The 69,971-nt window shown below is 42.0% G+C and overlaps 4 protein-coding genes and 2 long non-coding RNA genes across 11 annotated transcripts; 3 read left to right on the plus strand and 3 right to left on the minus strand.

The window, feature by feature from the left end:
• The first annotated feature begins 872 nt into the window (after positions 1-872).
• Positions 873-2,892, plus strand: ciao2b (cytosolic iron-sulfur assembly component 2B). The gene is made up of 5 exons (XM_026353856.1): positions 873-1,114; positions 2,031-2,110; positions 2,340-2,465; positions 2,544-2,589; positions 2,699-2,892. The coding sequence occupies exons 1-5, from the start codon at positions 988-990 to the stop codon at positions 2,797-2,799; spliced, it is 480 nt and encodes a 159-aa protein (XP_026209641.1). The 5' UTR covers positions 873-987; the 3' UTR covers positions 2,800-2,892.
• A 2,365-nt stretch (positions 2,893-5,257) lies between these two features.
• On the plus strand, positions 5,258-21,293 carry wipf1b (WAS/WASL interacting protein family, member 1b). 4 transcript variants are annotated; one of them, XM_026354771.1, is made up of 9 exons: positions 5,258-5,359; positions 16,083-16,182; positions 16,448-16,577; positions 16,665-16,820; positions 16,917-17,718; positions 18,353-18,447; positions 18,559-18,780; positions 19,374-19,487; positions 19,754-21,293. In XM_026354771.1, the coding sequence occupies exons 2-9, from the start codon at positions 16,126-16,128 to the stop codon at positions 19,804-19,806; spliced, it is 1,629 nt and encodes a 542-aa protein (XP_026210556.1). In that variant the 5' UTR covers positions 5,258-5,359; positions 16,083-16,125; the 3' UTR covers positions 19,807-21,293. The 4 variants fall into 4 exon arrangements, with proteins under 4 accessions (XP_026210556.1, XP_026210554.1, XP_026210555.1 ...); XM_026354769.1 differs by lacking the exon at positions 5,258-5,359 and adding an exon at positions 10,224-10,480; XM_026354770.1 differs by lacking the exon at positions 5,258-5,359 and adding an exon at positions 11,779-12,319.
• Positions 21,294-22,235: 942 nt separating this feature from the next.
• gpr155b (G protein-coupled receptor 155b) lies at positions 22,236-31,229 on the plus strand. Of its 3 annotated transcripts, none has more exons than XM_026353895.1 (20): positions 22,236-22,353; positions 22,827-23,040; positions 23,394-23,541; positions 23,640-23,769; positions 23,861-24,039; positions 24,128-24,280; positions 24,442-24,509; positions 24,965-25,136; positions 25,323-25,478; positions 25,571-25,654; positions 25,836-25,959; positions 26,086-26,170; positions 26,320-26,407; positions 26,622-26,838; positions 27,005-27,082; positions 27,197-27,354; positions 27,580-27,675; positions 27,821-27,885; positions 27,975-28,112; positions 28,869-29,053. In XM_026353895.1, exons 2-20 carry the CDS (start codon positions 22,883-22,885, stop codon positions 28,915-28,917), a joined length of 2,346 nt encoding a protein of 781 aa, XP_026209680.1. In that variant the 5' UTR covers positions 22,236-22,353; positions 22,827-22,882; the 3' UTR covers positions 28,918-29,053. The 3 variants fall into 3 exon arrangements, with proteins under 3 accessions (XP_026209680.1, XP_026209679.1, XP_026209678.1); XM_026353893.1 differs by having other exon boundaries at positions 22,247-22,354; positions 22,828-23,040; positions 28,927-31,229; XM_026353894.1 differs by having other exon boundaries at positions 27,975-29,053.
• A 152-nt stretch (positions 31,230-31,381) lies between these two features.
• LOC113158168 (transmembrane protein 41A-B-like) lies at positions 31,382-37,346 on the minus strand. The gene is made up of 5 exons (XM_026353896.1): positions 37,015-37,346; positions 33,970-34,120; positions 33,654-33,815; positions 33,381-33,519; positions 31,382-33,292 (listed from the first exon to the last, which is right to left on the minus strand). Exons 1-5 carry the CDS (start codon positions 37,146-37,148, stop codon positions 33,057-33,059), a joined length of 822 nt encoding a protein of 273 aa, XP_026209681.1. The 5' UTR covers positions 37,149-37,346; the 3' UTR covers positions 31,382-33,056.
• Positions 37,347-43,113: 5,767 nt separating this feature from the next.
• Positions 43,114-44,701, minus strand: LOC113158170. Its single transcript, XR_003298556.1, has 5 exons — positions 44,560-44,701; positions 44,368-44,458; positions 44,154-44,237; positions 43,792-43,856; positions 43,114-43,271 (listed from the first exon to the last, which is right to left on the minus strand). It is a non-coding gene; the product is annotated as an uncharacterized LOC113158170 (long non-coding RNA).
• Positions 44,702-64,424: 19,723 nt separating this feature from the next.
• LOC113158172 lies at positions 64,425-66,614 on the minus strand. Its single transcript, XR_003298558.1, has 5 exons — positions 66,470-66,614; positions 65,529-65,619; positions 65,304-65,391; positions 64,936-65,000; positions 64,425-64,526 (listed from the first exon to the last, which is right to left on the minus strand). It is a non-coding gene; the product is annotated as an uncharacterized LOC113158172 (long non-coding RNA).
• Positions 66,615-69,971: the final 3,357 nt, after the last annotated feature.

Consider the following 69,971-nt stretch of genomic DNA (forward strand, 5'->3'; position numbering starts at 1 on the left):
ATGACACTGACATTTTTTAATGGAATACACGGTACATATTAAACGTACACTGTTTTGCTTTCATTTTAACCAAGATAATTAATCGTTTTGCAGAAGTTAGATGTGTTGAATTCCTAAAAATAAAGTTTAGCTTTGCACGGTGATGGGAAATCCCAACATTATGATTCAGCATTAGTGTGAGAACCAAAAGCTGGTGGGGTTAACTGAGGACTGCAGCACAGGACTACTTTTCTATACACAATAGATTGAAATTCCTACAGTGGAACTTGTTAAAAATAACAATTTGTAAGTTAGAATGAGAAGTCCGACCCACCATTCTTTAAAAACAACAGAAAACGTGTCCTCAAACTGGTAACAGGCTCATTTATATTTATTAGCTGTGTCCATGAGAGGCTGGACAAACTTAAAGTGCTTCTGCTGAGAAATAAAATGAGCAGTTTGTGCCATCTGCTGGACAAAAGAAAGAGGCACAATGAGGGGGTCTGTTATGTTTGCACAGTATGATGAAGATGGACCTTCCACCATATTATTATTTATTTCATTAGTCTGATTAGCCCATGGACTTTCTTTGCACTATTACATTTATCCAGCAAATTGGAGCTCTTTTGTATGCACCAGGGGTATGAGAGGAACTGCAGTTTCCATTATATGTATGTACTTTACATGTAGTAGAATAAATATGTAGACTTTAGGGAGCAGTTGTTGTTCAACTTCAAGACAATTTGCTGTTTGAAGATTTCTCACACTATAATTGACCTTGTTGTGAGCATTTTTATTGAATATTCCTCCCACAACTGGCATTGTTGAAACATTTTAGACGGACTGTCCCTTTAAGACTTCCTCTCGCTAGACCTTTTTGACTATTTCGCTTTCCGTAATTTCCGGAAGTGTTCGTCAGGTTGTTGTTTGAACGGTGTGTTTACTTCAGAATTAGTGGTTCAAATTAGGATATTTACTCTTTAACGTTGACGTAAATATCGTGTAAAAATGTCTGGAGGAACCCGTTTGGAGAACGCTAATCCTGTGATCTTCCAGCGGTCTTTGGAGCGGCTGCTCACGGCGTCCGAGGCGGACGAAGACGTCCACGACCCGATCGACGACAGAGAAATATTCGATATCCAGTTTTTAACTTCAAGTAGTTTGTTTTTGTTTCTACACCTGAAAGAAACATATAGACCTGTTAAATCTCACTGTCTCCAACACTGTATTTACTTAATTTATGTTGTTATTCATAAGTATAAAGTAACTGCAGTTAATAAAATAAAAATTAAATACCTTAAATTGTACAAATATGTGCACTTGAGATAATGCACATTCACTATTAACATCATATTATAGGCTAATTGATTAATTAAAGGAACAATAATATTAGGTAAATAAATCAATAAAGAAAATGATTTGGTAGTTCCACCAATAATGTCTTCTGATTTCTAACATTTAATCAACATTTAATCAACTTAATGATCACTTAAATGAGAAAATGATCCGAAATACCCACAATAAAGCTCCTCATAATAGACAACATTACTTTTGGTCACAGTTTAAAGCTTGGAGACAGGTTGGAAACAGGAAACCTCCACAACCGAATAAGTCAAAATAATAATATTATTATTAATAATATGAGTGTTTATGTTTATATGTTTAGGTTGGAGAAAGGTTACCTCCACAACCGAATAAGTCAAAATCTTTCATGCTTCGCATAGTTATTTTGGCAATTTTTACGCCGGATGCCCTTCCTGACGCAACCCTCTCTATTTATCCGGGCTTGGGACCGGCACAGAAGTCACTGGCTTGCAACCCCTATGGCTAGATTAACCGAATAAGTCAAAATAATATTATTATTAATAATAAGAATGTTTATGTTTATGTTTCTACCTTTTGTTGGTTTGTTTCTTACTTTGTACAATTACATAACTTGGGTTTTGCCAAAGCACTCGAAGCCCCTATATTGTATAATAATAACGTACAGGCTGTGTTATACTTTAGGACATGAGTCACATCAGGTCTTATATTTCTTTAACCCACGCTACATCTGATCAGATCCATCAATGACCCAGAACATCCTCTGTCTCTAGAGGAACTCAATGTCGTGGAGCAAGTCAGAGTCAAGGTATGCAGCTTTAATGTGTGTGTGTGTCCGTTTGGTTTTTCATTCTAGGTTCACAATGTGGTGAATGGATGGAAAGCAAGAAAAATAACATTGATGTTATAATGAAGTGAAGGAAAAAGAGAAAATGTTGACATTGTTTTATCCTCGAGATTTTAACTTTCAACATTCTGAGGTCATTTGAATTCAGCAGTTGTTTATGAAGTCCCTTTCTGTGTTTTTATGTCCTCAGGTTAATGATGCAGAGAGCACAGTGAGTGTTGAGTTCACACCCACCATCCCCCACTGCAGCATGGCAACACTCATCGGCCTCTCGATCAAAGTGAAGCTGCTGCGTTCCCTGCCAGATAGGTTCAAGGTACGTGTGTGTGTGTTGGTACTAAGGATGCAAATAAACATTAACAATATGTTTTAAAACAATATGTTTTCCACTCAGATTGACGTCCACATCACTCCAGGGACTCACGCCTCAGAGGAAGCAGGTAAAGAGATCACACGAAGGCAGCAGACATGATAAACTCACTGTCAGACATCGGTAATTTTTCTCAAAATGTCTCTTACGCGATTTACTGTATTTTGCCACATGTGTAGTGAACAAACAACTGGCAGACAAAGAGAGGGTGGCAGCAGCTCTCGAGAACTCCTCGCTCCTGGAGGTGGTCAACCAGTGCCTGTCCATCAGGAGCATCTGAGCAGCCAGTCAGCTTCGTTGTCTACTACTTTCAGCCACCGTTTATTACAGAGTTTCTTTAGACAACTGAGAATGTGTCAGCCAAGCATTCTGTCCACCTATAACCAACCCATAGTTACAAGCTACAGCTGGTGAATATAAATGCAGCAAAACAGCAACAGGATCATGTGTTATCTAAAGAGATTAATGTAAACTGTTGCTCAGTAAATTACAATTAGAAAATATTTGGATTTACCAAAATATTGCTGCTTGTATATAGAATGTTTTTGAAGTTTTATTAAAAGTGTAAATATTAGTAATAAAAATAAAATGACAAATGTGTTTTTATTTTTTTTCTATTGTATCGTGGATGGAACAAAAATATATATGAAAATCTGTACTGTTGTTCAGCTGGAGGCACATAAACTGAAAATCTCTAATACAGACTGTCTTAATCTTAAAATCTAATGATATAATGCATTCCCATACTTAGCACTGTGTGACTGAAGGTAAGAATGTTCATAATTTGCTGACAACAGCTGGTACAGAGTTTTACACGTTTTCCATGTTTATATTTCCATGTTTTACATGGAAATATAAACAGATTTCATTTTGATCAGATTTTTTCACACCTTTAACAAACTGTCCCACCAGTCTCCACTTTAAAATGACCTAATCCAACAGAGGTTCAGCCATTCAGAGCTAGTAGTCTCATAATTAGTGAATTAGGGATCACCAGAGTGCAGTATAAAGGCACCTGTGTCTGAAAGGTTCAGTCATTCCTTGCTACCATTACACCGCGACGACAAAAGAACACTCCCAGCAACAAGTCAATGAAAAGCAGAAATCAGTGGATGGATACAAGAAAATCTGAGGTGGCCTTTTCCTCCCTGCATGGAAATTGCACGGTGGAGGCTGATAATGTGAAGTTTGTGTCCATCAGATCTGAGGCTGAAATCTGGCAGACAAACCACAGCACAGTCGCCCAGCATGCTTGTCCACCCACTCCTGCCTCACTGAGCTCACTGAACAACTATGCTCTCCTTAACAACCTCTTCAGCCAGACAAGTTCACCAAGACGGCATAAAAATTAGGAAACTGCGACAGCTGAGTATCCTGGCAGGTTGTGTTAAAGGGCTGTGAGTTATATTTCTACAAACACAGGGACAGAGTAGGTCGCTCTATCTAAAATGTCACTTTTACATGGTGAGTTCACAGAAAATCACTTGTGAACTTGGAGCATGAGCTTCCTGCAAATGAATGAAATGTAATGATTTCATTATAAAAAAGTCCAAATATTAGAAGTAATCTCACAATAATCGTGTCTGTTGCTTAACCCACACATGCATGAAGGAATGCAAAAACAAAGAGGTGATTATGCAATCTCACTGTTTACAATGTGAACCTGTGTGCAGCACTCAGGTTGAGTAAGATGGTGCCACATTAAAGTTACCACAGTTTAAATGCTATAATGGCTCTACGCGAATTAAATGTAAAATGGTACAACAAATACATCAGTAAGTGTCTGCGTAACCGTTTCAGACTTCAGGCTGGGACTAATGCAGATTTGGTTCCTGTTGTTCCACATCTGGAAACATTGCATCACTGCTAAAGCCCCGGATAAGAGACGCAGCCGGCACAGCTGCAGCGGCCGAGGCCAGAGCCGTGTGTACAGGGGGTGCAGTCAACCGGAACGGTCCTCACAGGAGGAACAAGTCAGCCCAGGACGACGGCGTGTGTCTTTACTCATGCAACGTTAGCTTTAGCATTAGCTGTGCAAAGACCCCCTTTAAATGCTTGTTTAATTGTGAATAAACCCAACTTAATTTAATACATATTGCGATTTGTTAGTATATTTTATTAATTAGTACCCAAAACTGGCAAACTAGCTAAGTAAATATACTGTTTGCAAACAGTTTCCTCGTGTTCTCAGATATAAACCCGCTTCTGTCCGTTAGCGTCGATGCGTCAACTCGGCCGCCATGTTGGATCAGGGAAGCCGCGCCTTTTAACGCATGTATGTGTTGGAGACTGAGGGTTTATTTATAATTAAATCTTTAGTTCTTCAGCAGATGGCTTTGTTACACAAGTCAGCAATGTTTATATGGTGCAGGATAGTTGGTTCAATTTAAAATGTGAAGTATTTGTATTAAAACACATAGATGGTGACAATAATATACTAATATCAGAGATTAATTCCCCTACGTAATTCTGATTTTAATACATTTAAATAATTATATTATGTCTAGTGCTGTTTAAATGTTCCATCTTGAAATAACAGCTGCGGAGGTTATTTGTCTGTAAGTCAGTGTTTTTCGTTTTCTTTTGTAGGATGTGAAAAATCTAATGTTAAAGCTGTTTTCTAAGTGTTCCCTGTATTTTATTCTAAGTGAATAATTATTAAGTGATTATGAGTGTCAGGGTGAAATCCCCCTGTCGGGATGAATGAGCACAACCCAGACTATCTACGGCTCTGGGTGGCTCTTTAGCTGGCCTGTGTGGCTGCCAGTCAGTCCTCTGCAGACTTCAGGACCAGTCGATGGAGGATTAGTAGCCGTGCACAGCATTTGATCCTCACAAAGGTACGTTAAGAAACCCGGATCCAAAGTTGGGTTGAACTAATGTGTCTGTGTGCGTGTGTGGAAAACAAGTGAAGTGAAGCGGAAACCGTGAGACCCGAGTTCGGTTTACAGCAGAAAGAAGTTGTGATGTGCAGAAAGCAGCTGGGTTTGATTCTAGCGGTGATGGAGTCGAGACGAACTGTGGACTGCAGCGTCTAAAGAAGCGTGGGGCTGTTTTCAGACCTCTTCAGGACTGGAACAGGGTTCTGGTGGAGACTTTGACAACAGGCCAAGGGTTGTCCTGTCTTTGACGCACGGATGATACTTTAAAAAGTCATAAATCAAACACAAGGCGTGAGGTTTGAGTTGTGTTCATGCAGAGAGAGCTGCAGACTGAGGAGAGGAAGAGGAAGAGCTGCAGGACTGGACCTCCAGTGCTGTCACAATATCTGGGTTTTGTTTTTCAGACACATTTGTAGGAAGTGAGGGCCACAGGAGGAGGAGGAGGAGGAGGCATGCAAGATGAAAATATCATCACAGCTTCACCTGGCATGAGTCAGAAAGCTGAAAGAAATAGAGTGTGTGTGTGTGTGTGTGTGTGTGTGTGTGTGTGTGTGTGTGTGTGACAGAATACCATTTGACTGTACGCAGTCACTTCCTCGGAGGCAGAGCTGCTTTCTGTAAACATTTAGTTTATAGAGGAGTGTTTGCCTTGAATGGAGAGACAGATCAGCTGTGTTAGTGTTGAAGCTGTGGAAGTGTGCATTGCTCACTTGGTATTTCTCCTTTAACTCATGTTATCCTGCACAAAGTTGTCTCACGCTGGACTACATGGTAGAAACGGCAGGCACAGAAATCCAGTAGAACTGGGTGTCATCAGATTAAACATATCGCGTAAGTCCTGCACTGGTGTCTGACGTTCTTTACGAAAGTAAAGTGAATGCTTTACATCCACGGCAGTTAACACTTAAGGTTTAATGAATGCACATAACCTTTGGCTTCTTCTATGTTTCTGGTTTTATGCCCCACAAGTGAACATGTTTTTTTGTCAAAAGCAAACTGAGCTTTGTGCAAACAGCTGCCAGACAAGATGATGTTATTGCTGCTGGGTGCTGGCTCCTTAAAAGTCGAACTGTGTTGAAGTCATTTATTGATAAATAGGAAATGGACTGCACTTACAGCACATAGTGCCTTTAACCTGAGAGCAGCTTGAAGCACTTTATAGTGGCTTACGTGCTATTTGCTGTTCTGACCTGATCATCTGGTAGCAGTTTGAGGTTTAGTGTTTTGATCGACTTCAACATGAGGAGATGATGTTACCTGAGCTGTAGACAGTTCAATTAAAAAGTCCGTCCAGTATGTATGTATTGTACAGGTGTACCTAATAAAGTCAGCCAGTGAGCGTATGTCAGAGTGAGGGCTTTGAAACCCATTTTAAGACGATGTTGGAGCAAATGAATGAGATGTTTTAGTGTGTGTGTGTGTTGATGGAAAGGTGTGTTATACTCATACCCAGATGTGATGATCTCAGTTCTTCGAATCAGGATTTTCAGGATCCAAACTAACGACTGTGTTCACGCTCCTCTGCAGCCTGTGAGTTGGCACTGTGTTAACACACTGTGAAAGTCTTTATCAAGCTTGTTGTGTTAGATGCAGTAATGTCTGAGGCCTTGTTAGTTGGTCTTCTTACTTTGGGCTGAACCTGTTCCCGTGCTGGCTGTCGACCAGGAGCAGCAGCCCTGTGCACGGCCTGTTCAGTAATTCTTGGATCCGTTTGTGTTAAGATTTCTTTGGAACTGTAAACGTATTGAGGTTTTGGTCACAGCTCAGCAGAGACGAGCCTTGTTTATGGTCTCGCGTTGCCTCTGGTTCTGTTCTCATTCATGTGCTTTGTCATAGAAGCTCTGTAGCGCCGAGTTCTTGGCATTCCTAAGGAGCACAGTGGGTTGAACCCAGAACTGGTTAGGAAGTGTGGGGCTGCCTAAATCTCTGCTGTCTTCCCTTTATACACTGTGAGCATCTCCTGAAATAAACTGAGAGCTTCTAAAGAGCCTCTTATCATTTACCACAGTGCAGTTCAGAGATGACCAGATACAGTGTGACGTCGCCACATTGTTGATTGTTATAACTCCTATTTATTAGTCTGAGCACAGCATGTGCATTTGTTTAGTGTGTGTGTGTGTGTGTTTGGGGGGGCAGTAGTAGAAACATAATGCAATACTGGGTGCTGTCAATGTGCTCGTGCTGTTTCCTGTGTGAAGCATGTGACCCCGGCATCGCTCCGTCCATACAACACTCAAACTCATGACCATGTGTCTCATGTGTTCTTAATGCAACACATTAAAGCCACAGTCATAACACACATTTATACAAAGTTGGGAAATCCCACAGTTATAAAAATGAAAAAGATGCAAGTGTCTGTGGCTTTGTTAGCACTGTGACCGAATGCATGCTGGAAATTACAAACCTATAGCAGACAAAATAATGATAAATCAAAATCTATTATTAAATAAAAAACCTGAAAACGCAGTAAATCAAAGCATTTAAGCTAATTTCTCTGCTTAAAAGTACCATGTAGCGTTAGCATCTGAATTAAACTTTAGCTGTTTATTCCTCACACAGTTGAAGAATTTGAATGACATTTTGTGTCATCTCTACTTGGCCTACACTATGAGTCATATGTGGTGTGATGTGATGTGTGATCACAAAGCATCTAAAGTGACTGAGGAGCCTGCAGGCGAGCGGCACTAATGTTCATGTGACTGTGACATAAAGGATGTTTGTGTGTCAGTTCTATATTCTCTTTATTCGTCTTTCTTTGAATTAATCTAATGGCTGCATTTCGATGTGGATATCCACATTACAGCTTCAGTGTTGAGGAACCTGATGACGAATGATGATGAAAACATTGAGACACAACTGTAGCCGCACGACGCTGTGGTTTTGATAAACTGGGAAATTAATATAATAAAATCCACGTAGGTTGTGATGAGTCAGTGTTAAATGAAAGCAGGGCTCTATGCTTACATTTATTTGCAGGGGCATTGGTGTTAAAAATGAAAATTATTAGGGGCATAAACCTGGATCCAGCATTGAATTTACTAGTTTATTCTCCATCTGTGAAATGTTTGTGCCAGAGATGTTCAGTGTAAACAGTAGATGTAATATTATATAAGTGTATAAATAAGAATAGATGATCTTGATCTTCTTTATTATACAGCCTTTAGCACACTACATAACTTTTAAAAGAGAATAAGCAGTGTCTAAATCTCAGTTTGTTACTTAGCCATTAGTCCAACATTAGTCATTGGTCATTTTACAGCAACAAGATATGATGAGTGATTACGGAAAGAGTCCAGATTTCAGAGAAATAAACATTTTTAACTTTATATGGGGATGTGTTGGTGTGTTTGGTTTTTAGAATGGTTTCACTCTTAGTTGCTGGTATCGGTCAGTTTCAGTATCTGCAGCCAGGAAAACGCTCCTTTAGCTTTACATGAACGCTGAACTCACCGTGCTCCTGCTGCACGTTGGTTTTCGGTTATGTGTTGGTTCAACATTAGCCAATTGCAGTGGCGTCTGTGGGGCACACTGGTCTATTTTATGGTTAAATGAACCACCATGCGAGACACGTTTTTTCCCCTCTGTGCAGAGTGAAGCCTGGTAAAGAAAAACAGCTGAGCACAGAAAGCCAGTGCCTGTCTGGTGCTGTAGTCGGGTGGAAGAGAAGACAAGGGGCAGAGTATTGAAATACAGCCAGTGGTGGGGTTGGGACGCCGCTGCTGACTGTGTTATGAGGCAGGAAGTGTGACACTGAGAGCGCAGGAAGTGGCTGCTGTGGAGCTATGCTAACGCTTTTGTCCAGCAACGCAGAGCACTGGGATTAATTCACTCTCAGTTAAATAAAGCTGCACTTCATTTTCAGATCAAGACTGAAAACTTGAGCCCAAAACAAATCCCTGTGCTCCACATCAGGATTGGCTGAAAGGACAATATAAGAAATGCATGGAGAAGCAGGGTACACCAATTTGCTTCATGTATTTTTGCCTGCTGTTGCATTATTTCAGTATTTGTCTCAGTCTTGTCCCCTCACTTCTATTTCAGAAATTAGTGCTACTTCTTCCTAGTCGACTTTCAACTTCTGCATTGTGTCTGTCAGTGTGAATATATTTGCATGCACAGTTAAAACTACAATCACACTGGTGTGAACCTCTATTCTCATGCTTTGTTCCTTTCACACTATGGGATTTTGTTTTTCTTGTCTTCCAATTGCAGAAGCAGAGGATGTGCAGTGTGTCATCAGTCACCAATGATGTCATTGTGCATCAAACATGACGTCATGATCAGACATCATCACTGACTGTTGAGTAAATGGTGTTTTTCACACTGTGGTCCTCTGATGCAGGAACTACTGTTAATTAGTCTGATGTGGTACCATGGTTAAAAATCACATTTTCCAAAAAAAAAGTGATTTAGATAAAATTAAAATGAAGCTCACGTCTGTGGAACCAGTGTCCAGTGTTTGACATAAGAAAAAACATGCAATGACTGTTCATGTGTGCCATATGTGTCTGTACTGGCCCACTATTGAGTTTTTAAAATGACATCTTACATCTACTAATTCACTAATTAAGTTTTTGGTGCTTTTGCAGCCTTAAAGGATGAATGCATTCTGCTTTTACATTTTGCTGACTACCTGGATGATGATTCTCCACAGACCGCAGAAAAAGTGTGCATGTAACAGTATGTTTCTCCAGTTTCTAAAGCCTTGTTGCAGACTTTATTTTAAATGCCAAGTCTGAGTGGGAAGCTCGGTACAGCCTCCCCCCTCCCCCATGTGAAGAACTGAAAAAGAGGAAGTGGTGCGTTCTGTATATAATGTTTGTGTGTGTGTGTGTGTTGAAGTGGGACTTCTCTGAATGTGTAAAGTGAGATGTGAGTTTGAGGAAGAGGAATCAAGAAGTTCTGCTGTGTGCAAAAATGATTTTAAACAGTTTTAGATGCTGCTAATCTTCCGCTTCTTCTTGTTTTCAGCTGTATGTGGCTGTTGTTCAAATTTTGTATTTTTATGAGGAATGAACTAAGGTGCTTTTTCTACTGTCTTCTCAACATACTGCTGATTCTTTTATGGACTCAGATTGAGTAAGTAAGATATTTTTCTGCTCTTAAGTTGTAGAAGTGAAAAATTGCTTTTTGGTGGCATCTAAATAGACGTGAGAACAGTCCCTCCGTTAAGTCTGTTGACATATGTCGTGTAAAAGAGTGAAAGACAGAGTGAAGGAAATGCCATAGTTGTGCTATTTGTAGGAAGTGGGTTATACCATTGAGGAAAACCAACATAAATGGTAAAGGTGGTTAGTATGTCGCTCATTGATTTGATCTGCCACACTGGAGATTTGATAACTTTTAAAAGCATTTGTACAGGTGCAGGTATTCAGGAACTTCTTCCAGTTTGTTAAAATTACACAGCACATACATGTAGAGAAGCTGAAATCACTCAATTAATAAGGCAAATACAGAAGGGCCTCCCAAGCACAGTCATTCATTGCTCACAGGGTATATGCATTTCATTGTTTATTTGAAGAGTGTTCAAGAGGTAAAATTACCGTGAGTCGAAGTCTAAAACAAGAGCAATAGAACCACATCTGATGCCATATACAGCTGCTCTTCACGTGTGTCAGCAAGTGCAAGTGAACACACCACAGGATGTTAGCTTAACAACTCAGCATTGTTTCTGCACAACTCACACATTTATCACGACCTTGGGCTGCTCTCAAAAAGTCTGAAATGACCCTTTCCCTGAGCTCAAGTTGAAAATCAGCTCAGGTTTTTATAATTATCAGGAACTCCCTACGTTTCCCTGAATGAGCTCTTATATTTGAATCCTGATCAGGTGCATCTGATTGTCTTAATGTGCCTGAACAAAAAAAGATGATGCACAAACTGATGAAGGTGGCTCCACAGCAGCCTTAACATTGACTATTTGGGTGGAGTTGAGTGAGAGGTAATGGGAGGTTTCCTCATAATGACATACCCACTCCCACCCACCTTCACCCTTGTTAAAACCACACTTTGAACCACAGTGTGTTAGTAAAACTTAAAAAGACACTACTAGCTACTAACGTACTGAAGATCATTTCAATCAAGCGTCACATTTTGTTTGTCCCACTCAGTCTGTCTTATATAGTGTTACTCTAATCATAAATCATAATTATAAAATGGTATTTAACCAGACTTTACTAAAGGCCGGCTTTTCTGGTCTCCAGTCAGTGCAAACCACACAAATTGAGGCCAGAAGGATGAAGCAGTCTTTTTATGACCATTTATAAACTGAAACATATGTGAGTTATATTCAGTGTGTGTGTCTTGACCTGTCTCTTCAAAGCATCCACACCCTGGAACCCTCCATATCTCTCTCTCTCTCTCTCTCCCTCTCTCCCTCGACACTTCTTTCTCTGTCTGTCAAAGGAGCCATTGTGAATTTTTGGCTAATATTAGCCTGTGTGTGTGTGAGTACAAATAGAGAGAGAAGTTGTGTTGTGCATTTTAAATTTCAACACACAGGCCGATTTCCTATGGCGGAAGTTGATGTCATCGTGCACTGGCTCAGGGCTGCTTCAGTGTCACTTGCAAATCTTTCATTAACTGACTGACAGCTCATAAATGGATTCAGTTTCTTCTGTCTATTTATTAAGTTTCGGTGTATTTTGAAATACACCGTGCAAATTTCCATCTCTTCCTCAGTGCTGTCTTCCTGGCTAATTTCATCTGCTGGTGTCACATCTGCACTTTGGTCATGAATTTTCGTCAGCCTTCCAGGAAATGAGAATTAGTCGTTACATCCTGATTAAAGCTGTGAAATCGACTCAGCCATTTTCACAGACTTGCAGATTGATCTGTAGTTGCCAGGCTAGAGGAAACATGCACGTGTGCATTCGACTTTAAATCCGCCAGCACTGCTTCAGCAGGCACCTTTTGCTGGTAAGTCGTCTGTGAACCTGTGATCGTGTTTTTTCCTTTTCAAGTTTGTCCAAATTAGTTCTGAAACAGCCGGTGTTCGAATCCATTATTTGATTAAATGATCTACATGTTTGCTTGTTTGGTGCTTGCGTTGTGCTTTGCTATATATAGTTAAAATGCTTGGTCTCGTTCACACTAGTTGACCTGTGTTGAGCATCTTGGTTTTTAACAGGACGTCATTAAATCATTTCACAGTATTAAAGCTACTGACTATAAGCACTGCTTGCAACAGTACGTCACAGAACAATTCTTATCACATTTTTAAAACACTAAACATTTTAAAGTGTGACTCAGTGTGTTTATGTGATGTTTGCAAGCTACAACTGTTCTCTGACTGTTCTCTTGTTTAACGCTACCTGACTGCATGATATTGAGTTTGGGGTCTGTGGTGACCGTACCACATGTTGCAGGAGGTCTTGTTCTTTTTCTTTGGAACTCCCTGAAGATCGTCTATGATGTATAAGAGAAACATTATGCATTAAAATAATCAACAGTAGCATAATGAGCCTGTGTTTAATTAAGGTACAGTATGGAATCATATCAGGGATTTTAAATCACAGTTCCTTTAGTTTATTTGTTGTTTCTTGGTGAAGTCAGAATAAGGATAGATTTCAAATCTCCAGCTCTGCTCGATTTAACAAAATGTGTAATGTGTGAATCACAGACTTAAGTTTCCGTTAACTCCAGCTTCCCCTTGATAATTTTATTAGGCACCTTTTAAGTATTAGTGTTGGCACTTGAGACATCGCACACATTCACTGTTTCCATGAAATATTAGGTTCAGGCTGTTGATACTGGGGCATGATATTGGGGAAATTGCTGATGGGTATAAAAAATAAATGTAGACAGATTATCTTCAATAAGGCTTCAGGTCACCTATGATTTATCATGCTGGATATTCTGTGTTAGAGTTGGTTCAGTAAGTTGATATTTATTTCAGTAAAGCATATTAAGCTTTGCAGTCACTGTAATGCAGTTGCAGTCATAACAAAGTATTAATCACCATCATCATCAACAATTTTAAGTTAAATCAGCTGATATCATCTTGTTAACTCTACTCGGATTACCATCAGGGTTCGTCGGCTGCAATAGTTTAAATTCAGTTGGGTGACAAATTTAAGGAAACGCCTTATAACGCCTGTATAAATGAGTGGAGAAACATAACAAATGCAGATGCTGCAACACAGGTACTCTGCACGGTACAACTGAGCAAATAACATCCTTCATTATTGGATCAAGACGAATGATCGAAGTGACTTTGAAGGTTTATTACACAGAGCAGGAACTTCAGTCACGAAGACGGCTCAACTGGTTGATGTTTCAATAGGAACAGCGACTTGAGTGACATCTGCGATTAGCTCTATGGGAAAGACAGTAAAATAAAGTCGGAAAATGTGGTTGAAAGGTGGCTGCGAACAGTCCCTCAACTATTAGTCTCAATCCACATTTGAGACTTCAGTAGTGCTAAAACCATAGACACTGACAGACATGTGGTCAAATGCGTTATCCTTCACCATATTCTCGACAAGTGGGTGACTGCATGTGTGACGTACACCCAGAGAGCGGTACAGGCCTGAATGCTTGACCTCTAACAGTGACGGGATCCGGTGCCTCTGTTTTACTGCAGGGGAATTTTGCATGGTTTGGGTCGACGTGTTCTGATGTATCTGTAGTATTGTAACTAACTTGAGAAAGAAAAATTCTTTAAAAGTTGCTGTTGGCATGTTCACAAAAACATTTTTCCAACTCTTTGCTAATATTACTGTTTTTTAGGAAGCCACCACCACACGTCAGTTATTTTGATGGAGACAAAATGTCAACGGCAGTTTTGAGTGTAAAATATGAAAAGTTACAAACAACGCTAGTGAAGATAAATGAAGGTTGGTAAGAGACGTCAGGATGAACGTCAGGGTGGTGCAAATAGATGACAGGTGATAAACAAATGCAGGGTGGAAGGCTGAAAGAAAGGAAGAGAGAAGGAGGGAGGAGAAAGTCAAAATGATGCGTAGCTCAGATGTAGAGGTATCATCATCCTGGCAACCGGATGACTGCGGTACTGGAGCCGTGTGGTGACTTCCTGTTTGTCAGCAGCATACAGGAAGTAAGAGGCCCCTAGAGTATGGTGTATGACTTACAATGTGAAGAGCTGTGTGAGTATTTATGGGAGTAAAAAAGGCTGATTTTGGTGTGAAATTGAATTTGAAAGCATGAATGTGTGTGAAAGTCTGTAGCGTGCAGTTGTAGAAAACATATTGTGCCTTGTGTGTAACAGCTTTTTTGTTTTGTGGCATTTTACCTGAGCTAACCTTTATGATCTTAGTGCTGTTGGTTATTGTAAATAAAATATCCTGGTTTACAGGTTAGAATTAATCACTTTTACAAATGACAATGGGGAAACATGACAAGATGCAAATATCTGCAAAGCTTTAGACCTTAGTCTGTTTATAAAAGGAACAACAGGCCATATGGTTTAGATGGGGAAGTGACTCTTCTCTTACCACTTAGTGTCTGTGAAAGCACGTTATATTATAGATGTTCTTGCTGTGTTACCATAAAAAGCCAGTTATTTATTTGTTTTGCATCAAACAGCGCTGTTGTAAAACTCGTACACTATAATTCACCAAACTGTCATGTCATTCTTAAAATGTAAACTTATATAATAAAAAAGCTTTAAACTGTGTCTCCACACAGATTCACACTGCCGCTCTCTGTAAGATGAAACTTTGATGCATGTTCCACCTCAGGCCACACAAGAGTCAGTGATGTGTCTGCAGCTGTTTTCAGCTCAGTCTTTAAGGTTCTCTGAAACGTGTTCCCAGCTTTTGACTGTTTTCTTTATTGTCACTAGATTTTTGATGGCACCAAAAATACAGACGGTGGTAATGTTTGTTAGAAATAGTATCTGCAGCACAACAGGCTGCTACTTTATACTTGGTTTTGTGGTTCTTCACTGTAAGTTCAGTGTATTTTTACATCAACATATTTTCTAGAGCAGTTTTAAGAATATTCCCAGAGGTGTTCCCAGAGTATGAGTACTAAGCAGAACGTAAAGCTCAAGCTCCCACTAGATTAAATGATCATTGTGCGTTACTGCCTGTAAGATCATCACCCCCACCCGACTGAAATCACCTGCTCTTTTTCTGAATTGACCACTTTTTCCTGTTGATATTATTGAACCGTTTTATCTTTTTTGCTCAGGTTATATCAACTTTATCACGACTATCAGCTTCTGCAAACAAAAATGTAACTGTAGCTGTAGTTCAGCAGAGGGAAAGAGAAGCACATAACATCTGTGACAGTCCTCTAAATACTTTCTGAGAGATGTTTTGAGCGCTAATTCAACACTTGCCGCCTTGTTCAATGCAGAAGAGCAGCTGCTTCTACACTGTCTTCAGCCTGCAGCTTTGCTGATTACTGGTTGCATTACTGAGTACTACTCTAAACTAAAAGATCTGTACAGTATGTGAACTGCTGCTTATCTCTGGAGTTTAAAGGTTTTGCTAGTGGAAAAACCCAGTGGTGAGAAATCAAAGTGTTGTCGCTACACATTCACAAATAAGTATTGCTTAAATTTAACTGTCTTCTTGGAACCCCCCCCCCCCCCCGTTTTTGCATCGAGGACCCCAGTCCACAGTTGGGGGCTTCGACTACTTCCTCTATTCTACTAAATATCTTGCAAAACAAGTTGACTTCTTTTGTTTTCTGTGTGTGATCTGACCTCCAGGGTGCGGCGTCCAGTAGAGATAGAGTGAATTGGAGAGAGGAAGATGCCAGTCCCGCCGCCACCACCCCCTGCGCCTCCCCCACCCCCCACCCTTGCTCTCGTAAGTCCTTCGGTATCTGTCTGTCCACCCAGTCAGATCTGCTGCTCAGTCCACTGAACTCAGCAGAGACATCTTGTGGACATATTCTATCACCTCATCTCTTCTCCTGTTTGTTCCGAGTGATTCTAATTTCTTTTATTCACACATTTAAATTGATGTAACACAGAAAAACACATAAATTCATTTGCTCTTTTTTTTCTGTGATTTCTGCAGCTTTACTCTGTCTTAGTGACTTTATACCCTCGTGTGTGTTTTTGTCTATCAGGCGAACACAGAGAAGCCAAATCTAAGCCGCTCACAGCAGCAGGGAAGGAACGCTCTGCTGACCGACATCAATAAAGGCACCAGATTAAAGAAAACGGTTACTAATGACCGCAGTGGACCCGTATTAGACAGTAAGTCTAGAGCTCTTCAGAAGCATTCATTAAATTTATATGTACCATGTTAGTGAACAGTTAATTTATTGTTTTTATTTTCCTCAGAGCCTAAAGGAGGAGGAGGTGGTGGGGGAGGAGGTGGAGGAGGAGGAGGAGGGGGAGGAGGAGGAGGCTTTGGTGGTGGGGCTTCTGCTGGTTTAGGAGGCCTGTTTGCCGGAGGAATGCCAAAACTGAGGTCTGCAGGAAGCAGAGACACCACTGGTAAAAAAATAAATATTAATAATGAACCGACACAAAAAAACATTACAGCTGTTAACATCGTTTAACAGGGTTCATTTTGACTTTTCACTTCTCCAGACTCGGGGCCGAGCCGAGGACCTATTCTCCCCCCTGGAGGCCGCTCTAGTGGCCCCAGCCCCTTCAGCTCTGCTGGCCCACCCAGACTTCCTGGAGTCCCGGCCGGTGGCCGTAACAATGGCCCTGATCTTCCCAAGGGCCGCCCAAGTTTTTCATCAAGACAAGACACTCCAGGAGGCCCCCCTCCCCCTATACCCAACACACCTCGACCAACCCAGAGCTTACCGTCACGTGGGGGCCCACCTCCACCGTCACTTCCTTCAGGACCCAGACCCAGTCCAACATCCGGACCACCACCTCCCAGTTTTCCACCAGGGAGGCATGGACCTCTCCCTCCCCCACCAGGAGGCTCCTCTCCTGGGCCAAGACCAAGCTTTTCCACACCTGCTCCTCCACCTCCAAACAGCAGCCGACCTCCCTTGCCACCAGCTCCTGGAGGGAGACCCCCGCTTCCAGATGACCGACCGCTACCACCACCAGCTCTTGGAGGTAGACCTTCATTTCTTGATGACCGGACCCCACCACCACCAGCTCCTGGAGGTAGACCCCCGCTTCCAGATGACCGACCTCCACCGCCAGCTCTAATGGGAGGTCATCGACCATCTATGCCCCGTGACATGCCCCCTCCTCCCCCCTCTGTCAACTCTAAACCTTCTTCCTCTGCCCCTATATCTTCTCGTTCTTCACCTGGTGTGGGTGCTCCCCCTCTCCCACCGGGGAGACCTCCTCTTCCACCCACCCCAGGTGGAGGGGATGACCACAACACACCTCGTCTACCCCAAAGGAACAGTTCACTCAACAGGTACTGGGAGGTTTTTATCTCCAAGAGTCTGATATCTGTATTTGTGAAATGTGAATGGATGTGTGTTACGTACAGTGGTATGTACAGTACGCAGCATTTCCTATTAGGTGTCAGACAATGAGATAATGTTCTGGATAGTTAAATCTGCTTTGGTGACTGTGTCAACATTTGCATTGATTCAAATCTTGTGGCAGTTCATATCATGCAAACGTCTTCATGTTGCTTCCCTGTAAAAAGAGCAGCGCCTTAAAAAACTTAAGCTGTTACGTAATTTTTATTTCGTATGTATACATGTGTTTGCTCTTTGGTTATTCCTGATGTCATTACACGCAGTCACTGCAGTATTTAGGTATTTTATTACTTTGCTTAAGTAATGAATTTAGCTGTTGAAGAGATGTTTCACCCACCTCATACAGTGTATTTACACAAGGACATTTTGTGGTACATGGACTCTACTGGAATATGTGATTTTACTCCACTACAATTATTTTATAGCAGATAAAAAGTTATTATGCCTCATAAAAACACAAATAACATAACAAATGATGATGTCTTATTATGGATTAACCTCCTGGCAGTACATGAAAGTAAAAATTATACATTGATTATATTTTTTGATTTTTCTCTTTGACAGCCATAGTCCAGCTCCGCCACATGGCCGGACTGGACCCCTCCCTCCTCCACCAAACGAGAGACCACCAGGAAGGAACCAGTCTTCACCGCGCTCAGGTGATCAGCATTGAATAATCAATTAATTTAAACATGAATTACTGTGTTTAAGATGCATTGTGTGTGCAATAACACTAGTTAACTTGTCGCTTTTTATTTTTACCTTCAAAGGTCCTCTTCCTCCACCTCCTCCCTCAGGTCGTAACATTGGCGGGGGCAGTGTGAGGTCAGCGCCACCTCCCTCTCCCATTGGTCGGCCAGGTCCAGAGCCCCCTCGTAGCGGACCAGGTGGTAGACCTCCACTCCCTCCGGACAGGCCAGGGGCAGGAGGATTTCCTCCACCACCACCAATGGGCAATGGCTTCCAAAACTCTCACCACAATCAGATACAGGGTGAGTAGATCCCTGAAGGTGTTGGACTGGTTTATTTAGATTTTTATTAAAGAAAATGTGAGTGGAATGAGGAGCAGAAGCTGGATGAAAACAAGTGGAAATACAGTAAATAGTATTTTACTATTAGAGACTAAGATGAAAACATCAACAAGGCACAAAATTATGTGAAAGTGCATATAATTCAGCAGCAAAGGGATCTGATATTTAAATCTACGTGTCGGTGGTAGTAAGAGGCTTCTTATAGAAGATTGACTGCCTGTACTGTCCTTGCAAAAGGAACCCATTGTCCTCACTGTTGTTTTTACCACATGAGTTCCTCTGTGTTCAACTATGACAGAGAAACCCACTGACCTTGGTTTGTGTTGTTTTTATCCCTTAAGCAAGGAAGCGAGTTTGGTTTGGAGAGTGGTGGAGACGAGTAGTTGCCTAAGTGTTCTCCTCGTGTTCTCTTAAACTATGCATGTCTCTCATCTGTGACTGGCTTATTGTCTGTAGCTACAGAATATGAGGACTTACAGCGTACTTGTGCTTATATTACCAGAGTCCTGTCTCCATAACATTAACTATCAACCTCAATTTCTCTCCATTAACAGATGAGTGGGAGTGCCGGTTCACTTTCCATCCTTTGACAGACCTTCCTCCACCTGAGCCCTACGTGCCCTCCCAGAAGACCTACCCCAGCAAGATTGCCAAGACTGACGGCAAAGGTCAGACTCAGACATGCACATACAGCTTGTAAACAGAAAAACGTTGTGTTTCTGTGTTGCGTAAAAGTAGCAGTTCCAGAATGATAATGATGTTTTTGGTTGGTTTAATTTATCATTAAATTAATCTAATATCACCTCTGAGGTGCTGTTACTAGAGCTACAGTCCAGCTGGACTATGATACGTAGCCATCTTGTGAAATAAAAATAAAAAAGCTCTGGAAAAAGAATGAAAGCGCTAATTCCACTGTGTATTTGCTTCTTTCCAGGCTCTGGTAAAAAGGAGAGAGGAGCTCCTCCTCTTCCTCCTATACCCAGGTGAAGAAGAGGTAGCATCGTCAAACTCCCCCCGTTTCCCTTCCTGCCTCTTCCTCCTCCTCTGTTGGGCTCGTTCTGCTTTGAAATTCAATGTTTTGTTCGTGTTCAGACTGAAATGTGTAAAATGGACCTGAGTACGACTGACCAAGTAAATGGACCGATTCACAATGTGGAGTTTTCACCTGGTGCCTCTGCACAACAGCAGCATGGCAACATCCAAAGATCAAAGTCTGTTTCTACTCTGGTACATTTTGTTCAAATGAAAAGAAGAATAAACTTATTCTCTATAGGAACTAGAATGTTTTTTTTTCCAGGTTTACAACCATACTGTTGCTGAAAGAAGCTTTTAAGGTGGGATTTGTTGGTCTGGTTGTTGTGAATCATAAAGCACAACAAGTAGCAAGAAGTATTTTTCTAATTGAATTCATTTCATGAACTATTTCCTTTCCTTTTGTTGACTCACATTGGTTTATCCATTCCTTTCTCGGCTTGCTAGATGTGATATTTTATCAACTAGCTGCACTTTTAGAAATACAAACTTGTACTTGACAAAGAAAGTAGCCTTTGGCAGGTGACTTAGTCACTGTGTTTACACAGCAGAGACAGCTTCATGTTAAACTAATCAAATCCGCATCTTATAGTGATAATATTGTCAACTTTGGAGTCTTTAAGTTGCCAAGCAGCAATGCAGGGCTTATAATGCAACAGTGTGCTGAAAACCTGTTTCTCTGTTTTTGTCCCAGTGTTTCCCTCATGCCTTTTTCGATTCAGGACTGTACTTTCAGGCTGCTTAAAACAGTTAAGGGAATTTGCCTCTTGTGCCTTAATTTATGTATGTATGTTTGTTCAGCTGGATTGAATCACCTCTGCTGATGTAAATGAAAAAACAGGAGCAATACAGCAACTTGATTACTATATGTCCTAGAATTATTGGCATAGCAAAATGTCATGAGTACATCATAAATATATACTCAGACATGGAACCAAACTAAAAATGGGCACAACCTCCTAACGTCGCTGCATAAAAAATCAGTACAAATGTGGGTGCTTAATTTGCCAAAACCACATGTGCCTTTATAGTTTATGTATTTACATCTGTGTGTTTCTGCAGGAACCACTAAATGGTACTTCATTTGATTGTTAAATGTAAACATGAGCATGCATGTTCATGAGTGAGGTGTTTTAAAGGACATTGTGTTGGTTTGTGGCAGCATTTTGCTGTTTAGTTAAAAGCTGCCTTGATTTACTATGATACACCTATGTATGTATCTGTATGATTTAATCATGGTATTGACGGACAGTTTTTTAAGTTATGTTTCAGAACTGTGCAGTATTATGTTTTTGCTTCACCCAGCACAGCTTTGAATGCTTGTATATCTGATGTATTGTTATCATCTGTTGGTTACCGAAACATTTTCTTAAAGACAATCATACAGAAAAAACATATTTACATCAATAAATAAAACGCTTCAAGATGCTTTATGTCCTCTACTTGGGGTAAAATGTGCTTTTATTGGAGTATAGGTTATATATAATTTGATATTTCATTGCAAGTACAACCATTTGATCTCCGACAAGGACAGTGAATTGTCAGCAAACCAGATAAAGAGGGTTATTTTGAGATAACATGCATCAGTTACATGTTTGTGCAATAAAGTTAGGCAATAAATTGACACATAAGTGTGTCAAAAGAATTGTCTGGAGTTTTGTCTGTTACGATATGATGTAATTTGTCTTTTATTAATTATAACTACTGGATTTTTACACAAAATAATTTAAGTCAGACATTAGTGTGCATCCTTAGGGCAACTAAATTATAAATGGAAATGTTACTCTTGATTCATACTTTATTAGTAAGTTAAAGTGGTACACTGGTGGAAATTATGCAGGCATTGAATGGACTATGGATCTCATGCTAATCTCTAAATGGACTTTTAAAGTGGAAAATGGATGTACAGTATTTAGCTCTGTGGTCATGAGTTTCTCTTTTTGAAAACAAGCACAAGATTGCTATTTATTCTAAATGGACAACAACATACTGTCATTAATATAAAAGAGGACATGGAATAGAACAGAAGCTAAACCAAATGACCTAATTCTGCAAGGCTCACAAATAAGTGGAGTATTGTACTGTGAGTTGTACAATCTAAGGGGGTTCAACTGGATGGACAAATCAGAAAGAGGTGAAGGGAATGAATAGGTCGGCTGTTTCTCAAATGAATAGATATAATAAACTGGTGTGACATACACATTTTTACATTAAACTGTAGGTTTTACTGCTGTAAAACGCACCATGAGCTTTTAATTCCACAAATTTAATCATTCTGTTCAGCGCCTGAACGCAGCATCACGCATCACGTTTTTATCCAATCACAGTTGGAGGGCGAAGCGCCTCTCGGCGGTGATTGGCTGGAGCGCCTGTCAGTCATTTGTCAGGGTTCTCGGCAGCTGTCAGATTGAGCAGCTTCTCGTCCAAACTGCAAATTGTTGTTTACTGAAGCTGGACAAACACATCTTTTACCTTACAGAGATGCTCGTCTAAGTAAAAAAAAAGGTCAGTAACATCATTTTTAAACGAGCAGTTTTCGATCATTTCTCCGTGGTAGACGCTATAGCTAGCTTATCCCTGCAGTTTAACGGTAACTAACGCTCATTCTGTACTGTTTTAGTTTGCACCTAGCTAGCTAGTAAAGCTAGCAGCGTGACAACTAAGCGCTCAGGGAAGGTTAGCTTCTTAGCCATTAACGTAGCATAGCATTAGTTTTAGTTTGCTACGATGTGATACGATTTTAGGACTCTCCAGTCAATGAATGAAGCGGCTGCACCTGACTGGGCTAACTTAGCTAACGAGCGTATACTCACACAGCGAAACTACGGATTCAGGGCACAGCAGCAGACCCGGTTCCCATCCTCAGGAAGACACTGCAGTTTGATTGAACATCTGATCCTTCATACTTGTGTTTTGCTTGTATTCTCTCATTCATGCCTCTAATTGTATGTTTTCCCCTCTTTGCCATACTTCACAGTGCTGATACTCCTCATCCATCACCCATCACCCTGACCCTCATCCCATCATCACCATGGAGATCGCCAACAACTATGTGATGATCCATGGGAAGAACATATCCCATAACACCGTGGCTGGCTCTGGTGCTGGGCCCCACATGTCCATTGACAAGCTTTTTCCAGCTCTCCTTGAGTGCTTTGGCATCATATTGTGTGGCTACATAGCTGGCAGGTAAGTGTATGGAAGAATAGTTACATGGTAGTTAAAGGAGAGGTTCACAGGCTGGTTTAAGAGACAGCTTTTCCTTGATGTAATTGTTCCTTCTGTTCATAAATACAATTATAGTGTCAGTTCCTAATGAGCTTGGATATGTACGATGGCAGACAAATTAGGAAGGGCTCTCTTCATCTATAAGTAAATATTTAGTGAAGCTTAAATTAATCTAATTTATCATAGGGTGAGAATTAAACACAACTACTATTTTGTCTTCTTAGTTTAGGTCTTCTTAGGCATGCAGCCTGCACGTTAAGTTTCTGCTGACTTGATCGTGTCCTTTACTGTATTTCTACCACTCTGACCTACAGGGCAAATATCATCACAGAGAGCCAAGCGAAGGGTTTAGGGAACTTTGTGTCTAAGTTTGCGCTCCCAGCTCTTCTATTTAAAAACATGGTGCTGTTGGACTTTGGAGATGTCATCTGGGCATTTCTCTGGAGCGTCCTAGTTGCTAAGGTTTGTGTCCTTTTGTATTTCATATCATGATGACCTGAGATGATTGCAGACAAGGAAAGTCTAATTTTGGTAAATACTAAGTCCCATGTTGTGTGTAGGTGACAGTGTTTGTCCTGGTATGTGTACTCACACTAATGGTGGCCAGTCCAGACAGCAGATACAGCAAGGCTGGTCTTTATGCCATCTTTGCTACGCAGAGCAATGACTTCGCCTTGGGATACCCCATAGGTGAGATAGACACTTTTGTTTGTCATTTAGAAAAAACACTTAGTAAGACACAGACAGTATGTATCTCTTTCTCTGTACCTCTGTTTCCTAGTTGACGCTTTGTATCAGAGTACATATCCAGAATACCTCCAGTACATCTATCTAGTTGCACCGATCTCTCTCATGATCCTCAATCCCATCGGCTTCGCCTTTTGTGAGGTGCAGAGGTGGAGGCAGGCCAGCCATCCACAGCGCAGCACTATTGGAATCCTGGGAGTTGTAGTCATACAGGTACTATATATATTTACGTTGAATCACGGCATGCGTAACTTACCTATACACTTTTGTAATTTAGACTCTCTATACATCACCTTTCCAGGTATTGAAGAACCCAATAGTGTTCATGGTGATAGTGGGAATCGTTTCCCACTTTGCCCTCGGCCAAAAGATTCCTGCTGTGTTGTCAGAGTTCATAGATGGCTTGGCCAACTCTTTTGGAGGGGCAGCTTTATTTTATCTTGGCCTCACCATGGTGAGATTTAATCAAGGTTTAAAGTTTGTTTAGTAGTTAAACCTCACTGCATGGTTAATGTAATGCAGTGATTCTCCGACTCAGTCCTCAAGACCCCAACTTCAGTTTATTTTACATCACCTTGGTAAACATCAGAATGAAATCATCTCTCTCTGTGGCAGGTCGGCCAACTTAGAAAACTAACTAGAGACACTGGTGTGGCTTTGATACTCCTCATCACAGCTAAACTGTAAGTACAGTAGCATTGTATTTTTCAGTGGTTTGTACTAAAGTAGCTCTGTATTTATGTATTATCTAATGTATTTGCAACCCTTCATCAGGTGCCATTGTAAATAGGTGCACAGAGTTAATCACACCACCTGTTAGTTTTAATGTTTTGGCTGATCAGTGTACAGTAAAGATGGCTGTACTTGTACCATATGTCTTGCTGTATTGTCCATATATATTTATGCACGTTGTAATGTTTTTGATATATTTAGGCACATTAAAGGTGCAGATTATTACAGCCTCATATTTAGCATCGATTTGAGTCAAAACATATAATATCATATCATAACGAATGTAGCTTTCTGTGTGTGCAGTCATTTGGACTGTTTTTTATGGCCTGATCTTCATTAACTATAGCTACTTAAATTACTGGTCTGCTAGTTTTTTGATATTCTCTCCACCTTGTCCCTTTTCCAGTCTGGTAATGCCGCTTGTCTGCAAAGACATGGTGGATATACTGGATGTAGGAGTGAACAGCACAAGTGCCAACCACACCAGCTTGTCCAACTTTGCATTTCTATATGGAGTCTTCCCAACTGCACCTAGTGTGGCCATCTATGCTGGACACTACAACGTGGAGTTAGAAGTGGTAAGAACTGGTGATGTACTAATCCTACTTTAATAACAAGAAATTTGTCTACACTTAACCATAACACCATTTGAAACATGACTGGACTTAAAAAGAAAAGTCACCAAATAGCATAACACCACCATCCCAGCTGTAATCCTCTGGTCCACTCAGTAATGATACTCCATGAACCTCTTTTCCCTCTAGGTAACATCGGGGATGGTAATCAGCACCTTTCTGTCTGCACCCATCATGTATGTGTCGGCCTGGTTATTAACAATCCCTCTTATGGACCCAACCCCCCTGGTGGCAGAGCTTGAAAACGTTAGCTTCAACATTAGCATTGTCAGCCTCGTAGCACTTGTAAGTATATGTGCAGAAATAATTTGGAGTAAGGCCAATTCAAGAGCAATTTTCCAAAAACATTTTGAGTATGTTGCCGTGTTTTCTCTCAGGTGTGGACCATAATGGTTATGTTGCTCAGCAGGAAGTTTAACAGACTTCCTCACCTGTTCGCCTTAAATCTTTTTCTGGCTCAGGTCAGTGTCCAGTCACAACTCAAGTAATTCAATGCTAAAAAACTGTTTTCCAGCATGTGCTTTACTAGTGATGATTTTTACAGATTGTTGGAAGTTAAATTTGGTCTCTATATAGTATTGTATTTGTTTTTTTAATTGTTCAACAAAATGTTAACTAAATACTTTTTCTCATTTATTCCAGTTCCTAGTGTGTATCAGTATGATCCTGTGGAACTTCTTGGTGAAACAAGATGATAACCTTATTGGCAAAATCCTCACCTTTACTCTACTCTATGGCTCTTTATACAGCACATACATTTGGACAGGCAAGTGTATTTGTGAGCAGTTTAGAAAAAAAAATCTATTTTCATTGATTAAATTACATTTGATGCTTCCAAAGGGGACATTTAATGATGGTGCTTGTACTGTATGTGCCTTGTTCTGTTATTCAGGTTTAATCCCTCTCTGTCTGGCTCTGACTAACAGAGATGATCTGCTGAGGCTGCGTCCAGGAATATTCATGATTTTAGGTTGGGGGTAAGTCAGCACAGGATGTTATCATGTTCAGTTTGTTAGTTCGAAGCAACAGATTTGCACTGCAGATTAAATGTTAATGTAAAACTAAATGTACATTTTCACACCACGTCTTAGATATTAACAAATAAAAAATGTTTGTGAATGTGTAGGGTTCCCTTCCTGATGGTTGGGGGCCTTTTGCTATCAGGAGAGAGGGCAGACACAATCGATTCTGCTTTCTACTATGGCAGAGCTCAGGTTAGAAAACACCTGCTGCACATTATTATGTTTATTGTATGTTTATTGTTTTTTTTATTTTATTTACATTTTCTCTCACCTGTGCCCTGCTCCAGTCTCATTTACCATTTAAACCATTCACGCAGACCTCTACTTTTACTTTTAATAATTCGTTTTTAATTCTAGAACTCAAAATAATGCAGTTCAGTTTCTATTTGGTTCTCTTCCACCCCAGATAATCAGCACTGCAGTGGTGCTTGCAGTCAGCCTGGTGCTCGGTGCGATATCTCTGATGGGTCTTAGCCAGGGAGACAGGGAACAGAGAGGCTACCAGGCCCTAAGCAGGGCTACTGTAACAGGAGTCAGTGATGAGCTGAGGACCCCTGGTGGTCAGGATGAACCACAACAACTACAGGCACAGGCAAACTCACCTGCCTGCAGCATCAACTCAGGTAACTGGTTTACTGATGTAGGTTTATTATATGTTTCTCTTTAAATAACAAATATCTAGATGTAATTTGTGTAATTTGTGTTAAAGTAGGGGTCTTTAGAGGAAGACTAGATAGTTGAAATTAATTACATCTAACTAATCAGTCACTTTTTCTGTTGTGTTGACAGACATCCACAGTTTCTCTCCTGTCCAGACCGTACCTGACATGATAGCCAGCACGCAGAGGGAGCACACAAACAACACAGGTAAACAAACAGATTTTATCATATTATTTTCTAACTGCACAATAAATACAAAATAAAATTGAGCTCTGTTTTACACATAACTCTCATGCGAGTACATGAACTTTTTTACTTCAGACCACAGTGGGGCGCTGTGTGATGGGCAGCAACAGAGTTCTTCTGCCTCCGAGCAGCCATTAGATCTGCCGCCACCTGGCCTTCAATCCCAGACAGATGACAACCAGACCATCAGACACATCATGCTCTGTCTGCTGCTGATTGTCAGCCTGCTAGCGGTGAGAATGAGAGTACTTTGTGAAGCTCTGTTTTCACATGAAAGAGTCTTTATTTTTTTAATTAGCGTAAAAAATATGAATGAAATCAACCATGATTCAATGTGGAAAACATTTTCCAAAGGGGAAGAATATTTCTTAGTGTCTGTGTTTGTGTAATTAGCAAATTAGCAGAAAAAAAGAATATGGTGCTGCTGTCTGATGGTGTATGTTTGTCTGTGTATTTAGAACCTGTCCAGCTGTCTGTGGTGGTTGTTTAACAAAGATCCAGGAAGACTTTATCTTGAACTACAGTTCTTCTGTGCTGTGGCAAACTATGGACAGGTACCAGAGGGTATTTTGGTCACGTGTGTGTGTGTGTGTGTGTGTGTGTGTGTGTGTGTGTGTGTGTGTGTGTGTGTGTGTGTGTGTAAAGATTAGCTGTTACAGTATGGAATAAAAGGTGCGTAACCACTGCTCTTTTTCCCAGGGTTTCCTGTCCTTTGGGATCTTTGGTCTGGACAGACACCTCATCATCCTGCCTTTTAAAAATAAGTGAGCTGAAACTTTTGTTCATTACAAGATCAAATAATCAAACCACAATAATCAAACAGATGACCAGAATATGATTTGTGTCGTATTAGGTTTCTTGGTCTATGGCAGAACAGAGACAATGAGGATCTGAGTCCATCAGGTATTCCAGAGGAGGTCCGGCTCACCTGTACACAGTTTGTCCGCTACCACAAAGAACAGTGTGTACAAGACATTGTACACACTCGCAGGTATGTTTGGTTTTCTTTCTTTTTGGTTTTGTATGTGCTTTTGTTTTGTGGGTTTTATACATTATCTTGTGTCCTCACTTTGTTTGGAAAGTACATATAGATATCTTCAGACAACTGTTTTAGTCAACGTACTTAATCATCTGTTACTGTGAATCTGAACTGTATTACTGTGTCCTTAAATGAATTCTGATCCACTTTATTTAAACGTTACTGTTACTGTTGCATTGGTTTGATTAATTTTCTTTGGATTATTCATTCTTTGCATGTTTGCATGGATTTATCTGTTGCTCCACCCAGCAGTTCCTTCTGTTAATTACAAATTCAGATTTAGCCAGACAATTCTGCTGCATGTCCTACCTTTTTAGAGTCCATTGTAGTTTCACCACACCCAACCTCCAATAGACAAATTAGCTGTGACTGCTGCTGCACCACATTCCATTAATCTTTTATGGTGTTGGCTGTAGTAAGTCAAATTGATCAGAATTTTATCTGAAATCTAGTTTAAACATTAATGAATTTAAATAAAAATAAGCCACTTGACTCAAACGCTACAAAACCTCCATCACCTAAAACACAGTTGCTGGAATTTTATTAGTCTTGGGTGCTTTTCCTTTCTCCTAACACAAAAGTCTTTCCAATATTCCTTTCATGTTTCTCCTTTTCATTAATCCTTACCCCCTCCTTCCATCCCCTCCTTTGCCTCTCCTTTCCTCCCTGCTTCCTTTTACCTTTCCTCTCTTCTTCCTCACCCCCTAGTGGCTCTGGGGAGAGTATGAGTGCTTCCACAGGTGAATCCTTCCTCTGATAATGACAGGTTTGGTGGAGGAGGAGGACTAGAGGTTTTGAGTTTTCCCCCTTCCCATCAGCCCCAGGACCAACAACCAAATAACGATCTTCAGGAGCAACTAAATCAGGAGCCGCAGAATCTGCATCTGATTGAGCAAACCCATGATCAAGCTGAATTCTGTGGCCAGCGTTTGCTTCTATCCCAACTCCAGCTAGCGCCTGAGAATCAAGGCCAAGCTAATTTTTCCAACTCTGATATCCCAGAGGAGCAGATTTCCCAACTCCAGTCTAACCAAGCTCATGACCACCAGCACGATCTTGCTTCAAGCTCACTGCATCTCCATCAACAATTCCAGTCCCATCTCCAAAGAGTCTTTCGTGGCAGTGATCTGGTCGACTGGTTAATTGAGCGGGGCCTGTGTGCTGGGCGAGTTGAGGCCCAACGCTACGGCGTTCGACTTCAGCAGGGAGGAGTGTTGGACCACTTGACATGTCAGTACAGCTTCAGGGACGTACCTACCCTGCTGTACCACTTCACACAGTGTCACAAAACATGAAAGGAAGTGAGGAGAGTGGAGGTGGAGGAGGAGATGAGAACGGGCTCAGAGGTAAACAGCTGTAACCACAAAGGCTTAATACTGACAGAAGTGCCTTAGTGGTGCAGATTTTCTAATGACAGATATTACAGTCTGTGACACTGACACAAATGTAGAAATCATTGTTTTTTCCCACAAAGATATATCTAATCTGTTTGTGGCAATTCTAACACGTTATCCGTAGAGATGATATTAAGTGGTGCAGTTGTACATTTGAGGGCATGTTTTGTTTGATTGAAGGTTTTAGACTGTTCTAGGTGGTCGCCGCTTGTCCTCTTTCGTTTCATCCTGTGGCCCAAATTTGAAAATTTCTAACTCTGGCTACTAATCAGTCCGTTAATAACAGTTAATAACAGTTCTTCCTAAATTTACAGGTATTATGAGGCATAATAGACATAAAAAAGGAGGAAGCTGTAGCATGGACGGTGATAGTTGGGTTTGTAGTGACATTTAAAAAAATATAAACGTTCATTTATGTACCTCACCGTCCTCGGCTTTGGACTAAGCCATCTAGAATATTTTTATATGTTTCAGGGTTTGTTTGTTTTTTTGGTCACTGCTCGTTATAGTCAAATATTTAATTAAATATTTTTCAGTGCCAGTGGTGAGAAGACGAGAGTAAACCAGTACAGTGATCCTAAAATGGTTCTTTGCCAATAGTGTTCTTGCCTGCTTGTTCCGTTTTGTTGTCATGTTGTTATTTGAGTATTTGAGATTTTGCACGCTGTGTCTTTTAACCACTCTGGTCTACGTGGTCCGTTTACATGACCCAGAGCAGGACAGACTTCTGCTCAGCACTCAATCTTTTGCACTGACAGAATTTATGTTTTTCATGTTAATTATGCAACTCTGGGTATTTGTTTAGCAAGGATGCTGCTGCAGAAGATGTTGGTTTTCTTTGTGTGATGAATTAATTGCTGGAAATGTGAAACATTTGTTTTGAACCAATTAGGATCATATGATTGAATGGATTCTTTTAAGTAAATCCTTCCATATTTGGCTCTAGCTTGATTTAAGATAGTGCCAAACCTGACAAGAGATAAAGGTGGTAAAAACCTTAAGGAATGTGTAGTTACATTAAGAAATGTAGACAATCTCACAGCCCTTTATCCAAGTTTTTCTTTATACACTTTGACAACACTTATACACTACTGTACTGACGTAACCCAAGTTAATAACCTATTGACTACTGTGAACTGTACAAAACCACTACTGAACTGTGATTGAGCTCTCACTGACTGCAGTGGGACCTCACTACAGCTACTGTTTGTCTGATAAGTTGCTGCTGATTTATGATATTGATTTATATATAGATTTCTTTAAAACTAAATATTTACTGTATTTTCTCTGTGGCAAATTTCTAAGAATATTGTTCTGTTCCCCCTCTTTATCATGAACCTCCCAAAAACTTAACATGTGCATATATTTTTGTCTCTGTTTCTTCTGCCAGCTGACATCATCTCCATGTAATTCACATGTGCTCCTTGTGTTTACTGAGCTGTTACGATGACATTTTGCAATAGAGTGCCCGTCTAGACCAATGCGAAGGTGTGTCTGTGTTCATGGGAAGAAATTTCTTGAGTTTCTGTGTGATGTTGAAGCAAAGTACTGAGAAAAGGCAAGACAGAGTCTGATGAGATGTGACAGGGTGTTGTTGGTAGACAGGATCAGTGTAACTGTCAGTGTTTTATTGCTATAAGTCAATCAGGGTCAGTGACTGTGTGACCTCAAGAAAGGCACAAATAAAATTCTGTTTGCATCCAAAACCCCACTTTTCACTTTTGAGAAATATGAATCTCATTGTAAACTCAAAGCTGAAAGTAAAACAGTCTTTAATCTGACATCACAGATGATACATAATCAGGTTTATTATTATTATTTTTTTTAATAATCCACAAAAAAACCTACATTGTTCACAACAAATGATTAAAAAAAGGCCGTCTCCCCTGAGCAGATTCGAGTTGTTTAACAGTTTTTGGTCAAATAAGAGGAGAACAAAACATCTCATCCTGAGACCCAACAAGGCCCCTTAAAATGAAAACACTGTCAAAACATTTGCTGCTGTATTCATAAGACTGACACTGATATGTGTTGATGAAAGAGTGAACAGGAAGCTACACTTTAAGACTTTTCTTATAAACTCTGCAAAATAGTAGCATAAAAATAAATAGTTCCATATTAATCTGTAAAACAGTAAATCTGTTACAGCAACAATCTTCATATTGACAGGAGCAAAAATGTGATCTTCTCATGACTGTCAGCAAAAGTAAGGAGCTTTTCAGCAAGGTAAATTAGCTCATGTGTTATTAAACCTGCACAGAAGTCTCACTATACTTGGAGGGGATAAGATGATGATAATATGTAAAACTAATGAATTGAAGCAATGCAGGCTGAGAAAAACCCTCACTGCATAAAAGTAAAATAGTAACCACTAGCACATGTGATGTTAGATGTTTCATACCATCCAACCAAGTTCATTACAGCACGCCTCGTATCATTCATGCCTCTTCTTCTCTTCGAGACCATCATGAGAAGATCACAGCTGTTGCGCACAGATGTTGCAGCAACGGCTGCATTAAGACACATAAGTAAGTGCTTTGAGTAAAAGACATTTAAAAGTCAAAATGAGCTACAGCAGCAGCTTTTCCCACGAGGTCTGGACCTGTATGGCTGCAAACTAGGTAAACATTTCTGAGGAGAAACATGTCTTATTGTCGAACTAGTGAACTACAGTACAGTCTCTGGTCTCCATGATCCAAAGCAGAGTGTAAAATAAACAAAGGACAAATTGAGTCAAAGCCTGAGTGACAAATTCCTCCACGTCAGGGCTAAGTGCCGGCAACTCTGCAGTTATGTACAGTTTTAATAAAAGACAGCAAATCGCTTTTAAAGCTTTATGTGATAACATAGCACTGACACAGGGAACACCAGCAACAACCTTATTGTCATTTCTGTTCATTTTCCATTAGATAGTTTGTATTATCCAGTCACTAGCATCCTTTCTTCAGCCCGAGAAAGAAACTCACGTTTGCTGTGATCAAGTCAGTGACTGAGTTTTTAACTTCCACAGTTTTTCTGTATTAATGACCGGAAATTAAAATCATATTCTAATAATAGAAATTCAGGGTTCATTTCTCTGTCACATTACAATTCTATAGTTTTTAATAATGTCATGTCAACATACTGTATGTTCATACATACATTTTAAACCTCATCTTTTTGCACAACGGACCATTGTCCCATCTCAAAAACAAACGTTTAGCCTCAATCTCAGTAAACTTAAGACTTTTCTTTTTAATCTAAGCATATTTATCTCTGAAGATATTCGTCTGACTCAACTAAGACCTTTGCTGTGTTCATTAGAAATGAGAGATCTTTGGGAGACTGTAGCTTTAGAGTTTGTTGTAACTTGACCTAAAGACATTTCCAAACTTTCAGAACAGGTCATACAGTACTGTCATAAGTATGAGGAGCCTCCGGTGTGACTTAACATACATCACAATGCTGGAGTGGTCAAAAGGTCACATGCCTACCAGCCTTCGGACACAGAGTTGTCCCAGAATCATCGTCTCTTCCGGTCCTGCTCGATTCCGGCCTGACTGGTTCCATTCCTGTCCATGCCATCCACCTTAAGGTGAGCTTTGCTGTAGTGTTTGATCAGCGCTCCAGGGACCAGGGCCATGAGGGCGATGGCCAACAGCTGGGCCAGCGTTGTCCAAGAGAAGATGTCGTCCAGGGAGGAGATCTCTGAGAGTATGGAGCCCGTACGAACACAGATGAAGTTGTATGGAATCAAACCTGGAGGAGAGAACAGCAGCTGTGAGTGATTTGTGTTCGTAGATCTCTATCTGCATTATGTGTGTATGTGTCTTATGTTTAGTCTCACCTATGAACACCGAGAAGAAGAAAATAGGCATAGGAATGTTGAGGACGGGACAGGTGATGTTAAGGAACCAGTTAGGAGTCATAGGGAAGAAGCGAAGGAAAAGTAGGAAGAAGAATAAGCTGCTACGATTTTCCTCCACCTGACAGAGGAAGGAGAGAGAGTCGAAAAGAAGGAATATAAAGACATGGGGATTAAAAAATGGAAAAAAGTGGGAAGGTTAGGAAGCAAGAGGATGAAGTTTGTCATTGTAGGGTTCTCGTACTACTGGCTCACCTTCCTCTGCAGCAGAGACACTTTATCAGGGAAGAGATGAGCCACATACTGCTTTCCAAAGATCGAGGAGAGCAGGAAGCAGAATGTAGAGCCGGATGTGGTGAGCAGACAGGCCAGTACCAGACCCTCCCAGGGCCCGAATATTGCACCAGCTAACATGTTCTGAACGAGGGAGGTCGAGATGGAACTAATTAACCAATCACTGTGTGTATCTCTCCTGTTATTAACACATCTTTACCAACAAATCACCAAAATGACTTGTTAAGACACAGACTTACTGAAATGTGTATGTACAGCATATTTAAGTGGGTCTCACCAGAAAGGAGGAGCCAGGTATGGCAAAGGACTGTTTATAAAGGTAGGCACTGCAGAACAGCAGCAGAACATAGCCATGGTGTTCTCTATTGTAGAACTTGAGCATCTCCGCGAGCTCCCGCAGCTCATCCAGGTCCGACGGGAACTTCAGCCTAGAAGGGGAAAAAAATTGGTGCATAGTGACTTTTCAACTTTAAATAAACAAGTTTATTTAATTATACTTTAAAAATTAGAGCATGTTCCTTGTACTTACATTTGAGTAATAAAGTGGTACATTTACCTGTTTTGGAGAAGTACTTTTTAGGCAAATCCTTGTACTTTTACTTGAGTACTAAGTTAGTGTAAAAGTTTGGTTTCACAGGTTCAACTTAGCAGATTAAAGTCTACCTTCCAGTGATCTCTGGTGGACACACTAGGTTTTCAGCCAGCATATACACAACTTTAGACATATCTACAAACAGTTCAGATCAGGCGATATTTCAACCATATATCACTTAACAATTACCTGTAGTCATTGGTTTCAACAGGGAAGAAAACATGCTATGTTTGAGTGAACCAGCCCTTTAAACAGAATGAGCTGAGTTTAAACACCACAAAATGACTGCAAAAAACAGGATATGCCCTCGTGTGTGTGTGTGTGTGCGCGCAGACATGCAAAGGCGAGTGGTGCAGTAACAGGATCCATTTGATTGAGAGACAGAAATAGCGTCACTGCCTGTAGACTTGAGCACATGGTTGGAGAACCGCGCTGAAAACACATGCACACACTAAAATCCCCCCTTGAAACTCAAGATGCGGACTTCCTCTACCACCTGTTCCGACATTCAGCATTCCTGCTTCCTACTGGTCAGCGGACAAACATTCTGCTCTGTCATTGGTCAGCAGGTTGATGATGTTCAGATACATGAAACTGAACGAATGTATGTACAGTATTTAAGGAGGGAAATGTGTCATCGTGAGCACTTTTAATTTCACTTACGCACTAACCTCGTGAGAAAGATTAAGTCTCACACACACACACCCACACACACACACACACACACACACACACACAGAGTCAAGGTTCTCAGAGGGAGTTTTAATCTCTGAAGTCAGAAACTGATCTCAATCTGGTTCACATTACAGTCGGAAGCATCTGTGAGCTTTAGCCGAAGACTGGAGCTCAACCAGCAGAGCTCCTGATCACCTGCATGTGAACTGCAGGTAGTAGATGCTTGAGCACAAAGCTGTACACAGGATAGTCATGTATTTGTGTTACATGTGTTGTTTTTCAGTTTTTCTTTGGTTTTATTTGTTTTGTTTTTGCAGTTGAGGCTGAGTGGATGAACCATGAAATGGATAGTTTACACTGTGTCCTTGAACACAGCGTGCTACACTACACTTTCTAAAGCCTGACCACAAAAGTAGATTCCAGGTCTTATGATGATCAGTTACAGTAATAGTAATCAAGTTATTTACATTACAGCAGGACGATTATGAATCTCAACTCCAACATCCGTTCTCTAAAATCTACACAAATAGTGGAGCTAATAGATTTTTCCACACTTTTCTGTTGATGACCCTGTATGTTAAACTCTGTGTGTCCAATGTAATTTAACATTTTCACTCTTGTTTAAATGCTGTTTCGCTCTGTGACTCATGGTTTGCAATCATTGCAGTAACACACTACCATGTACACACACACACACACACACACACACACACACACACACACACACACACACACACACACACACACAGGTCCTACTCTTGGCTTCAGACTTGCTGTCTAGGCGTTATTCTATCATCCCTAGACAACCTCACACTGGGCACACTAATGCAGCACAAACATACACACTAATAGATTTGGGTTTGGGCCCAGTTCACATGAACACACACACATTAGTAGTGAGTGATCCATTATCTTTATACCTAAATGCTGTTATTTGTATTATTATTATTAATGGTGAAAAAGCTGAACTATGTGAATTTTAAAAGTCAGGAATGTGTTTAACAGGCTGGTTAAAATGCTCAAAGCAAAATATCCTACAACAGATGGAACATACATGCAGCTGACTTGAATAGTGTTTCCTTCACTTATCACCTTACACCTGTTCACCTTAACCTCTCACAGCAGATTTACATTATGGACAGCATACACTGGGGACAAGCGCTGAGGGGTCACTGGTCACTAGTCCAGCGGTTCCCAGTGTGGGGGTTGGGGGAACCCCAAGACGTCTCAAAATAGTGAAGATTATTTAAGACAAACATTTAAAGCCTACACTAAGTTTACAAACTGTGATGACAGCTCATCAGCATACACTGATTCATTATAGGGGGTCATGAGCCCACAGGGTTGGGACACAACGAGAGAGAACTGGGGCTGGAAAAAATGATTCACACTCATGGCTGTAAGTAATTTAGTTTCCAAACCACCTGATGTTCAGGTTTGAGTAATGCTTGGTAAACCCAACACTGTCACCAGAGAGCAGGAAACATACACAGAAACAGCCAGCTGGGGGTGGGGGGCACAGTGTCAACAACAGAGTCACTGCATCAAGACTGCAACCAGCAATTCATTTCTTTTTTAATTAATCTGCCAATTATTTTCTCCACTAATCACATGTCAAGAAACCTGTGAAACGTGTCAAACAATCCCCACAGTTCAAGACGAGGTCTCTGTTTTGAAAAGACGCATCCATCCTCCCTGAGGAACTGGGACCAGGAGCTGGGACCAGGAGCTGGGACCAGGAGCTGGGACCAGTATCTTAATAATGGACTAATGGTTGCAGATGCATCACTCAAATATGACTACATGAAAAGAAATTCTAATAGTTACTTGTTTAGTTACAGAGGCCCTTCAGTCAGCTGAGGGGTTCCTGTATAAACACCTGTGTTAAAGTAAAGTGAAGAATTAAAGCTCGACTTTCTGTGCACTATGATAAAAAACTTAATAAAATCTGCATTTAACCAACCAAAACAAAAAAATAAAAGCCCAATTTATTGTTAGTTTAATTTAAATCTTTATATATATTTAGGTTAGATGGTCTCTTCTTGGTGTCCCCACCTGTACTCCTGGACTACCCCGTCCTCCCCCTCGGTGTCCGGCTGCTTTGGTCCCGGGGGAAGGTGAGTGGACAGCAGGTAGAGGTGGACACTCGCTGCGGCCACGATGGCGACCAGTCCCGCTAAGGAGCGCATGTTTCTGCCTGTTCACAAGTCAGATTGAATTTAAGATCAGAAGAAAACCACCGGGGAGATAAGGTCGACGTGTTCTGGTCCAGTTGGATGACACCGAGCAAGGGGGGGTGTCCCTCACCGAGCAGCAGGCAACAGATGACGGCTGACGGATCACATGGCAGCCGGAGAGCAGCAACTTTCTGAAAGTTGAATCCTGCTGTTTGCTGCAGGTCCTTCTCTTGTTTCCTGAAATATATCTGGTCACATCTTCCACTGTTTATCCCCAGAACAGAGAAATTAACATGTCACCTAATTAAAAACGAACTTTAGATAAAACTAAGTTTAGCTGGTTCTAACTTTACATGCACTTACACCAACTAACCACCAGCAGGCGCTGTGTTAAAGGCCATGAGTTCACAGGAGTCACATGGACGGTATGAAAATAACTCCAGATGACGTCATCAGGAGGACCAATTATTTTTCATCTCAGTACCCCTCATCTTTACTCACCATGTTTAGATCCAGCTGCAACATTTAAATCCTGCACTAATATTAACTAGTGCTTGTGTCTTTTACTGTTTTGTAGCTGGCTGTGCTCCTTCTCTGCTTTCTGTGCTCCGGCTGCAGACCTGTGAGTCTAATCAGCAGAATGGAAACACCTGGGCCTGGTCTCTTACCCTCACTGCTCTTCAGAGAGTCCATGCTGCACGTCCTCCCCCAGCACTGCTGACTGTACGGATTTCTCCTACCAATTTGTTCAGATTATATGTTGTAGGATATGTATCGATGCACATGTCTATATAAGTCTAAATAAGTACCTTTTCTTTATAATGCATCTACTTCCTAAACTTGTGAAGTATTTCTACACAGCTTCATTAGTTTTTAGTTGAGGATTTGAGTACTTCTTCCACTATTGGATATTTTGTAATAGAACTTCCTTCACACAGTTGTTGTATTTATAGATCTGAATCCCAATTATTAACTTTTCTTATTCAATCACTGGATTAAATAACAGTTAAAACATGAGATAACACAGTCATCAAGATGGTGATGTCAAAATAAAGACATGATCCTAGAAAAAAGTCCTTCTACAGGTATTTTCTTTATTTGTTTTGTGGTTTTATTTGTCATTTTAGTAATCTAGCCACAGGGGTTGCAAGCCAGTCATTTCTGTGCCTGTCCCAAGCCCGGATAAATAGAGAGGGTTGCATCAGGAAGGGCATCCGGCGTAAAAATTGCCAAAATAACCATGCAAATCATCCACAAGACTTTCATACCGGATTGGTCGAGGCCCGGGTTAACAACGACCGCCACCGATGCTGTTAACCTACAGGGTGTCGGTGGAAATTTGACTACTGGTTGTCGAAGAAAGAGGGGAGGCAGAAGGGTTCGTGGTCAGAGAGAGAAGGGAAAAGGCAGGGACATAGATCTGAGATATAGGGACTCTTAACCTTGGCACAATGACAGGGAAAGGCAGAGAGCTGGCAGACATGATGGAGAGAAGGAAGGTAGATGTACTGTGTGTGCAGGAGACGAAGTGGAAGGGCAGCAAGGCACGTAGTATTGGAGGAGGATACAAACTGTTCTACCATGGTGTGGATAGGAAGAGAAACAGGGTAGGAGTGATCCTGAAGGGGGAGTTTGTGAACAATGTCCTAGAGGTGAAAAGAGTCTCAGACAGGGTGATGAGCCTAAAACTACAAATCAAAGGGGTGATGGTGAATGTAGTTAGTGGGTATGCTCCACAAGTTGACTGTGAGTTAGAAGAGAAGGAGAGATTCTGGAGTGAGTTTGATGAGCTCATAGAGAGTATCCCCAGAGGAGAGAGAGTTGTTGTTGGAGCAGACTTCAACAGGCATGTTGGTGAGGGGAACAGAGGTGATGAGGAGGAGATGGGCAGGTTTGGTGTAAAGGAAAAGAATCTAGAAGGACAGATGGTGGTGGACTTTGCTAAGAGGATGGAAATGGATGTAGTCAACACTTACTTCCAGAAGAGAGAGGAACACAGAGTGACATACAAGAGTGGAGGTAGGAGTACACAGGTGGACTACATCCTATGTAGATGAGGTGATTTGAGAGAGGTTAGTGACTGTAAAGTGGTGGTAGGAGAGAGTGTAGCCAGACAGCACCGCATGGTGGTGTGTAAGATGACTCTGGAGGTCAGGAAGAAGAAGAGAGGGAAGACAGAAAAGAAGACCAAGTGGTGGAAGCTAAAGAATGAGGAAACTTGTGAGGAATTCAGGCAGAAGTTGAGACAGGTTCTGGGTGGTCAGGATGAGCTTCCAGATGACTGGGAAACTACAGCAGAGATTATCAGGGAAACAGGTAGGAAGGTGCTAGGTGTGTCATCTGGAAGGAGGAAAGAAGATAAAGACACTTGGTGGTGGAATGAGGAAGTACAGGAATGCATCCAGAGGAAGAGGTTGGCTAAAAGGAAGTGGGATGTAGAAAGGACTAAGGAAAGTAGACAGGAGGAGAGAAGGACTTGTACAGGCTGGTCAGACAGAGAGATAGAGGTAGGAAGGATGTGCAACAGATCAGGGTAAATAAGGACAGAGATGGAAAGGTGCTACCAACCCAGGAGAGTGTGCAGAAACTATGGAAGGAGTATTTTGAGGAGCTGATGAATGAGGAAAATGACAGGGAATGAAGGGAGGGAGATGTGGATGTTATAGAGCAGGAAATAGCAGAGAAATAGATGAGGTGAGGAAGGCTCCGAAAAGGATGAAGAGTGGAAAGGCTGTTGGTCCTGATGACGTACCTGTAGAGGTGTGGAAGTGCTTAGGAGAGGCAGCAGGGGAGTTTCTAACCAGTTTGTTCAACAGGATTCTAGAGAGTGAGAAGATGCCTGAGGAATGGAGGAGAAGCGTTACTGGTTCCGATCTTTAAGAACAAGGGTGACACGCAGAACTGCAGCAACTACAGAGGAATACAGTTGATGAGCCACACAATGAAGCTGTGGGAAAGAGTAGTGGAAGCCAGGCTTAGGAAGAAGGTGGAGATCTGTAAGCAAAAGTATGGTTTCATGCCCCGTAAGAGCACCACTGATGCCATTTTTGCTTTGAGAATGTTGATGGAAAAGTACAGAGATGGTCAGAAGGAGCTGCATTGTGTCTTTTTAGATTTAGAGAAGGCGTATGAACGGGTGCCGAGGGAGGAGCTGTGGTACTGTATGAGGTTGTCTGGAGTGGGGGAGATGTACATCAGAGTACAGAGGAGTTCAAGGTGGAGGTGGGACTACACCAAAGATCAGCTTTGAGTCCCTTCTTGTTTGCTATGCTGATGGACAGGCTGACTGATGAGGTCAGACAGGAATCTCCCTGGACAATGATGTTTGCGGATGACATTGTGATTTGCAGTGAGAGTAGAGAGCAGGTGGAGGAACAGCTGGAGAGGTGGAGGTTTGCTCTGGAAAGAAGAGGCATGAAGGTCAGTCGTAGTAAGACAGAATACATGTGTCTAAACGAGAGGGATCAAGGTAGAAGAGTGAGGTTACAGGGGGCTGAGGTGAAGAAGGTGCAGGAGTTTAAGTACTTGGGTTCAACAGTTCAGTGTGATGGGGAGTGTGGAAAAGAGGTGAAGAGGCGAGTGCAGGCAGGTTGGAGCGGGTGGAGGAAAGTGTCAGGAGTGTTGTGTGACAGAAGAGTGTCAGCAGGACTCAAAGGAAAGGTCTACAAGACAGTGGTGAGACCAGCTCTGCTCTATGGGTTAGAGACGGTAGCAGTGAGAAAGAGACAAGAGGCTGAGATGGAGGTAGCAGAGATGAAGATGTTGAGGTTCTCTTTAGGAGTGACAAGGTTAGACAGAATAAGGAACGAGTACATCAGAGGGACGGCTCACGTTGCCTGCGTTAGCAACAAAGTCAGAGAGGCCAGACTGAGATGGTTGGAACATGTTCAGAGGAGGGATAGTGAATTATATTGGTAGAAGGATGTTGGAGATGGAGCTGCCAGGCAGGAGGGCAAGAGGACATCCTAGGAGGAGATATATGGATGTGTTAACAGAGGACATGAGGTTGGCTAGTGTTAGGGTAGAAGATGCTCATGATAGAGTGAGGTGGAAAAGGATGAACCACTGTGGCGACCCCTGATGGGAAAAGCCGAAAGAGAAGTAGTAAATTGCAGCTCTGCAGAACCATCTAGTGTGTGATAATAAGAGTCACATTAAAATATAATGAATACAGGCTGAAAAATAGAGCAGTAACTATCCCATAATCCTTTTATTTACTTTAACTAGTGATGTTTCCAACGCAGAAACAAAATATCTCTTGAATCCCGCATTAAGCAGAAATTCACTGTTTCTCAACAATTTGCAAATATAAATGAAACATAGAAACATCTAGTTTCCATTTGTAGAGTTCATTTTAATTTATCAGGTGATGGAGTCTCTAAAAAGTTTTACTTTTTACTGCTAGTACACCAAGTACTGTAAAGTACAAATGATCTCACTTTGAATATAACGTAGCTGCAGTTTCAAGGTTTTGGTTGAACCTTAAAACCGACTCTAGGAGCTTTTTACTTTTCCTCACCCTGATAAAAATACCAACCAGCATTTTTTTCACAATCTGTTAATAATCTATCAATAAATATTGACATCACTTATTTATTCAAGCCAGTCAAGCTGATGAAATAAAGTGTCTGCTTGTTTTAACTTACGGAATTAAAAATAAAAGGCTCTGCATTGAAATAGTCTTGTTTTAATGCTTCCATGAATCCTAAGGGAGAAAAAGGTGGGCAGAGGATGAGAGAAGAGAGAAACAGACAAATAAATAAATAAAATAAATAAATAAAATAAAGGACGTTAACATGAAGAAATAAAAGTGAAACATGGCAAAACACAAAGAAAGATGTAAGTTGTTAAAGAGGAACTCGATACGTAGCTGATCCATCAACATCTAATCAAAAGGGTTGTTAATATTTACATTAAAATTGTAATTAAAAACAATGCCGGGACTATAAATTAAAGATTTGTACAGTTAACTGGATTTTAGCTGAAAAGTAGATCATCTAAAACAACAGCGTCGGTCGAAATGTTTCATTTTCCCTCGCTCCACAAAGTCGTCACGTTATTTAAGGAGGATTCAGCCACTGAGAGGATCTTTCACAACACATCAGTAAACCAACACTATTTGCATTGACATTATTATAGTATGGCTGCAGTGTTCAAACTAACAGTCTGAGGGCTATTAGGCACATTTATACACAAAACCAATGTCACACAAGGACCACTGTGTGTGTGTGTGTGTGTGTGTGTCTATATACATATAAATATATATATATATATATATATATATAGAGAGAGAGAGAGAGAGAGAGAGAGACATAAATGCACTGACTTGAATAGTGTGTGGAGAGGTTCTTAATTTAATGCATTCCTTCACTTATCACCTACTCCTCTTCACCTTAACAAATGATCTCTCTGTTCCTGGATTGACAGAATACAATAAAGGAACACACCATGTTTAGATCCAGCTGCAACATTTAAATCCTGTACTAATGTTAACTAGTGCTTGTGTCTTTTACTGTTTTGTAGCTGGCTGTGCTCCGGCTGCAGACCTGTGAGTCTAATCAGCAGAATGGAAACACCTGGGCCTGGTCTCTTACCCTCACTGCTCTTCAGAGAGTCCATGCTGCACGTCCTCCCCCAGCACTGCTGACTGTACGGATTTCTCCTACCAATTTGTTCAGATTATATGTTGTAGGATATGTATCGATGCACATGTCTATATAAGTCTAAATAAGTACCTTTTCTTTATAATGAATCTATTTTCAAGCCTTGTACAGTAAGTATTTCTACACAGCTTCATTGGTTTTTAGTTAAGGATTTGGGTACTTTTTCCACTGTTAGATATTTTTTAATAGAAACTTCCTTCACACAGTTGTAGTATTTATAGATCTGAATTCTAAATATTAACTTTTTTGGATTAAATAATAGTTAAAACATGAGATAACATGATGTCAAAATAAAGACACGATCCTAGAAAAAGTCCTTCTACAGGTATTTTCTTTATTTGTTTTGTGGTTTTATTTGTCATTTTAGTACAATACAACATATGACATGGCACAGTATTGGATATTAATAAAGTTTTAGTTTCCATTCTTTGCACAGCTGTTTCTTTTTCTTCTCATGCCACACGATAGCCCTCTGCAAAAGAAATGTAAAACATTTAGTCCCAAATAATACAAACAGGAAACTGCAACACAATCTCAAAGTAAAATTGAACTCTGTGCTGATAATGACAATTTAACATTCTCCCTCTTTGAATAGTATGAATCTGATATGATGTTATTTTGTGAGTTACAAGTATCATGAAGCTGTAATTAATTTACATTTACATTACACTGAAAAAATAAAAATAAATAGTGATAATTCTTTATATTTGTTGATGTTACAGTGGTGTGATACACACAAAAATTACATGTCTAATGTGATGCATTGTATTAAAACCGGCACAAAGAAGATTGTTGCTTGCTTTGTGTGCGTGAAACATCGTGGTAATATTGAACCAGGTGTGTAGCAGAGGTGGTGTCTGAACATAATGAAAAGATTAAAGCTTATGTGACTCCTAGAAGGTAATGTACAAAGAAAACAGGAAGAGAAATATCAAGTAAATGCATCTCAGTTTTAGGAGAGTGATAAAAACAGCTTACTAAGGCGTACTAACCTTTAGGTTGATCCTTCATTTTCCGAGCAACAAAATTTGTGGTTCAACTTCCTCCTCTGGAACAACTACAAGATTTCAACACAGGTGCCGTTAGCAGCAAATCCACAAACATTTAGATCTGTGTTAGTTTGTAGTGTAAGAAAAGAATTAAGAATTTTAGTAAGATATTCTCACATGGACAGACATGTACCTCTGCTACACACCTGGTAATATTGAACCAGGTGTGTAGCAGAGGTGGTGTCTGAATATAATGACAGGTAAAAGCCTATGTGACTTCTAGAAAGTAATGTACAAAGAAAACAGGAAGAAATATGAGTAAATGCATCTCAGTTTTAGGAGAGTGATAAAAAGCTTGTACTAACCTTTAGGTTGTTCCTTCATGATTCCGGGTTTTGAACCTGCCCCAAAATCTCCTTTTGGGGTCAGTCCTTTCTCCTCTGGAACAACTACAAGATTTCAACACAGGTGCCGTTAGCAGCAAATCCACAAACATTTAGATCTGTGTTAGTTTGTAGTGTAAGAAATGAATTTTAGTAAGATATTGTCACATGTACAAACATGCAGGACAATCTGTACCTTTACTGTCCCCAGATGAACCCGTGGAGGACGACACTTGAAGTGCGATCACGAGAGCAAAGAGCAGGATCACAATCTTAGCTTTCATTTTCTACAAGACAACACTCAGTCTTAGTGTAATCCTCTGTCTTTCACCTTATGATACAAATATGTTCAGAAAAAGCTGGAAAGAGATTTCAAACAAGAGCTCACCTCTGTTTTTCTGTGGAGCAGCAGTCTTTAGATGTCTCTTAATGATGTCCCTGCTGTGACTTTATAGTAGACACCTCACAGGCAGGGTGTGTGTATATTTATTGATATTAAAATGATATCAAAGTGACGCCATGTCTCTGCTCAGGTTCACAACACAAACAAGTTTTTCAAATCATTGATGCGACAAGACACATTCAGCCCAAGTCAAAGTCACACAGATGTGAGCTGACACAGTGTTTTCTATAATAAAGCACGGTCACGCTTTCATGGAGTCCTCTGCTGCACATCCTGTGATATTTACTGTATGAAAGGTTGTGGGCTTAGTGGAGCAGAGCTATTGTGACAGTTTTGATTATCTTCTTGTCCTTACTTTCACATTTCATCTAATAACCACTTAAATACTCCTCATCTTACACAAACGCCAGGTGCCAGGTGATATTGTTCAGCATTCACAATCAGACGTTTCTTTTTGTTCATTATCATTACATTAAATACTATATTGCAGCTCTGCAGCAATCTAGCCACAGTCGTGACTTCTGTGCCGGTCCCAAGCCCGGATAAATAGAGAGGGTTGCGTCAGGAAGGGCATCCGGTGTAAAACTTGCCACAAACAACATGCGAATCGTCCATAAGAATTTCATACCGGATCGGTCAAGGCCCGCTTTAACAACGACCGCCACCGATGCTGTTGTCCTACGTTCTCTATATTCTAGAGGTGAAAAGAGTGTCAGACAGGGTGATGAGCCTAAAACTACAAATCAAAGGGGTGATGGTGAATGTAGTCAGTGGGTATGCTCCACAAGTTCACTGTGAGTTTGAAGAGAAGGAGAGATTCTGGAGTGAGTTCGATGAGGTCATAGAGAGTATCCCCAGAGGAGAGAGACTAGTTGTTGGAGCAGACTTCAACAGGCATGTTGGTGAGGGGAACAGAGGTGATGAGGAGGTGATGGGCAGTCAGCCCAAGGGTGCTGAAAGCCTTTGCTCCTCAGCTATGTGTTGTTCTCCAGCACATCTTCAATCTCAGCCTGCACCTGGAGAGAGTTCCTCTAGGGTGGAAAAAGTCGTGCCTGGTTCCAGTGAATAAGACGCCACGTCCCAGAGTCCTCAATGACTTCAGACCAGTGGCTCTAACATCATATATTATGAAGGCTTTTGAGAGGCTAATCCTGGAGTCCCTGCGACCTCTGGTCAAACCCTCACTTGATCCCCTCCAGTTTGCTTATCAACCCCATACTGGAGTGGATGACGCCATCATACACCTTCTCCATCGCACCTACACCCACCTGGACAAGCCTGGGGGCTTAGTGAGGATCATGCTTTTTGATTTCTCCAGTGCATTCAACACCATCCGGCCTGCACTGCTGGGAGAGAAATTAAAAAAACATGCAGGTCAACACTCCCCTGATTTCCCGGATCATGGACTACCTCACCAACCGCCCACAGTACGTCCGCCTGCAGAACTGTGTGTCTGACACTGTGGTCTGTAGCACAGGTGCTCCACAGGGGACAGTTCTGTCTCCATTCCTCTTCACCCTGTACACCTCAGACTTCAGGTACAACTCAGAGTCCTGTCATCTTCAGAAGTTCTCTGATGACTCTGCAGTTGTAGGATGTATTACGGGTGGCGATTTCACAGAGTACCGTGGAGTGGTAGACAGTTTTGTTGACTGGTGTGGACTAAACCATCTGCAGCTCAACATCAACAAAACAAAGGAGCTGGTGATGGACTTCAGGAAATCTGGGAGTCCTGTCATCCCTCTCTCTATACAGGGGGAGTAGGTGGAGGTGGTGTCCGAGTACAAATACCTGGGAGTGTACTTGGACAACAAACTGGACTGGACCAAAAACTCATCAGCTTTATACAGAAAGGCTCAGAGTCGGATGTACTTCCTGAGGAGACTCAGGTCCTTCAACGTCTACAGCACCATGCTGCGGATGTTTGATGAGTCTGTGGTGGCCAGTGTCATCTTCTATGCTGTGGTCTGCTGGGGCAGCAACATGAAGGTGGCAGACACTAACAGACTAAACAAGCTGATTAGGAGGGCTGGCTCTGTTCTGGGGGTGGAGCTGGACCCTCTACATGTTGTGGCTGAAAGGAGGATGCTATCCAAACTCCTCTCAATCTTGAACAACCCCTCCCACCCACTGCACAGTGTGTTGGTTGGACAGAGGAGCACATTCAGTCAAAGGCTTATTAACATTAAATGCTCCACTGAGCGCCACAGGAGATCCTTTCTACCTGTGGCAATCAATCTGTACAACTCCTTCCCCCTCTGTAAGGGGTGGGGGAAGTGAAACTGTCATATACTTACTGTGAATATATTGACCCAATTTCATTTATCTATTTTACATATTCTGTATATATATATATATTGAGTTTTTCGGTATTGATGTTACTGTGTATTTATGTTTGTGTATTTATGTTTGTGTTGGACCTTTCTTGGTTGTGGTTCCCATTCTTTCTGTCTGTTTTGAGAACAATGGTAATGAGGAAGTTTTTTGAATCTTGAATCTTGAATACTCCTCATCTTATACAAACCAGGTGCCAGGTGATATTGTTCAGCTTTTCTATTTGTTCATTATCATTAAATTAAACATTATATTGCAGCTCTGCAGCAATCTAGCCACAGGCTAGCCGCAAGCCAGTGACTTGTGTGCCGGTCCCAAGCCCGGATAAATTGTGTCACAAGACTGTGAGTTAGAAGAGAAGGAGAGATTCTGGAGTGAGTTTGATGATGTCATAGAGAGTATCCCCAGAGGAGAGAGACTAGTTGTTGGAGCAGACTTCAATGGGCATGTTGGTGAGGGGAACAGAGGTGATGAGGAGGTGATGGGCAGGTTTGGTGTAAAGGAAAGGAATCTGGAAGGACAGATGGTGGTGGACTTTGCTAAGAGGATGGAAATGGCTGTAGTCAACACTTATTTCCAGAAGAGAGAGGAACACAGAGTGACATACAAGAGGGGAGGTAGGAGTACGCAGGTGGACTACATCCTATGTAGATGAGGTGATTTGAGAGAGGTTAGTGACTGCAAAGTGGTGGTAGGAGAGACTGTAGCCAGACAGCACCACATGGTGGTGTGTAAGATGACTCTGGAGGTCAGGAAGAGCTTCCAGATGACTTGGAAACTACAGCAGAGGTTATCAGGGAAACAGGTAGGAAGGTGTTAGGTGTGTCATCTGGAAGAAGGAAAGAAGATAAAGACACTTGGTTGTGGAATGAGAAAGTACAGGACTGCATCCAGAGGAAGAGGTATAAAGGAATAAAGAGAGGAATAAAGTTGATGAGCCACACAATGAAGCAGTGGGAAAGAGTAGTGGAAGCCAGGCTTAGGAAGAAGGTGGAGATCTGTGAGCAGCAGTATGGTTTCATGCCCCGTAAGAGCACCACTGATGCCATTTTTGCTTTGAGAATGTTGATGGAAAAGTACAGAGATGGTCAGAAGGAGCTGCATTGTGTCTTTATAGATTTAGAGAAGGCGTATGAACGGGTGCCGAAGGAGGAGCTGTGGTACTGTATGAGGTTGTCGGGAGTGGCAGAGAAGTACTTCAGAATAGTCCAGGACATGTATGAGAGAAGTATGACGGTGGTGAGATTTGTTGTAGGTGTTGTGGAAATTTTCTCTGCTCTGGTGAGTAAGGAAATGGAGACTTCTGCCGGCCGACAAGGTTTTATTTCTTTGCAAAGAAAGGTCAATCAAACACACTAAATGGTTAGAATGAAGAAAGACCCCTAACAGATGGAGGTCAGGGCTTTTATACCTGAGGAACACCCCCCCCCAGGTAGGTTTCACAACCTTTTGTCAGTTGTAAGTGTTGTCATTATCTTTTGTCAGTTGTAAGTGTTGTCACTATCTTACTGGGATGTGGGTTTGAAGGAGTTTTCCGTAGGATCTTACACCAGGTGATAGTTCCTGAGAGACCCAGACGGCTTGATCAAAAGACAGCATTTGTTTCATACTTTGGTGAGAAAACAGAAGGTTGTGTTTGAGGAAGTTAGATACTAGGAGATACAAAGAGCTTAAATTCCCATTACAATTCCTCCCTTTTGATTATTCATTAATCATTAAACGATAACAGAGCAACAGGTAAAAAAATAAAAAATAAAAATAAAAATAAAAATAATAATATGAGTACAACAACGGACAAAATAAAATAAAATAAAATAAAATAAAAATAATAATATGAGTCGTTAACCATTAGACAATGACGGAATAAAAAAAAATAGTAGTAGAAATAAGATAATTCAAAGCAAAGATGAATCAACAATAACAGAAAAGAAAACGGAAAAAAAAAGTAAAATAGAAAAATAGTCATCACTAAGATAATACCAACAACAACAACAACAGAGAAGAAAAAAAAACAACCTTATAATAAAATAAAATAATATGAGTTAAAAAATTTCCATTATCGTTAGACAATGATGGAAAAAAACAGAACAGAAAAGTAGTGGAAATAAAATAATACAAAGCAAAAATACTTAAACAGTAGTAACCGAAAGGAAAGAAAAAAAAAAAATTTAAAATTATGTCAAATAAAAGAAATAATAATAAAAAAAAAAATAAAAATAATAATAATCAAAACTGAATTATCTAACACATTCATTTCCCTGGATTTTAAAATGTATCATCATGGCAGTTGTTTAAGAGAAAATGGAATAAGAGAGATTGTTTACAGAATGTCATCATCAGAGTCCGAATCTGAGCTGGAGTGATGATATGGATCAAGAATGTGAAACAAAGCTGAATTGTGGTCGGCATCATTAGTGTTTGCATTGTGTCCTCTTGTCAGAATGACAGTTTTGGCAGGTGTGTAGGTGTAGGTGTCTATCAGTGTTGTCAAACATGAGAAAGTCAGTGGTGCATGGTGTAGTTCTGTGGAGATGTTTTGGGTTCTCAGTCCGGTCCTGTCGTTGACGGTTCGCCCGTTGTTGGTCCTCTCGTTGTTGGTCCTCTCGTTGTTGGTCCTCTCGTTGTCGGTCCTCTTGTTGACGGTTCTCCCGTTGCCGGTTCTGATGTTGATGTTCCTCCCATTGTCGGTCCTCTCGTTGTCAGCTGAGTTCCTCTGTTGGCTCAGCTCACGTTGTTCTGAGTTCTGCAGGCGGCGTGTATCCATGTAGATCTCTCTGCGATCTTCACAGCAGTGTGTGTTGTCAGGAGCACCTGGAATGGGCCTCGCCAGCATTTGGAGTGCCAGCCTTTTCTTCTGAGGTCCTTTGTCACCACCCAGTCCCCTGGTTAGAGGTCATGGAGTGATGTGGAAGCTGGTGGTGGAAGGGCTGACTTCACCTGTTGAGAGACTGTATTGTGTGTAGCACAAAACCATGCATGATTGACAGAACTTCTGAGCCTGAACTGAGCCTGAACTGAAAAGCCTTTGGTGAACCAGTGTTGAGTTATGGCGTCCAATATTCCCCCCTTTTGACACATGGTTCAGCCCATGTGTCAGTTTTGTAAAGTGAGGAAAGAAATAGTTAGACAGGTCATGTTTGTTATCAGGTCCCCATCTAGAAGAGCCGCAACCTTGTCACGGTGGTTGGTGGGTGTTCCATCAGATTTCAGTAACTGTCTGTGTTTACATAAAGTGCCGAAATTATATACGACACCAAATGCATATGTAGATTCAGTGTAGATGGTTGATCTTTGTTGCTAGCTAGTCTGTCAATGCTATCAGTTCTGCAGCTTGTGCAGAATAGTAAACCTGAGACAAGAGTTTCATGGTTAGTGACAACAGCAAATCCAACTCTGTTGTGATCTGTTTGTTGGTCACGCAAGGCAGATCCATCTACAAAAGAATAAAGTCAGGGTTAGTCAGGGGTGTCTCTTGCAGATCCGGTCTTGGGGAGCAAACCTGTGGGAGGGCAGCAACACAATTATGTTCTTGTTCATCATCTGGAATGGGGAAAAGGTTGGTAGGATTTTTGGAAGATTCTGAATTGCATCTACTCTTTTTGGTGAAAGAGTTTTCCCTGCAGAAGTGATGACATGACCTAGGAAAACAACTTTTGGACAAATTGAAGTTTAGACAAGCTGGCTTTGTGACCCTTTTTAGCCAGATGCTTCAGGAGTTTGACTGTTTGCTTCACACTGCTCTTTCGTTGGACTGCATATTATGAGGTCATCAATATATTTTACTGACAGCCCACAGTGTCTTGGGGACTTCCTGTAGGGTTGTAATAGGTAGGTTAGTTTGTAGTTAGTTAGGTAAGTTGTTATTCATGCAAAAGGAAAAAGATTTTAGAAGCGCTTTTTTGGTACCAGCTGGATTGTTGTTGTTGAGTGTGCACAAAATATGTCAAACTTTTAGAATATCACTGCGGTTTTGGTGAAAAATAAAATGGATCAATCAGTTGTTAATTGCCAATTGGCTGTGTGCTGACATGATTTCACGAATGGACCCAGGTCTTCCCAGTTGTCTGATGTGTGAATGCGTGTTTGTCAGAGTTTCCCTCAACCAACTTTTTCCATATGGCTCATCAGGTCCTGGTGGCACATAAGAGGTGCAATGCAGATCCTTTGGTGCCATGAAGTCTGTTGCAGCTGCTGAAGCTAGTCTTCTTGCTTCTGTAAAGAACTTAGAAGAGATCGTTGTTGTTTGCAATTCCCATTGATATGTATGTGTCAGGTCTGGGGTATGGTGAACAAAGGAGTGTGAACAATTTGGTTCCAGATCAGATAGCCTGTGGACTTTGACACCGTCTGGGGTTGAGATCAAACAGAGGCCTAATTTGCACATTAGGTTTCTGTCCTTCTTACTTCAGAGAGTAAGAAGGCATCTTTAAAATTTGTAAAGATTTATCCACACCTTTGAGTGGTGAATGGTGATGTTTTCTCTAATTGTTTGCCCTGATGAATCAACAGAGTACATATATTTTACACTTAATGTGGGCAGATGTATACTGAATATATGTTAGAGTAATAACAGTTGTTTGAGATCTCAGTGGATTGTGTATTATTGTGTTCAGTATGTGTATGTGAGTGTGGTGCAGTACCTTCCTTTTGTCTCATAAGTTGGTTTGGCTTGTCAGCAGGAGTCCATCCCTCTCCGACAACCCTTATTCTCTCTCAGTCCGACTTGTCTCCTGGTGTTCTTGTGACAATCACGTTTCCAATGTCCATGTTGGCCACAGAGAAGACAGATATCATTTGAGGTTGATCTTTTCCAGTTCCTGCGCTGGCTGCGATCCTTCCTTCTATGATCATAGCTAGATTGTCTCTGTTCTCTGACTGTGGACATGGTTATTGCTGCAAAGTGAAGACTGGAAACTAAAGTTGTGTCTTCTGGTCCAGATACTTCAACCATGGGCATGTTGAAGGCTGCATATTGGTTGGGATGGTGTGGTCTATGTGCAATTGGAGAAGATGGGGTCGTAGAGTTTTGTGGTGGACCAGGTATTCCAGGATGAGCTGCTTCAGAATTTGTACTTTGTTGTGGTGTGGTGGAATCTATTTCTTGTCCTCTGCGTGTTGTAGAGGTGTATGGTGGTGGAGCTGAAGAATGACGGGATGGGTTTCCGTCGAGGTCTGGATCCAGCTTCAAAGCCATCAACTGCAGAAACAAAGAAGAGGAGATCTGCGAGTCTGGTGTTCTTTGTGTTTGAATTTTGCTTTTCTTGAGTTTCAATCTTTTTGTGTGAAAAGGGTAGTTGTTTCTGCCTTGTTTTCCTGTTTCGGGTTTCTGCTTCCCCTTTCCACATCTGTAAAAATTCTTTTTGCATTTCCATCATTTCTAATTTTTTAACAGCAATTTTCTTTTTTCTTCTCATTTGTTTCTCTTTTCCTTTTAGTTTTTCTTCTAATTGTGCTATGTTTTTGAGACTGAGGGATCCCCCTATTGGAAATCCAAACTCAGCTGTCCAGACATTTAAAAATTTTAAGCTTTTATCCCCATATTTCTTTCTCATAACATCCACAATCGGTCCCTCCGGAGACTCACGCTACCCGGAAAACGTACTCCCCATTTCAAATGTGGAGGCCGCGCGCGACAGCTATAATACAGACGTCTCTGTAAAAACCTCTTGGTTAGGCACAAGCGATCAAAGCCGGTATTACGTTTAAGGAACAAATACTAAGACCCTTTATTTTCGTTATTTTGTTTGCTTGCCTTGTTTGCTTTAGATAAAAGCATCTGCTAAATGAGTAAATGTAAGAAAAAACAGCTATTTAAACCTTCTATATCGTTTTATGGTACAAGTAATCTCTTGAAACAGATAGAAGTTGCTTTGGGTAAAAATCCACTGAACAACAATGACCGCAAATTTTATGGCGATACAAAGTTGTGGGATGTGATGAAATTCCCGTCTCCAAATTGACTAAATGTAAATGTAAATGTAGAACCTTATATTTCGTTTAAGGAACAAATAATAAGACCTGCTATTTCGTTTAATGGTACAAATAATAAAACCAACTCAATTATGGATAATAAGAGAAAAGAAATATTACATCAATTTAACCCCAAATTTTAAAAATTAAAAGTCAATATTTCAGTGCTCACCAGATGAATTTCGCTAAATTGTGTTCTTGGAATCCCAGCGGCAACGATCTGGGGCGACTGCGGTCAGTCCTCCCTTCTAAGAAGGGTTTGAGGTTGGAGGCTGGAAAACTTTTCTTCCAGGATGGCCTGTCGCTGTCCGCATTCCGTCCCAGACGATTGCGCGAGGGTCCCACTTCTGACAACAAACTGTTGTGGAAATTTTCTCTGCTCTGGTGAGTAAGGAAATGGAGACTTCTGCCGACTGACAAGGTTTTATTTCTTTGCAAAGAAAGGTCAATCAAACACACTAAATGGTTAGAATGAAGAAAGACCCCTAACAAAGGGAGGTCAGGGCTTTTATACCTGTGAAACATCCCCCCCAGGTAGGTTTCACAACCTTTTGTCAGTTGTAAGTGTTGTCACTATCTTTCTGGGATGTGGGTTTGAAGGAGTAGGATCTTACACCCAGGTGATAGTTCCTGAGAGACCCAGACGGCTTGATCAAAAGACAGCATTTGTTTCATACTTTGGTGAGAAAACAGAAGGTTGTGTTTGAGGAAGTTAGATACTAGGAGATACAAAGAGCTTAAATTCCCATTACATAGGTCAGACAGAGGAGTTCAAGGTGGAGTTGGGACTACACCAAAGATCAGCTTTGAGTCCCTTGTTGTTTGCTATGCTGATGGACAGGCTGACTGATGAGGTCAGACAGGAATCTCCCTGGACAATGATGTTTGCGGATGACATTGTGATTTGCAGTGAGAGTAGAGAGCAGGTGGAGGAACAGCTACAGAGCTGGAGGTTTGCTCTGGAAAGAAGAGGCATGAAAGTCAGTCGTAATAAGACAGAATACATGTGTCTACACGAGAGTGATCAAGTTAGAAGAGTGAGGTTACAGGGGGCTAAGGTGAAGAAGGTGCAGGAGTTTAATTACTTGGGGTCAACAGTTCAGTGTGATGGGGAGTGTGGAAAAGAGGGGAAGAGGCGAGTGCAGGCAGGTTGGAGCGGGTGGAGGAAAGTGTCAGGAGTGTTGTGTGACAGAAGAGTGTCAGCAGGACTCTAAGGAAAGGTCTACAAGACAGTGGTGAGACCAGCTCTGCTCTATGGGTTAGAGACGGTAGCAGTGAGAAAGAGACAAGAGGCTGAGATGGAGGTAGCAGAGATGAAGATGTTGAGGTTCTCCTTAGGAGTGACCAGGTTAGACAGAATAAGGAACGAGTACATCAGAGGGACGGCTCACGTTGCATGTGTTAGCGACAAAGTCAGAGAGGCCAGACTGAGATGGTTTGGACATGTTCAGAGGAGGGATAGTGAGTATATTGGTAGAAGGATGTTGGAGATGGAGCTGCCAGGCAGGAGGACAAGAGGACGACCAAAGAGGAGATATATGGATGTGTTAACAGAGGACATGAGGTTGGCTAGTGTTAGGGTAGAAGATGCCCATGATAGAGTTAGGTGGAGAAGGATGATTCGCTGTGGCGACCCCTGATGGGAAAAGCCGAAAGAGAAGAAGAAGAACATTAATCAAGAAATGAAGGTGAAACATGGCAAAACACAAATACAGAAAGAAAGATGTAAGTTGTTAAAGAGGAACTCTACACGTAGCTGATCCATCAACATCTAATCAAAAGGGTTGTTAATATTTACATTAAAATTGTAATTAAAAGCAATGCTGGGACTGTAAATTAAAGATTTGTACAGTTTACAGTTAACTGGACTGTGGCTGAAAAGTCGATCATCTAAAACAACAGCGTCAGTCGAAATGTTTCATTTTCCCTCGCTCCATAAAGTATATACACATAAATGCAGCTGACTTGAATAGTGTTTCCTTCACTTATCACCTTACTCCTGTTCACCTTAACCTCTCACAGCAGATTTACATTATGGACAGCATACACTGGGCACAAGTGCTGAGGGGTCACTGGTCACTAGTCCAGTGGTTTCCAGTGTGGGGGTTGGGGGAACCCAAAATAGTCAAGATTATTTAAGACATAATTATTTAAAGTCTACACCAAGTTCACAAACTGTGATGACAGCTCATCAGCATACACTGATTCATTATACTACTACAAAAACTACCATAACCCCATAGAGACAGTGTCTGCTCCCCGACTACCTAAATTATTTATATCAAAAACCAACACAAGAGGAGTGATTCATAAGAACCTAATACAAATAAAGACGACTCCTCTCTCAGAACAAAATAAAAAGAAAACAATCAAATGTGGACTTTTAAATATCAGATCTCTCTCGTCTAAATCCCTGTTAGTGAATGATTTGATAATTGACCATCAAATAGACTTTTTCTGTCTTACTGAAACCGGGCTGCAGCAGGATGAATATGTCTGTCTGAATGAGTCGAACCCTCAAGTCATGTTAATGACAGGTTGGGTCTGGAGGAGTAGCAGCAATCTTCCACTCAAGTTTATTAATCAACCCCAGACCTAAACATAGTTTGAGTTCATTTGAGAACCTCACTCTTAGCCTCTCTGATCCTAACTGGAAAAATCAAAAACCAGTCCTGTTTGTTATTGTGTACCGTCCTCCTGTCCCTTACTCTGAGTTTTTAACTGAATTCTCAGACTGCAGATAAAGTCATTATAGTGGGTGACTTTAATATCCATGTAGATGTTGATGATAACTGCCTCAACACTGCATTTAATTCACTATTGGACTCCATTGGTTTTACCCAAAATGTAAATAAACCCACTCACTGTTTTAACCACACCCTTGATCTTATTCTGACATACGGTGTGGAAGTTGATCAGTTAATAGTTTTTCCCCAAAACCCTCTTTTATCTGACCATTTTTTAATTACATTTGAATTTACAGTACCAGACTTTACTAAACCTACGGATAACATTCACTACAGTAGATGTTTATGTGAAAATGCTGTCGACAAATTTAAGGAACTGATTCCATCTTTTATTTCAGAGCCATGTACCAACACAGAGGAAGGCAGTTATTTTAACGTTGCTCCAGCACAAGTGGACTATCTTGTTAATAGTACTGGTGCTTCACTTGGAACAATACTTGATACTGTTGCTCCTCTGAAAACAAAGCTAGTGAGTCAGAGGAAGTTAGCTCAATTCACATGTCCGTAGCTTAAAGCAGAAATCACGTAAGCTGGAAAGGAGGTGGCGTTCCACCAGTTTAGATGAATATTGCCTAGCCTGGAAAGACAGTTTAATAATATATAAAAAAGCCCACCGTAAAGCTAGAACTTCATATTTCTCCTCATTAATAGAGGCAAATAAGAACAACCCAGATTTTTTTTCAGCACTGTAGCCAGGCTGACAAAGAGTAATAGCTCGGTTGAGCCTAGTATTCCGTCAACTCAGTCAAATGATTTTATGAATTTCTTTACAAATAAAATCATAACTATTAGAGAAAAAAATTGATCAGATCCTCCGTGCATATAGCATGAACTGTACAACAACTCTAGATTCATCTGCAAGACCACGCTCGTACTTAGACTGCTTCCTCCCTGTAGATCATTCTGAATTAATTTCATTAATTAATTCCTCTAAACCATCAACATGTCTCTTAGATCCCATACCGACTAGACTCCTTAAAGATGTCTTACCTTTGATCAGCACGTCCATATTAGATCAGATCAATCTGTCCTTACAAATAGGCTACATACCACAGGCTTTTAAGGTTGCTGTAGTCAAGCCCCTGCTCAAAAAACTCTGGACTCAGGGGTCTTAGCGAATTATAGACCAATATCCAATCTGCCCTTTTGTTACGATTCCTCCCTCTGCCCCTGTCTGTTATGTTTGGTTCTGTGTCTCACCCTCCTGCCACACCATATATGGACTTCCTCCACTTTCCACCCTCCACTCCACACACCGGACTAATTACAGACTGCTGTAATTAGTCACCTGTGCATCACTCTGTTTTAAAAGCACCCCTCAGTCCTCAGTTCGGTGCTGGTTTGTTGACTTTCACGCTCATTCATGACACTTATTCATTTATGCTGCACACTACTCCTCCACAATCTGGTCAGTCTGTTTGTTTGTTGGTTTGTCTGTGAGGCACTGTTCTGTTTTTGGTTTGTCGGTTTGATTTGTTCGGTCTGCGTTCATGCAGTGTTTTTCAGTTGATACTTTGTCCTGTTAGTTTTGTATGTTTTGTTCCTGTTTTCCTGCCTTGCGCAGTGATTTTGGTTTGTCACTTTGTACATTTAGTTTGTTGGTTTCATGTCCACATTAGTGCGTGGTTTTTTGTTGGTACTTTGTATGTTGTAGTTGGAGTTATGGTTTGAGTTTTTGCCTGTGTTTCCACAGTGTTTTCTTTTGATACTTTGTTAGTGTTTGTTAGTTCCCTGTGTCCCCTGCCCTTTTTGTTAATAAATATATATTTTTGTTCTTACTCGTTCGTCCCGTTAGTCTGTTCGTAACAGAACAAACCAGCCACTATTGCAACCATGGAACCACCACGTTCCACCACTGGTTGCTTCTCCCTTCCGTCTTGCCCCAGTTTTGTGCGCTATGGGGGCCTGGCGGATATTCTGGAGGAGGAGTATTTGGACCTATGTTGCAGTGCAGAGCATGTGGTCGGTTGGCTACACTCGGGTGTGGACCCCGAGTGTTTCGAGGCGCTGTACAGGGCAGCAATCAGAACCTTTGTGAAGAAGGGATACATGATGACGTATCCAGAGTTCCAGCGTCTTAAAGACGCTGTGATGGCTTCTCTGAATTCCTTCAAACAAGGGTTTTGTTTGACTGCCCTGCCTAGCCAGCACCATTTGCTCTCCTCCTCCAGTACTCCCCGGTCCCCAGCGTTTGTTAGTCCTGCAGCTAGTGCTGCTTTTGTTGGTTGTGCAGCCGAAGCTGCTTTAGTTGGTTCTGCAGCCGAAGCTGCTTTAGTTGGTTCTGCAGCCGAAGCTGCTTTTGTTAGTTCTGCAGCCGAAGCTGCTTTTGTTGGTCCTGCAGCTACTGCTGCTTTTGTTGGTCCTGCAGCTACTGCTGCTTTTGTTGGTCCTGCAGCTACTGCTGCTTTAGTTAGCCCAGCAGCCCATGCTGCTTTAGTTAGCCCAGCAGCCCATGCTGCTTTAGTTAGCCCAGCAGCCCATGCTGCTTTAGTTAGCCCAGCAGCCCATGCTGCTTTAGTTAGCCCAGCAGCCCATGCTGCTTTAGTTGGTCGTGCAGCTGAAGCTGCCTTTGTTAGTCCCGCAGCCCATGCTGTTTTAGTTAGCCCCCCAGCAGCCGATGCCGTTTTTGTCAGTCCAGCAGCCGATGCCGTTTTTGTCAGTCCAGCAGCCGATGCCGTTTTTGTTGGTCCTGCAGCCCAGGCTGCTTTGGTCTCGGCTCCTGTTCCTGTCACGGATCCGGCTCCTGTTCCTGTCACGGATCCGGCTCCTGTTCCTTTCACGGATCTGGCTTCTGTTCCTGGTCCTTCAGCTGTCGCCGCAGTTGCAGCCACCTTGATTGCTGCAGTCACCGCTGCTCTGGTGTCAGCTGCTGCTCCGGTCCGTGCAGCCGCCAGGTTCCCAGACGGGTCGACGCAGAGGCCGCCGTCGCCGCCGTCTCTTCAGTCTTCGGACGGGTCGACGCAGAGGCCGTCGCCGCCGTCTCTTCAGTCTTCGGACGGGTCGACGCAGAGGCCGTCGCCGCCATCTCTTACCTTTGAACTTTGTTTGTCACCCCAGGAGATGTGGTGGGATGACAATGAGGACACCACCACCCTGCTCCTGTCTCCTTGGGGGGCCCCTGAGAACTGTGCTCCTGTCCTGGCCCCTCAGCTCCAGCTGGCTCAAAGTTCGTCGCCGCCGGGCAGTCGCCCGGGCTCTCCAGCCTTGTTCGTCGCCGCCGGGCAGTCCGCCCGGGGCTCTCCAGCCTTGTTCGTCGCCGCCGGGCAGTCCGCCCGGGAGTCCTCAGCCGTCTTGCTGTTCCCCGGCTCACTGCTCGCCATCCGGCAGTCCGCCTGCGGGTCTCCTGCCCCATGGGTCGTATCCTGGCCCCCGGCCTGGGGGTCCTCGGCCTGCTCTCCGACTGGCTTTCCGGTCCCCGGTTCTCCAGCCGGCTCAAGGGTCTCGGGTTCTCCCTTCTGGTTCGTCGCCTCCCGGCCGTCCGCCCGAGGCTCTGTCTTCTGGTTCGTCGCCTCCCGGCCGTCCGCCCGAGGCTCCGTCTTCTGGTTCGTCGCCTCCCGGCCGTCCGCCCGAGGCTCCGTCTTCTGGTTCGCCGCCTCCCGGCCGTCCGCCCGAGGCTCCGTCTTCTGGTTCGCCGCCTCCCGGCCGTCCGCCCGAGGCTCCGTCTTCTGGTTCGTCGCCTCCCGGCCGTCCGCCCGAGGCTCCGCCTTCTGGTTCGCCGCCTCCTGGCCGTCCGCCGGAGGCACTCCTGGTCCGTTTGCCGCCTCCTGGCCGTCCGCCGGAGGCACTCCTGGTCCGTTTGCCGCCTCCTGGCCGTCCGCCGGAGGCACTCCTGGTCCGTTTGCCGCCTCCTGGCCGTCCGCCGCCTCCTGGCCGTCCGCCGGAGGCACTCCTGGTCCGTTTGCCGCCTCCTGGCCGTCCGCCGGAGGCACTCCTGGTCCGTTTGCCGCCTCCTGGCCGTCCGCCGGAGGCACTCCTGGTCCGTTTGCCGCCTCCTGGCCGTCCGCCGGAGGCACTCCTGGTCTGCTGCGCCCGGTCCCTCCTCCGGGCCTCCCTCCGCCCGCCCGGTCTGGTGTTTTGGGCCCTCCTCCGGGCCTCCCTCCCCCCGCCCGTCCTAGTTTGTTTGGGGCTGTCTGGGATCCGCCCCTTGCCGGGGGGGTTCTGTTACGATTCCTCCCTCTGCCCCTGTCTGTTATGTTTGGTTCTGTGTCTCACCCTCCTGCCACACCATATATGGACTTCCTCCACTTTCCACCCTCCACTCCACACACCGGACTAATTATAGACTCAAGTCACCTGTGCATCACTCTGTTTTAAAAGCACCCCTCAGTCCTCAGTTCGGTGCTGGTTTGTTGACTTTCACGCTCATTCATGACACTTATTCATTTATGCTGCACACTACTCCTCCACAATCTGGTCAGTCTGTTTGTTTGTTGGTTTGTCTGTGAGGCACTGTTCTGTTTTTGGTTTGTCGGTTTGATTTGTTCGGTCTGCGTTCATGCAGTGTTTTTCAGTTGATACTTTGTCCTGTTAGTTTTGTATGTTTTGTTCCTGTTTTCCTGCCTTGCGCAGTGATTTTGGTTTGTCACTTTGTACATTTAGTTTGTTGGTTTCATGTCCACATTAGTGCGTGGTTTTTTGTTGGTACTTTGTATGTTGTAGTTAGAGTTATGGTTTGAGTTTTTGCCTGTGTTTCCACAGTGTTTTCTTTTGATACTTTGTTAGTGTTTGTTAGTTCCCTGTGTCCCCTGCCCTTTTTGTTAATAAATATATATTTTTGTTCTTACTCGTTCGTCCCGTTAGTCTGTTCGTAACACCTTTATCTCTAAAATCCTTGAAAATATAGTTTCTAAGCTATTGTACGACCACCTGCGTAGAAATAACTTGTATGAAGATTTTCAGTCAGGATTTAGAGTACATCATATTACAGGAACAACACTGGTAAAGGTCACTAATGATCTTCTATTAGCATCAGACAATGGTCTTCTCTCATCTTGTTAGATCTTAGTGCTGCATTCGACACTATAGATCACAACATTTTATTACACAGACGGGAACATGTCATTGGGATCAAAGGAACAGCACTAGAGTGGTTTAAATCATATCTATCAGATAGATTTCAGTTTGTATATGTTAATGATGAGTCTTTCATGCACAGCAAAGTCAGCTATGGAGTTCCACAGGGATCTGTGCTTGGACCGATTCTTTTCACTTTATATATGTTCCCTTTAAGCAATATTATTAGGAAGTACTCTATAAATTTCCATTGTTATGCAGATGATACCCAGCTATACTTATCTATGAAACCAGGAGAAACTAATCAATTAGTCAAACTTCAAGCATGCTTAAAAGACATAAAGGCCTGGATGTTCTCCAATTTCCTTCTCCTAAATCCAGACAAGACAGAGGTTATACTGTTCGGGCCTAAAAATCTCAGAGACACTATGTCTAATCACGTTCTCACTCTTGATGACCTAGTATTGGCCTCAAGTAATACTGTAAGAAATCTCGGAGTTATCTTTGATCAGGATATCTCCTTCACTTCATACATCAAAGAAATCTCTAGAACTGCCTTTTTTCACCTAAGAAACATTGCTAAAATTAGGAGCATCCTGTCCCAAAGTGATGCTGAAAAACTAGTCCATGCATTTGTTACTTCCAGATTGGACTATTGTAATTCATTATTAATAGGATGTCCCAATAGCTCCTTCAAAAGCCTCCAGTTAATCCAAAATGCTGCAGCCAGAGTTCTGACTGGAATTAGCAAGGGAGATCATATTTCTCCTACGTTAGCTTCTCTCCATTGGCTCCCTGTAAAATCCAGAATTGAATTTAAAATTCTTCTACTCACTTATAAATGCCTTAATAATCAGGCTCCATCTTATCTTAAAGAACTCATAGTTCCATATCTTCTAAGCAGAACTCTCAGTTCTCAGGCTGCAGGTTTACTTGTGGTTCCTAGAGTTTCCAAATGTAGAATGGGAGGCAGAGCCTTTAGCTATCAAGCCCCTCTCCTGTGGAACCAGCTCCCAGTTCAGGTTCGGGAGGCAGACATCGTCTCTACATTTAAGACTAGACTTAAAACTTTCCTTTTTTATAAAGCTTATAGTTAGAGATGGATCAGGTGACTCTGAACCATCTCTTAGTTCTGCTGATATAGCTTAGTCTGCTGGGGGACCTCTACTGATAAACTGAGCTCCTCTCCTCTCTCCTTTCTCCTGTATCAATGCAAATGCCACTATTGCATGTCATTAACTTTGTGTCTTCTCTCTCCTGTAGTTGTGTTTCCTCCTCTCTGTCTCCCTCTCTCTGTACTTTTCTGCAGGTATCCTCGGCCTGGAGCTGTTATCTCCAGAATCCAGTTCACCTGCCCAATGTTCTTGCTGCTGGTTGTTGTCTTATTGCCTGATATTCTTTTCTCTCTTCTCCTTCCACTCACCCCAACCGGTCCAGGTTCTGCTGGAGGTTTCTTCCTCAAAAGGGAGTTTTTCCTCTCCACTGTTTCCCAAAGCTTGCTCAAATGGGATTGTTGGGTTTTCTCTATAATGTTTTGTATAAATATTTTCTGTAAGGTCTTAAACCTTACACTGTAAAGTGCCTTGAGATAACTTCTGTTGTAAATTGGTGCTATACAAATAAAACTGAATTGAAAAATTGAATTAAATTTTAGGCCCATTCGGGGGACACCGAATCTGGTGATGATGTCAGCGATAGCCACTTCGTCAATCCAGTCAACGTCTGGTCCCTGCGGTGGGACCTAGAAGAGAGGATAAGGAACGCCTCTCACTCAATCCTGTTCCCCATGGTTGCCCGGTGGGTCGCAGGTGCTTCGGTGGGGGCATGGCTCTAGGCTGGCCTGTCATCCTGGCACTTTTTGCACTGTGGCTTTGACATCCCAAAGATTCTGGTGGCCATCCCTCAAGGAGGATGTTAAGTACTATGTGGCCGCCTGTCGCATGTGCACCTGCAATAAAACCCCCCACCAAGCACCTGCAGGGTTGTCGAGACCTCTTCCTGTTCCGTCGTGCATTTCTTTGGATTTTATGACTGTGGTGGACAGGTTCTCTAAACTGGTCCAAATTGTGCCTTTGCCCAAGCTGCCGACCGCCAAGGAAACAGCTGTGCTCCTGGCGGACCATGTACTCCAGTTGCATGGGCGACCGGAGGACATCCTGTCGGATCGGGGTCCTCAATTCACTGCGGCAGCTTGGGCAGAGTTCTGTCAGGCGCTTGGTGCCCCTGTTAGTTTGTCTTCAACCAATGGACAAACGGAGCGAGTCAACCAGGAGGTGGAGACTCTGCTGCGCTTTATGGCATCGTCTCAGCCCTCCACTTGAACACATCAGCTCCCTTGGATTGAACACGCCCACAACTCTCTTCCGTCGTTCGCCCTGGGCTGCTCGCTGTTCGAGGCGGCTTACGGCTACAAGCCTCCACTCTTCCCGGACCAGGCAGCCCTGGCCCCCGTGTCGTCCATTGGGGCCTTCATCCGACGGTGCCAGTCCACCTGGGACCGAGTGCGCCGGCACCTCCTGCGAGGGCAGGACAGGGCCACCTGTCAGACGAACAAGCGACGGACACCTGCCCCTGCCTACAAGTCGGGGGACGAGGTCTAGCTCTCGAGAAGTTGCCTCTTAAGATATAAAGTCGTAAACTGTCACCTCGTTTTGTTGGACCTTTTAAGATTGTCAAAATTGTCAATCCTGTTGCTGTTAAGCTGGCCCTACCGCCCACCATCAAAGTGCACCCTCTTTTCCACGTTTCTAGGTTGCAGTCTGTACGTCGGAGTCCTCTTGCGCCCTCCTTCGGCCTCCCTCTGCCCGCCCAGCTCATTGACGGCGCCCCGGCCTACACTGTTCGGCACATCCTTCGGTCGCTTCATCCTGGACCGGGACGTGGTGCGTGATTTCCACTTGGCCCATCCTGAGTTCCCCTCCTAGCTCGCCGGGGGACGACTGTGGGTAGGGGGCTCTGTTACGATTCCCTCCTCTGGCCAGCTGAGGCAGTGTCCCCAGAAGTCCCCGTATTTTTGTTTTCCTGTTTTGTGTTTCACCTCACTTCCAGGGACATGTCTCGGCTGGTTTGAGTGGCTGCAGGTGTGTGTTTTTAGCAGGTGTTTTGTGTTAATCATTAGTGTATCTTGTATTTAAGTCCATGTCTGTGTGTTTGTCATTTGCCAGTGTGTCAACTGCATTTGTTCCCTACTTTCTCCATTGACCTTTTCCCTGACCTCTAGCTTTCATCACCATGGTTTGTCAGTCTTGTTATTGACGTCAGTTTGTTTGTTAGTTATAGGTTTAGCTTTGTAATTTGTTCCAGCATTTAGCTGCGTTGTTTGTTTCTCGTAGTTCCAGCTTTGGCTGAGTAGTTTTAGTTTATTAGTCCCAGCATTTGCTGTGGTTTTGTTTGTTAGTTCCAGCTTCAGCTGTGATTTTGATTTCCTTTGTATTGCGTTTGCTGTGTGTCTTTGTTTGTTATTTAGACTAGTGAGTTTCTGCTTTGCCTACCTTTTGCAGTGTTCTTTAGTTTGTTTCTCCTTTTGAGGTTTTTGTTTGTTCCGTGTGTTTGCATTACATTACATTTGTTCAGAATTTATTGTTACTATGTCTGTTACTAAATCTTTTTGGGAAATTACACTCTGCTTTTGTTGTCCTTCTCCAACTGGGTTCACTGGTTTGCTTGTTCGTAACATAGTTAAAAACATGAGATAACACAGTCATCAAGTTGGTGAGGTCAAAATAAAGACACAATCCTAGCAAAAGCCCTTCAACAGCAATTTTCTTTATTTGTTTTGTGGTTTTATTTGTCATTTTGGTACAATACAACATATGACATGGCACAGTATTGGATATTAATAAAATATAGTTAAAGTTTTAGTTTCCATTCTGTGCACGGCTGTTTCGTCTGAAATGTAAAGAAATGTAAAACATTTAGTCCCAAATAATACAAACAAGATTGACATTCTCGCTCTGTGACTAGTATACACCTGATATGTTGTTATTTTGTGAGTTACAAGTATCATGAAGCTGTAATTAATTTACATGCGGCAACTGGAAAAAGCCAAGTATTACAATAAAAAAGTAAAATAAATAGTGATATATATTTTATATTTGTTGATGTTACATTGGTGTGATACACACAAAAATTACATGTCTGATGTGATGAAGTGTGTAGCAGAGGTGGTGTCTGAATATAATGAAAAGATTAAAGCTTATGTGACTTCTAGAAGGTAATTTACAAAGAAAACAGGAAGAGATATGATGAGTAAATGCATCCCAGTTTTAGGAGAGTGATAAAAACAGCTTGTACTAACCTTTAGGTTGATCCTTCATTTTCCGTACACCAAAATTTGTGGTTCAACTTCCTCCTCTGGAACAACTACAAGATTTCAACACAGGTGCCGTTAGCAGCAAATCCACAAACATTTAGATCTGTGTTAGTTTTGAAGGGTAAGAAAAGAATTAAGAATTTTAGTAAGATATTCTCACATGTACAGACATGTACCTCTGCTACACACCTGGTAATATTGAACCAGGTGTGTAGCAGAGGTGGTGTCTGAATATAATGGCAAGTAAAAGCCTATGTGACTTCTAGAAAGTAATGTACAAAGAAAACAGGAAAAGATATGATGAGTAAATGCATCTCAGTTTTAGGAGAGTGATAAAAACAGCTTGTACTAACCTTTAGGTTGATCCTTCATGATGCTGGTTTTTATGGGGACTGTTCCCAAAACCTCCTTTTGGGGCCAGTCCTTTCTCCTCTGGAACAACTACAAGATTTCAACACAGGCGCCGTTAGCAGCAAATCCACAAACATTTAGATCTGTGTTAGTTTGTAGTGTAAGAAAAGAGTTAAGAATTTTAGTAAGATATTCTCACATGTGCAAACATGCAGAACAATCTGTACCTTTACTGTCCCCAGATGAACCCGTGGAGGACGACACTTGAAGTGCGATCACGAGAGCAAAGAGCAGGATCACCATCTTAGCTTTCATTTTCTACAAGACAACACTCAGTCTTAGTGTAATCCTCTGTCTTTTGCCTTATAATACAAATATGGCGGCCTGGTGGCTCAATGGGTGGATTATTGGCCTTAGAAGCAGAAGATTTGGGGTTCAAACCCCATCACTGACACCAGTTGTGTCCTTGAACAAGACCCTTCCTAGGCACCGTATGTGGCTGCCCACTGCTCCCCCCAGGGGGATGGGTTAAATGCAGAGGACAAATTTTATTGTAACATGTTCAATACGCTCTTCAGATCTTCTCATTGGCTTCCTGTGGCTGCAAGGATCAAGTTCAAAGCTCTGTTTCGTGCCTACAAAGTGGTCAACTCCACAGCTCCATCTTATCTTAGTTCAAACATTCAGGTCTACATCCCCTCTCGTCCACTGCGCTCAACCGGTGAACAACGTCTGGTGTTACCAGCACCACACAGTTGACACTAAGGAAAACTGTTCAGCTCAGTGATCCCACGATGGTGGAAAGAGCTGCCTGACTCTGCACGCTCAGCCGCCTCACTTGCAATCGTTAAAAAACTGCTGAAAACAGGACTCTTCCGCATCTTCCTTTGCACTTAAAAAAAAAAATTCTGCTTTTTCTACTCACATCTCTTGAATCAGAAACACTTTATTTGATAGCACCTTTCTTTGATGTTTTTTCTCCTTCACTTAAATTTTGTTTGCTTGCCTTGTCCCTCACTTGTAAGTCGCTTTGGATAAAAGCGTCTGCTAAATGACTAAATGTTAATGTAAAATGGAACATTTATGACAACATGTATAATATATGACAAATAAAATAAAGGCTTTATGTTCGGAAAAAGCTGGAAAGAGATTTCAAACAAGAACTCACCTCTGTTTATCTGTGGAGCAGCAGTCTGTAGATGTCTCTTAATGATGTCTCTGCTGTGACTTTATAGTAGACACCTCACAGGCAGGGTGTGTGTATATTTATTGATATTAAAATGATATCAAAGTGACTCCATGTCTCTGCTCAGGTTCACAACACAAACAAAATGCACAAGTTTTTCAAATTATTGATGCAACAAGCCACATTCAGCCCAAGTCAAAGTCACACAGATGTGAGCTGACACAGTGTTTTCTATAATAAAGCACGGTCACTCTTTCATGGAGTCCTCTGCTGCACATCCTGTGATATCTACTGTATGAAAGGCTGTGGGCTTAGTGGAGCAGAGCTATTATGACAGTTTGGATTATCTTCACGATCAGACTTTTCTATTTTCTCATTATCATTAAATAGGTGATATGAAATATTGTAGCTCTGCAGCACCATGTTGTTCATGATGTAATACATCACATACATATATAATGAATACAGGCTAAAAAAATAAAGCAGTACAGTAACTATCCCACAAGAACAAAATCCTTTTATTTACTTTAACTGGTGATGATCTAGCCACAGGGGTTGCAAGGCAGTGACTTCTGTGCCAGTACCAAGCCCGGATAAACAGAGAGGGTTGCATCAGGAAGGGAATCCGGCATAAAACTTGCCAAAAACAACCATGAGAATCTTCCATAAGAATTTCATACCGGATCGGTCAAGGCCCGGGTTAACAACGACCGCCACCGATGCTGTTAACCTACAGGGTGCCGGTGGAAATTTGACTACTGTTGGTCGAAGAAGGAGAGGAGGCAGAAGGGTTCGTGGTCAGAGAGAGAAGAGAAAATGCAGGAGCATAGATCTGAGATATAGGGACTCTTAACCTTGGCACAATGACAGGGAAAGGCAGAGAGCTGGCAGACATGATGGAGAGAAGGAAGGTAGATGTTCTGTGTGTGCAGGAGACGAAGTGGAAGGGCAGCAAAGCACGTAGTATTGAAGGAGGATACAAACTGTTCTACCATGGTGTGGATAGGAAGAGAAACGGGGTAGGAGTGATCCTGAAGGGGGAGTTTGTGAACAATGTCCTAGAGGTGAAAAGAGTCTCAGACAGGGTGATGAGCCTAAAGCTAGAAATTGAAGGGGTGATGGTGAATGTAGTCAGTGGGTATGCTCCACAAGTTGACTGTGAGTTAGAAGAGAAGTAGAGATTCTGGAGTGAGTTTGATGAGCTCATAGAGAGTATCCCCAGAGGAGAGAGACTAGTTGTTGGAGCAGACTTCAACAGGCATGTTGGTGAGGGGAACAGAGGTGATGAGGAGGTGATGGGCAGGTATGGTGTAAAGGAAAGGAATCTGGAAGGACAGATGGTGGTGGACTTTGCTAAGAGGATGGAAATGGCTGTAGTCAACACTTACTTCCAGAAGAGAGAGGAACACAGAGTGACATACAAGAGGGGAGGTAGGTGTACGCAGGTGGACTACATCCTATGTAGATGAGGTGATTTGAGAGAGGTTAGTGACTGTAAAGTGGTGGTAGGAGAGACTGTAGCCAGACAGCACCGCATGGTGGTGTGTAAGATGATTCTGGTGGTCAGGAAGAGCTTCCAGATGACTGGGAAACTACAGCGGAGGTTATCAGGGAAACAGGTAGGAAGCATGCACAAGGCACAAATCACTGGTTGCTAGTCCTGTGGTTTTCAGTGACGGGTTTAGGGGAACCCGTCTCAAAATAGTCAAGATTATTTAAAACAGAAATATTTAAAGCGTACACTAAGTTCACAAACTGTGATGAAAGCTCATCAGCATACACTGATTTATTATAGGGGTCATGAGCCCACAGGGTTGGGATCCATAAACGAGAGAGTACTCGGGCTGGAAAACAGAGATTTGATTGATTACACTTTTCTTATTCAATCACTGGATTAAATAATAGTTAAAACATGAGATAACACAGTCATCAAGATGGTGATGTCAAAATAAAGACACAATCCTAGAAAAAAGTCCTTTTACAGGTATTTTCTATTTATTTGTTTTGTGGTTTTATTTGTCATTTTGGTACAATACAACATATGACATGTTTCTTTGTCTTCTCATGCCACACGATAGCCCTCTGCAAAAGAAATGTAAAACATTTAGTCCCAAATAATACAAACAGGAAACTGCAACACAATCTCAAAGTAAAACTGAACTGATAATGACAATTTAACATTCTCGCTCTGTGAATAGTATGAACCTGATATGATGTTATTTTGTGAGTTACAAGTATCATGAAGCTGTAATTAATTTACATGCAGCAACTGGAAAAAGCCAAGTATTACACTGAAAAAGTAAAAATAAATAGGCATAATTTTTTATGTTTGTTGATTTTACATTGGTGTGATACACATAAAAATTACATGTCTGATGTGATGCATTGTATTAAAATCTGCACAAAGAAGATTGTTGCTTGCTTTGTGTGTGTAAAACATTCTGGTAATATTGAACCAGGTGTGTAGCAGAGGTGGTGTCAGAATATAATGAAAAGATTAAAGCTTATGTGACTTCTAGAAGGTAATGTTCAAAGAAAACAGGAAGAGAAATATCAAGTAAATGCATCTAAGTTTTAGGAGAGTGATAAAAACAGCTTGTACTAACCTTTAGGTTGATCCTTCATTTTCCGTACCACAAAATTTGTGGTTCAACTTCCTCCTCTGGAACAACTACAAGATTTCAACACAGGTGCCGTTAGCAGCAAATCCACAAACATTTAGATCTGTGTTAGTTTGTAGTGTAATAAAAGAATTAAGAATTTTAGTAAGATATTCTCACATGTACAGACATGTACCTCTGCTACACACCTGGTAATATTGAACTAGGTGTGTAGCAGAGGTGGTGTCTGAATATAATGGCAGGTAAAACCCTATGTGACTTCTAGAAAGTAATGTACAAAGAAAACAGGAAGAAATATGAGTAAATGCATCTCAGTTTTAGGAGAGTCATAAAAAGCTTGTGCTAACCTTTAGGTTGATCCTTCATGATTCCGGGTTTTGAACCTGCCCCAAAACCTCCTTTTGGGGCCAGTCCTTTCTCCTCTGGAACAACTACAAGATTTCAACACAGGCGCCAATTGGCAGCAAATCCAAACATTTAGATCTGTGTTAGTTTGTAGTGTAAGAAAATAATTTTAGTAAGATATTCTCACATGTGCAAACATGCAGGACAATCTGTACCTTTACTGTCCCCAGATGAACCCGTGGAGGACGACACTTGAAGTGCGATCACGAGAGCAAAGAGCAGGATCACAATCTTAGCTTTCATTTTCTACAAGACAACACTCAGTCTTAGTGTTATCCTCTGTCTTTTACCTTATAATACAAATATGGCAGCCTGGTGGCTCAATGGGTGGATTATTGGCCTTAGAAGCAGAAGATTTGGGGTTCAAACCCCATCACTGACACCAGTTCTGTCCTTGAACAAGACCCTTCCTAGGCACCGTATGTGGCTGCCCACTGCTCCCCCCAGGGGGATGGGTT

The sequence above is a fragment of the Anabas testudineus genome, chromosome 15, assembly GCF_900324465.2.
Source record: "Anabas testudineus chromosome 15, fAnaTes1.2, whole genome shotgun sequence".
In the NCBI taxonomy this organism is placed as follows: domain Eukaryota; kingdom Metazoa; phylum Chordata; class Actinopteri; order Anabantiformes; family Anabantidae; genus Anabas; species Anabas testudineus.

Excerpts from the sequence above, each read along its gene's own strand:
- ciao2b (XM_026353856.1), top strand. The coding sequence starts at position 988 with ATGTCTGGAGGAACCCGTTTGGAGAACGCTAATCCTGTGATCTTCCAG. Across the intron at positions 2,111-2,339 it reads TGGAGCAAGTCAGAGTCAAG|GTTAATGATGCAGAGAGCAC; the intron begins GTATGCAGCTTT and ends TTATGTCCTCAG. Across the intron at positions 2,466-2,543 it reads CCCTGCCAGATAGGTTCAAG|ATTGACGTCCACATCACTCC; the intron begins GTACGTGTGTGT and ends TTTTCCACTCAG.
- wipf1b (XM_026354771.1), top strand. The coding sequence starts at position 16,126 with ATGCCAGTCCCGCCGCCACCACCCCCTGCGCCTCCCCCACCCCCCACC. Across the intron at positions 16,821-16,916 it reads AGGAAGCAGAGACACCACTG|ACTCGGGGCCGAGCCGAGGA; the intron begins GTAAAAAAATAA and ends TCACTTCTCCAG. Across the intron at positions 19,488-19,753 it reads TGCCAAGACTGACGGCAAAG|GCTCTGGTAAAAAGGAGAGA; the intron begins GTCAGACTCAGA and ends GCTTCTTTCCAG.
- gpr155b (XM_026353893.1), top strand. The coding sequence starts at position 22,883 with ATGGAGATCGCCAACAACTATGTGATGATCCATGGGAAGAACATATCC. Across the intron at positions 25,655-25,835 it reads TAAATCTTTTTCTGGCTCAG|TTCCTAGTGTGTATCAGTAT; the intron begins GTCAGTGTCCAG and ends CATTTATTCCAG. Across the intron at positions 26,408-26,621 it reads TCTACTATGGCAGAGCTCAG|ATAATCAGCACTGCAGTGGT; the intron begins GTTAGAAAACAC and ends CTTCCACCCCAG.
- LOC113158168 (XM_026353896.1), bottom strand. The coding sequence starts at position 37,148 with ATGCGCTCCTTAGCGGGACTGGTCGCCATCGTGGCCGCAGCGAGTGTC. Across the intron at positions 34,121-37,014 it reads GGGGTAGTCCAGGAGTACAG|GCTGAAGTTCCCGTCGGACC; the intron begins GTGGGGACACCA and ends TTCCCCTTCTAG. Across the intron at positions 33,520-33,653 it reads TGTCTCTGCTGCAGAGGAAG|GTGGAGGAAAATCGTAGCAG; the intron begins GTGAGCCAGTAG and ends TTCCTCTGTCAG.